This window comes from Sminthopsis crassicaudata, chromosome 5 (genome assembly GCF_048593235.1).
Source record: "Sminthopsis crassicaudata isolate SCR6 chromosome 5, ASM4859323v1, whole genome shotgun sequence".
Classification (NCBI taxonomy): domain Eukaryota; kingdom Metazoa; phylum Chordata; class Mammalia; order Dasyuromorphia; family Dasyuridae; genus Sminthopsis; species Sminthopsis crassicaudata.
In genome coordinates this window covers 85,607,292-85,679,380 of record NC_133621.1, presented here as the reverse complement: position 1 = coordinate 85,679,380, position 72,089 = coordinate 85,607,292, and the positions used below count along the sequence as shown (strand labels likewise).

The 72,089-nt window shown below is 37.3% G+C and overlaps 1 protein-coding gene and 1 long non-coding RNA gene across 8 annotated transcripts in view; one reads left to right on the top strand and one right to left on the bottom strand.

Annotated features, from left to right (window-relative positions):
* Positions 1 to 10,052, top strand: part of INSIG1 (insulin induced gene 1) — a 16,101-nt gene extending 6,049 nt beyond the window's left edge. For all 7 annotated transcript variants that reach the window (XM_074267332.1, XM_074267331.1, XM_074267330.1 and 4 more), the window contains 3 exons: positions 1,011 to 1,177; positions 2,798 to 2,897; positions 7,979 to 10,052. In XM_074267332.1, coding sequence (XP_074123433.1) covers positions 1,011 to 1,177; positions 2,798 to 2,897; positions 7,979 to 8,008 — 297 coding nt within the window. In that variant the 3' untranslated portion in view covers positions 8,009 to 10,052. The remainder of the gene's footprint in view (positions 1 to 1,010; positions 1,178 to 2,797; positions 2,898 to 7,978) is intronic.
* Positions 10,053 to 24,182: 14,130 nt separating this feature from the next.
* LOC141542748 (uncharacterized) lies at positions 24,183 to 56,181 on the bottom strand. The gene is made up of 4 exons (XR_012482247.1): positions 56,069 to 56,181; positions 38,711 to 38,852; positions 34,472 to 34,562; positions 24,183 to 24,289 (listed from the first exon to the last, which is right to left on the bottom strand). It is a non-coding gene; the product is annotated as an uncharacterized LOC141542748 (long non-coding RNA).
* Between the last annotated feature and the right edge of the window lie 15,908 nt (positions 56,182 to 72,089).

Here is a 72,089-nt window from a genome sequence, read left to right as displayed (position 1 = left end):
TTTGTTTTTTCCAGCCCAATACTACATCCATTGTACCACGTAAGTTTAATTATGTGTCCATAGTAAGCCCAATAGCTGACAGAAGGTCCTTACTCTACTCTAGCTGCTGCTTAGTCCTGCCTATGGAAAGCCAAGCCAGAATATTGATTTTTCATGGAAAATGACTGACTAGATAATTCCGTAGTTTTTGAACTTTATTACAAATCTCTGTGTGAAAATATTGGTTACAAGGAAAAGTTTTTTTTGTTCTAGCTTTTTAGTCTCACAAATAAATCATGTTTTGTTCCTGACAGTAATATTATATTGAATTGTAAATAGCTGCTGTCTATACAGATTTCTGGAATGAGTATTTTTTTTCCCTGATGCTATTCTGAACTATGTACCCTGCTAAGTGTTAATAAAATACTCATTTGATTCTTCTCTTAAAATTATTTCTAACTTGATATTGATTATAGAAAAGAAGTAAAATAATGTTGCATATAACTTGTTAAAGGCTTACTGCTTCATTATGGAAACATTATAGGAGAATTACACATTTAGTAAGGAAAAGAACTTTGTACGAAATTTTGGGCTCAGTAATAATGGAAACATTTCCAGATGTCATGATATTCATAAATAGCTCTGTGTCCAACAAGGTCTTTCCATCTGTTAAATCAATAAACTTTTTTCTAGTTGGCTAAAAAATTTCACACTGAATCCTAAGTAGTTGTTCTGCCTCTCCCTTACCTTGAGCCTTACCTCCCTCAAAAAACCTGAAGCTTAATGCTAGATTGAGAGTCAGAGATGACCTAAGTTATGACTCCCAGGATTTGAATAAACAAAGAGAATCTCTTCATCTTAATTAATTGCCTTATATGAAAAGGGGGAATTGGACCATGTAATTTTCTAAAGTTCTTTTTCAGCTCTAAACTCCATGGGTATAAACTTAATGTAGTATATAAGTAGTTTGCCAAAAGTTACTCTTAATGTTAAATAGCTATCAAACTTTTCCTTGACTTCCACATAATCAGAAACTGGATTTTGCCAATAATGTTCAACTGTCATTGACTTTAGCTGCTTTGTCTTTGGGCCTTTGGTGGACTTTTGATCGGTCAAGAAGTGGCCTTGGGCTTGGAATTACAATAGCATTTCTAGCAACTCTGATCACTCAGTTTCTTGTGTATAATGGTGTTTATCAGTGAGTATTATTTTAAAAATTAACTTTTTTTTAAAATTAATTTTATAATTATAACTTTTTTTTTTGACAGTACATATGCATAGGTAATTTTTTTTACATTATCCCTTGTACTCCCTTCTATTCCGAATTTTCCCTTCCTTCCCTTCACCCCCTCCCCTAGATGATAGGCATTCCCATACATATTAAATATAGTATATCCTAGGTACAATATATATGTGCAGAACTGAATTTTGTTGTTGGTTGTTGCAAAGGAAGAATTGTATTTGGAAGGTAAAACTAATCTGGGAAGAAAAACAAAAAATGCTAACAGTTCACACTCATTTCCTAGTGTTCCTTTTCTGGATGTAGATGATTCTGTCCATCATTGATCAATTGGAATTGGATTAGCTCTACTCTATGTTGAAGATAGCCACTTCCATCAGAATACATCCTCATACAGTATTGTTGTTGAAGTGTATAATGATCTCCTGGTTCTGCTCATTTCACTCAGCATCAGTTGAGGTAAGTCTCTCCAATCCTCTCTGTAGTCATCCTGCTGGTCATTTCTTACAGAGCAATAATATTCCATAACCTTCATATACCATAATTTACCCAACCATTCTCCAATTGATGGACCATCCATTCATCTTCCAGTTTCTAGCCACTACAAAAAGGGCTGCCACAAACATTTTGGCACATACAGGTCCCTTTCCCTTCTTTAGTATTTCCTTGGGATATAAGCTACTACTGGGTTTAAAATTTAACTTTTTAAAGCAATCTGTGCTTTAGAATATTGGAACTTGTTTTTATTTTCATATGCTTATATGTGCTTATGCTGATTTCTCTAATCTCATAATTGTGGCATGAAGTTCTATAAAGACATTCTGCCTTAGCTCTTTATGTAGTGGTAAACAAGAAACTGAGTGGTTGCCCATCAGTTGGAGAATGGCTGAATAAATTGTGGCATATGAATGTTATGGAATATTATTATTCTATAAGAAACAACCAGCGGGATGATTTCAGAGAGGCCTGGAGAGACTTACATGAAATGATGCTAAGTGAAATGAGCAAGACCAGGAGATCATTATATATGGCATCAACAAGACTATATGATGATCAGTTCTGAAGGACATGGCTCTCTTCAACAATGAGATGATTGATTCCAATTCCAATGATCTTATGATGAAGAAAGCCATCTACACCCAGAGAGAGGACTGTGGGAACTGAATGTGGATTAACATAGCATTTTTTTACTCTTTTTGTTATTGTTTGCTTGCATTGTATTTTCTTTCTAATTTTCTTTTCTGGTTTGATTGATTTGATTTTTCTTGTGCAGCAAGATAATTGTATGTGTGTGCATATATTGGATTTAAAAACAAAAAAGATATTCTGCCTTGTCCCTGAATTTCTTATTCACGTGTATATATATATATATATATATATGGATCTATTATTTCATGATATGATGGTTCAATCATAAAGGCTTTGTGCTTGCCTTTAATGAATCAAGTGTGGTCTCCAATGATGCTTTTTAAAACTGTCCACATACTGAATTGAAATAATTTTTTCCTTATAACGATGTTTTAGTGGAATTGACATGCCGGTTACTTAGTAAAAATCTTTTTTTTTCTTTTGCTCTAGGTATACATCTCCTGATTTTCTTTATATCCGTTCTTGGTTGCCGTGTATTTTTTTCTCAGGTGGTGTGACAGTAGGAAACATAGGACGACAACTGGCTATGGTATGATAAATAAAATCATTATATAGTCTTGTAAAGTTTATTTCAACTAGACAAATTATAATGACTTGATCATTTATTTTCTGTAACTTCAAAAAAAGGTTTTTCAATGTTCTTACCCTACTGCTTACTATTCATTAGATGTATTATCAGGCATTCTGCTGTTGACTACTGATTAAAAAATTTGGTGAGAATTGAAATTTGAATGAGATATATAGATATTTCCATTTATCTCCATATGTTTACATGTATTTTTAATGTATTCTGTAGCAACAATTTATGAAATTAATAGGTTATTAGGTTAGTGTGGGAGAGTATAAGTAGTTTTCCCAACATGTGGTGATATCATATATAAAGTTAGTATCAGTAGTTACTAAATCAGGTTTTCAGAATAAAAACAGGTATCTATGCCATTAAATAATTTTCTGTTCTAGTATACTCAGATCTTTAAGAACCTTTTTTTTTTTTTTTTTTTTTTTTGTTTTGTTTTGTTTTGTTTTGTTATTTAACCATAAAATTTAAGGAAAGAATTTAGAATATATACAACCAAAATTGGAGATTAAATAGAAATTAAATCGCAAATTTTATACACTTTATAAGAGTCAAATATTAAGTGAATAAGTACTGACTACAGGAAAAATAACTAAAGCAATTTGTCTTTGTTAACTTATTGTAACAGTTTTATTAAGTCAGTGATTGCCAATCTTTCTGTAGTTTGATATTCTCTTGTCCTTTGATTTCACATATTCTCTTATTTCTCTAAAATCATGATGTGGCATTCAATTGAATTAAAATCTTTTTTTTTTTTTTTTTTTTTTTTTTGAGAATTTACTGGTAATCTGAAACATAATTGAGCGTACTAAGATGCCTGTTGGAAAATTATAGGAATGTAAACATTTTGATTAAACTAATGTCATTCATCATAAAAAAATACATATTACATATTTAGCCAATACTATCCTAATATCTTACAGGTCAAGAGCTTTCTGTAGGGGTTCTAATTATTTTTAACCCAAACATCTAAGAAGAAGGGAGAGAAGACATTGTTAAATAAGAGATGATTACTACAGACAATAAGTGCCCTGAAAAGCTTAGTTGATCACACAGAGCTAAGGTGGTTGAGAAGAAGCAGTGGTAGGAATTAGAGATGAAAGAATTGGGAGGATCACCTGAGACACGGGGGAGCCATGACAGCAAGGGCATAGAAGCAAGATTTATTTAGATTAGTTGATAGTAGTGTAGGAGGTTGTAGAGGAAGAGACTTGTATATGTAATAATAGGAAGCCACTGAAGGGTTTTGAGTGGGAAGATGACAAAAGAGTATTTTAAGAACATTAATTTGGTGATATCAATTAAAATCTTAATCCAGTGGCTCATGAAGCAAGTAAGTGATACTGGATTCTCGAAAGCTATGGTTACAGAGCACAAGCTTTGGCAGATTATATTGAGATGAAATGACATTGAGTTTTGGTCTATCAGAGGGCTGTATTTATGTTGTCTAAGTACCATCCTAATTAAGTACACTGAGACTCGTTACCAGGAGTTTGGACATGAGCTGATTTTTGAGCCAGTGATTTATAAAAGCAATCTGTTAAGAATCTGAAGAGTTAAAATCTGTAATTTGTTGGAAGTGGGGCTGAAAGAGTACTCCCACTGAAATCGCCCGTCCTTGAGGTAGTCATGTAAATAACCTAGGAGAAAGCAGAAAGTAGATTTATGATATTCATAGGATCATATTGATTGTCTTGTCCAGTTTCTCCTTTTTCATTGTGAAGAAACTGAGGCCCAGTGATCTGCCCAAGGTAGAGATTTAAACCTAGATTCTGTGACTATATCCAGCACCCTCCTTTGGCATGATCATGGGATAATGATGTTGGTAATGGGAATTAAAGAATGTAAAAGGCCTTATAAAGGATCTTAATAAACTGAATAGGATAAGGAAAATCTGCCTTTGCGAATGAAGCTCCTGCCATGTATGGTTTTATTAAGTACTGATATCAGGATAAACTTTGTTACTAGGAACAGTTGGATAGAGCAGTGACATATTTGTGAAAAGCTGAATAGAATTACTGTAGTATTTTTTCATTATAATACTGGAATTTGGTCATAGTGTATAGTATAGATTGCAAAATAAGCATGTTCTGGGCTTATATTATTTCCAGAGAAGTGTCAAGACCAGAACTTCAAAATTTAAAGCAGTTTAAAAAATGAAGGAAATTTAGAAGCTGTAATACTGCACTGTTTGTAGGATTTCATCAGTTAAGGTCTCCTTGACTAATCCAGATCACTATGTCCTTTAAGTTCATGGTTGTCTTAAGCTGCTATGGCGGCCCCCCTCCCCCCCCAAAAAGCAACCAACCTAATGTTGATCTCCTATGAACATAAGTAGGCTGGCCCTAATGACAGACTGTCCATTATTGGTAAGCTTTCAAACTTGGCAAGACCTGCCCAAGATCATACACTGTTGACATAGCTTCGAGAACCCATCTCTATACTATTGTGAGGTATCAGTGCACACCTTTTTAGTGAAAGAACAATTACATAATTTTTAAATGATAGCTTCATTCCTTTACTCCCAGAAAATTATCCTGGATTCTGAGAGACTTAGTAATAACTCTGGCTAATCTGGAAAGGCTTCCACTATCCACTAAAGGCCCATTTGACTTATTTATATCTGATATCTGAGGGTTTTTATTATGTTTAAAGTAATTTTTCACTAGAAAGTTGCTTAGAGAGTTCTGCTGAATTTTTTTCAGCCATTAGCAATTCATCAAGGCTATCTGCTAATGTGATTAGAGGTTATGATCATGTGTTTACCCAAAGGTATCTTTCTTACTATTTCTCTAATTCAATTTCATAATTGTCATTAACAATTATAGCTTGATATAATAAAAAAAAATCTCTAAAATATCTTTTAAAAGAAAGAGAATTTTTAGAATGGACTGGACAGTACTAAGAAAGATAAGGCAGGAAAAAAAGATTAAAGACATAATTCACCTAGTTCACAGAAAGATTTAACTTAAAAAGAACTAGAGGAGCCCAAGGCAAAGCCAATTCATGTTAGTGATTTTTTTTTTCTTCCAGTGGATTCAGTCTCCCTTTTTTTCTTGGTTCTTTTAAAGTTCTGACATTTCTTTCTTCTATTTTGTGTCTTTTTTTCCTCCTGTTTTAGGTAGTATATAAGGGATAACATTAAAATGAATTTCTAGTAGAAGCTGGTGTTAATTACAGTATGGATCCAGCTGGTTGTGTTCTCTCTCTCTTTCTCCCTCCTTATCACCACATTACTGCTCTTTGTATTCAGAGATAAGGTTTTTTACACTTCTTTTTTTTAATTTGTAGATTTGGCAGAAAAGCCAAAAGTCTCTTTCACATTAGACACATAAAAACAACTTTCATTTAGGTTTATAACCATTTTCTATAGAGTCTGTTCTGAACTATGGTTCAAAATCATAAATGACTATAGTCCCTTCATTTCTGATTGTTAATGCTACTGGCTGATTTTGTTTATCTTTTGTTTGTCATCTGCCTATTTTTTATTGAGCTACCATTCTATACTGATTTCTACGTTTACCTAAAATCGTGTTTCAGTTTTCTATATAGAATTTCTTACAGGACCTGCTAAGATGTCTTCTGTCGTTCCTCCTTTGAATCCATCTTAGCAAAAAAGAACTGTATTAATTATCAAGAATCTATGTAGCACCTACTACTCTACTCACATTGAACTGATGGTGTGGTAATCAAGGAGATGTCAAGTACATAAGAAAAATATGTACAGCATCTTAAATACAAAACTAATGGATTCAATGTTATTCACAGCAATTAAATTAATACAAGGTAATTTGGGAAGGAGGGCACTAGCAGTTGGGGAAGGTGTGTGAGGGAGATTTTTTCCTCAAGGAAAAAAGGGATTCTTTAAAAAGTAAAGAGGAATAGATTCCAGGCACATGGGATGGCCATAAATCATCAGTTCTTTGCTAGTGGACCTATATAATATGAAATATCATTCCATTTAATGTATAATCTAGAGATGATACTAATGAAACTTTTTAAGAAGCCAATTGTGAGGCCTATTTTATGCTTTTTAGATGTTACTGCTTTTTCTGAAGACCTTTAATAGTTGCCATATTCATATTATTCCCACAGATATGCAAAATTCTTTTTACATTGATAAAAGATCATTTGAATTTCGTGTGACCACTTAATAGTTCTCAATTGTTGATGAATCTGTTCCCTTTCTATCAGATTCCCTTTGTATAGGTTTTCATAATGATCCTCAGACTTATCAATTCATCAGTCATGTAGTATTTTACATGCTGCTTGTTCTCACTAGTAAGTTTCATCTTATCTGTGTGTTTCTAAAGCATAATCAGCTGACAAAAGTTGTTGAATGTCCATCCTAATGTTTCATGATTCTGCTAACATCCTGATACAGTTGAAGATCTGATTCTCCCAAGAAATTAAGCATGAGCCCTTTGTTCTCCTTAAGTACATGTGTAAAAATTAGTTTGAATAAAACTAATTCTCCTTCAGAATATTGCTTCACCTCTCCTTTTGAGAGGAATAGATTTGATAATATCTTATTGGTAAATAAGCTATCAGAAATCTCCCTTCACTGTAATTTAACAAACTGGTTCAAACAGTGCATTTCCTTGAAATATTTAGCCAAAGAAGGTAGGTTCCTACCCTATTCACACTCTGTTCATTGGTATATTCTTTGTTGACTTAGAATATTGCTATTTATACTCTTCTCTCTCTCAGAATTTGTGTTTGTATATGTGTATTTGTGTACATATATGTACACAGTGTTTAAAAAATTGTGGGGCTACTAGGTGGTACAGTGGATAGACCACTGGCCCTGAAGTCAAGAAGACTTGAATTCAAATGGGGTCTCAGACATTTAACACATACTAGCTGTGTGACCCTAGGCAAGTCACTTAACCCCAATTGCCTCACACACAAAAAAAGTGTGTGTGTGTGTATATAGTAAGAAAGTCCAAAAAAGCTGCTGGTTCAAATCACCAGTGTTTCAAAGTAAAAGATGGAGTACATTGTGTTCATTATCTTTCTTTGCCTTTCTGTAGGGTATTCCTGAAAAGCCGCATAGTGACTAACTAACATCAAGACTCCCAGATGCCAATATTGAAGCAAAGTTGGGAAGAACCTGTGATATGGATTGTGACTGAAGATTTTTTTTTTACCCTGAAGAATCTATTTAGATTTGGCCAATTGCACAAATGACCTGAGAGGGGAGGACCCAGAAGGGTGAGGGTGGAGTGGGGAGGGGTTAAAATGGTGGATCTATTTTAGAATAGCCAAGTGGAAAAAAATAACTGCTTATCTTAAAATCTTACCTCGATTTACTGCATAAGCATTTGTACCTGGCTGTGCCCTGGAAGGATTTAATACTAAATTGTGTTGGGGAACTTCAAGTATTAGATTTCATTTAAGTTATTGAAACAGTTGCCATATTTCAAAGCCTTGAACTAAAATTAAATTGTATTTGTGCCCAAAAGAGTAGATTGATGGTGCTCAACAAAGGTGAGGTATGGTGTAATAGGAATAATATTTAACCAGAAGATTAAAAATAGGGTTGTGTTTCAAACAAACAAAAAAAAAAAAGTAGAGGTGATCCATGTCAGGTTGTAGCATTAACTTAATGCTTCAAGAATTGTGCCCTCATCTTAATGCTGCAATAGCGCACATACACACCCATACACTCAAGTATATCAGCAGTATATCAACTATACTTTTTATCTTAGTGAAGTTTTATGTAGACAATCTTATTGGAAGCAAATGGCAATGAAAAGTCAGTTCTTCAATGTGGTATGTGGCTGACATTTTCACCTCTGATTATTGAATTCTCTCTTGAGATCTGTAGACATTTAACAGTAACTATGGATCTCTGCCATTTGCTTCATTCTAAATGAGCCGAAATTATTTCTGTATTTCTCTGTTACTATAGAATAGAGATTGCAACTTTTTTCACAGCCCTATAGGATTTGCAATCTGTGATTGCCTTGTAAAAAGAAGAATGCATATGTCACTGCATTAAACATTTGGTGTTTCTAAATATCAATTATATTGGTGAGCACAATGTATTCAGTTAATGGCATAGACCACATGAGACCTAATTTGCAACTATTGGGTCTTAAAACTTAAGTGCAATGTATATTAAAACCAATCTGAGCCTTGTATTCTCTTCAATATTTATTCTTTTTTTTTTTTTTTTTTTTTCATATGCGATGTTAAGGGTTCAGCATTCATTTCAGTACTGCATGGAGGCAAATTTCAGCAATAATTTCTTTCATGAGAAAAGATATTTTATTGTTGTGCCTTCTGTTTGAACCCTAATCCTTTGAGAAACTCCAGTTTTGTGGTTATGGTATAGTTGTAATTTTTACTTAAGATAAATTGATTTTTTTTTTTTTTGTATTATGCATTGTAAATGTTTTTGGTTTGTTTCAAATCTTAAGATGATTTTCATATTTGATTAATTGGCTGTCCTTTTAAATTGATGTTACCGGTCAACAAAATGGAATCTTGGGCTATTAGTCTAAGAATGTGTATTTTTTTTGTATGTATATTTATGTGGTGGTCCGTCCTCCTTTTTTTTCTCTCTTTTTTTTGAGGAAAATATAAATGCTCTTGGTGCAAAACTCTAGAAAGCTGTAACTGATTACTTTAGAGGAAAGTTGCAAAAGTGGGGCGATTCTCAACTTGTTAAAGGATCCCTTATGAATATTCTAAAATTGAAAATAGTGATGTGAAAATGTTTTGTTTTCAAAATAGATATTCCTTTCAAAACCAGAAGTAATTAGCAACATGCAGTAATTGAATATACAAATTTAAACTTGATCATGCATAAGCAGTAAGTGTTTATTTTTCTCAGTTAAACTAGAAATTATTCTATACCTATTAGATTTAATACAGCCAAAATGTGAATCTTGAAGTTGTTTTTGCCAATATTTGTAGCAAGTAAACAAACCAAAGTGATCTGAGTTTGTAAAAATTTATGAACAAAATTTGCACTATTCTGAATTTGAACATTTAGGAAGATTCACCTTGATACAGAAGTTTTCCAACAGAGTGGTGTTTTTTTGCATTTTTTTTTTTTTTACTATTATTTCAAGAACTTATTAAAAGATTCAAGACCAATGATTGTGCTTGTGGAATTTTTTTTTAAGGGAAAAAAGTCCATGTTTTTCAGTGTACTCAGTTTAAAAAGACAAATGCCAAATTGGGGATAAAATCATTTTTCTAGGTATTGAATGCTTGTGCTAATAGATATTGAATTTCAACATAACCACTTGGTAAAATAATTACTAGGTACATTTCTGCCCTTATCCTAGAGAATGAAAGAAATGATTCCCAAGGAATACTCTTAAAATAATCCAGATTTAAGTAGGTGGGAAGAATGTGAAATTTTATGATTTACCTCCTCTCATCATGAAATAGGAGTAAAAACACCATTGTCCTTTTCTTTTTCACCACACAAGAAAGCAAGAATTTTTCCCTGTCTGAGGAACTCATAGTCTTTTGGGATCTAAAGGGAAGATGGAACATAAATATGTAATACATAACAAATGGTCTGTTAAGATTTTGATCCATTAAGAACAAGTTTTTTTAAAAACATTTAAGAAAAATTAGGAAATTCTAATTTGACAATGCATTTTGCTCTCCTCACCTTGAGAATAATGACATACCTTGAAATATGCCATAATTTAGTTCTTATTTTAAAATTAAAGTGTAGTAAAATACATTAAAGTGTAAGGATTGTTTACCTATTTTCTTGGATGTATTTTGAAATTGTAAATTGCTTTTGGAAGTTGGTGTATAATCATAGGCAAACAGGAGACTCAAAAGAAAAACCACTAAGGTGGGAGAAGGGTACAGATTTAAGCTTTATAATTTTACCTAAATTATAAGCAATATAATTTATTATGTAACATGTCACTGAAGAACATTTAATTCTACTTTTGGTTCATACTTTGGCATTGTTTGGTGTAGACTAAATGGGAAACTAAACTGTCCACAAGATAGTGAACACATAAATTCAGAGAATTTGAACCTTGATGGGCTCCCAGGATTTATATATTTATTTGATTTACACTGTCAAAGCCTTATGTGCCTTTTCAGTAGCAAAAAAAAAAATGTTAAAATCTTCTCAAATTCAAACAAGACCCTGACAGGAAAAAAAATCAATTTGTTACAACTGGGAGGTTGTAACAGTTCTGGAAAAGAGAATCATTGGGAAGCTTGCATTGTTTTTGTAAAGAAAAAAAGAGGTATTGGTTTGGTTTGGCTTTTTAATAGGTAGGACGACGGTTTGATTCCAAATTTTCCTTTTTTATCATGCAATGTATGAAATTCTAAGATGAACTGCCCTGTTTTGTTTTGGGAAAGCTCTTGTTCCAGCAGAAGGCATTGTTTGGGTTTAGTTCATGTTTCCATTTGTCTGCTCTCTGCAGGTGCTTTATCACAGATGGTCTGCTGTTACTGTAGTGATTATTTCCAAGGGAAGTAGCCATATATCTTGTGAAACAGTTTTATAATAAAAAAATTGAAATAACTTGTCAACCAAAGATGCTGTGTTTTAAGTATTTCAGTCATGAAATGACTTTCTGGACACAGTTTAAAAAAGCTAAAAAACATAGTTCCTCCAAACAAATGGGTCACTATTATACATAATGACAGTGCATTCATGTGTGTAAAAATAGAGGAAAATGCAAAAATTATTTTTGACCTTGACCTTTGTGGGTCTGACAGTAATAACCTATAGAATGCTGCCACTAAGCTCTAAAGCGACATTGACATTTGAAAGATTTAGAGGTAAAATATTCCTTGAAGGTTTCTGGTCTACAAATAAATAATTGGGATTATAACCATGCCATATAGAGTACAATACAGAATTACATATGTAATACAGAAAGTATAGAGAATAGAGAAACTTGCCAAATATTTCCTCTTGTACATTTCTTTTTATTCACATAAAAAGAGTTTAAAAGTGCAAAAGAAATTGTCATTTTATATTTGTACACAAAGGAGGTGGTTTTTCAACTTGATCTATGCCAGGAACAGATCTTTTAAAATATTGGCTCGCATCAGAAGCCACATGACTACAATTCCTGACATTTGATCTGTCCTGCACTTAGAAGTAGACTTAAACATTAAACTGCTGGTAAAAAGGGACTTGGTTCACTAGGGAAGTGAACCAATTTAAACTTAATTCTGCCTTCTTTAATTTGAGTGTTCAAATAGCCTCTCCTTAAAAGGATAATTTTCTAAGAAGTTTCATCTTATTGTAGATTTAGATCATCTTTTTGTAATGTGACTATTTAGCATATAAGATTCTAGCTTAGGATATTCTCTGAACAGAGATTTAATGTAGTAAAATGTTAATAGAAAAATATTAAATGCAGCCTTATCTGCTGTTGAATACATTATCTGGTGAATTATGAAGCTGACTCTATTCACTAATGTGCCATCTTGCTTGGGGGGTAGAGAGGGAGGTTAATAAGTGTTAATTTAACCTCGGGAGAGATTCTGTATAGATCCCTGAATACAATAAGAATGGAAGATCTCTACAAGGAGTCCTGGTTCCAAGGCAGAGCACAATGCAATGCTCGAAAAAGGTTTTTGTCCCAAAACCCCAAAATTATATTATGTTTCTTAAAGTAACTTGATAATACAATTTTTTTTCCATTTTTTCCCCCATGAAGCAGTTTGTTAGAGAAGCATTTTGTGTGGGGAATTTGCAGCTTAGATTTATGATAAAGCATTCATAGACAAAATGTTAGCACAAGTTGCTTCCTTTGGGCTTGGTCCTAGACTTCACTAGGACTAGGACTATGTCACTAAAGACATAAAGCAGTACTTTTATTATTTTTTTTTACTAATTCAGTTTTTAAGACTAGTTACTGAGAAGACTTGAGTTTCTGATGCAAATGAAATAAGTCCAGCTCCTACCCCATTCATGTGTGGGACAGAAAGCCCAAATTAAAATCTTGAGTAAGAAAAGCAAAAGGGTTTATTACAATTTCTTGAGAAAGAACAACTCCCAACAGACATCAGCATAGGAGGGCAAAGTGCAAACTGCCAAAAACTTTATATAGACTTTAACCAAAGTCTCACCCTGCCCTCTGACTTTTTTACCCATTGGCTATAGTTCTAATTTACCCAAAAACTAAATTTGAATACCACAACACACTTATTAGGTAATTAAATGCTAATGAAAGAGGAGAGGAAGAGACCTGAACGAAATGTTTGAGATAATTGAATATACCTGTAACTTTTAGTTATAGCTCAATTTATTGCAAAGTCTTGTCACAAAAAGGCCCTAGGTCAAAGCCAGTCCTTAGAAGAGGTCTTCCGCTGTTTATCCCGTTCAAGGAGAATGAAGATGGAAGCTGAAGTTATAATTTTTATAAGAACTGTGAATTTCCAGGTGGTTTACCTCACAATCTCATTAGATCCTAAAAACTTTATTCTCCACCAGACCCCTATACAAACATCTCCCTAAATAAGGTTTATATTTGTTGCTGCTGTGCAGTAGTGACTGACTGTGATGCCATTTGAGGTTTCTTGGCAGAGAAAATGGAATGGTTTGCCATTCATCAGTTCATTTTACAAACGAAACTGGGGCAAACAGGATGAAGTGATTTAAGGTGATACAGTAAATGTCCAGATGTGAAATTAGGGCTTCCTGACTTCAGCACTTCATTGCCCAACCCATTCACTTAGATCCCAGCTGCTTCAACTCTCCTTCGTCACCCCATCTGGGGTCTTATAAGTGAATATGAGAGAATGCAAAATCAGTAAATGTCTGATTTGTATACCTGTTTCATATACCTATGTGCTCGGAGTCATGTGAAATTTTCTCTAGCAAAAAGGGGTCGAGTGGAAAAAGTTTAAGAAGCTCTAACTTAGAATGTGCTATTTCCAATTTTAGATGATGCTATTTATCCAGCATCAGGAAAATAAAGCCTAAGACCTCATTATCAGTGGGGAATTGTGGTCTAAGTGAATTTTCCATATAATTAACATCATCTTACTCTTTTAACACCAAAACTTAATTTTAAAAAATCATTTTGGTGAAACTTTTGCTAAAATGTATTGCGTACTGTTCAACTTTCTAAAGCAGAGGCATATACACATACATAAACATATAGCATATATAATTCATGTAATATATACTTATACATTCATGTACATGTGTGTATTGTGTGTATATGGATATATATACATATATAACATAAATTCAGTATATATAACAAAGTGTATCCATTATTGGACTCCTCAAAGAACATGAGAGTGCTTTTGAAAAGCTACTGAGGTGTATAAATCTACTTGATAGTGAAAGGAAACACAAAAAAAAACTATAAAAGCAACAAAACCAAAAATATGTGTATCACTATGGACATTTGCCATTCCTTCTATCATTGTTCTCCTATCTTTACTATTCCCATTCCTTTCTTTTTATTGTTAGTTTCTAATCTGCTGAGAACTAAGAAATCCAATAAGCAAACTTGTTAAGTTTATTTGTGTCAAATAAGAATAAATGGACCAAGAGTTTATTTTGTTTACAAACAAGCTTTTTCAAGTGTCCTAGATAGTTCAAGTTGCCAAAATAACTAAGGTGTGCTGTATCTTGGATTGTTTTTCCAGTAATGAAGCTTTGTTTTCAGTGAGCCATCCACACTCTACTTATGATCAAGGTCAATCCTTTCCTAGATAAAGGTAAATGGGGTCAAGGGCCATCTGGTCTCTGGCTACTGAAACTAATAGGTTTGTTGGAGGAATGAAGTAGCACCCTTGGCTCTGGCTACTAACTAAATTAAGGTACCCCAGCCTCAAGTGTTATAATTAGACCTTTGACTTCATTGAAGCCTTTTCCACACTAACATGTCAAAGTAACCAGAAATTCTAAGCTTTTAATTTTTCATGACTGCCTCATAAGCTAGTTCTATTTTTTCCCCATTATTTGGATCATAAATGTAGAACTGGAAGATAACTTTAGGCCAATTCTATTAATCTACACATTTTACATAGGAGTAGACTGAGGCTACAAATGAAGTGCTTTAAGATTTCACCAGAACTGCAAAAATTGACCTCATGATATCAGACTCCAAACAGTGCTCTTGAGAAAGTACCATGTTGTCTCCAAGATATTTACTGATTAACCCTTAACAAATTACAAGGCTGGCCTTACTTCTTCTCCCTAATTTGGTATCAATCGTCACAATGATTGCAAAGTCTTAATTTGGACAAAGTCACTTGAATAGGACAACCAGGAGGTGCCATAGTACAAGGAGTACCCAGCCAGGAAGAGTCATCTTCCTGAGTTCAAATCCAGCCTCATACACTTCCTAGCTGTGTGACTCTGGACAAGTATTTCACCAGTTTCTCATCTGTAAAATGAACTGAAGAAAATGGCAAACCACTCCAGGATCTTTGCCAAGAAAACCCCAAACGGGGTCCTAGGAAATCTGACATGATTGAAATAATTGTATAAATAAATCTGAACATATTACTACCAAAAAAATTTAGCCATTGATGGACAGGAATAATCTTTCTATTACACAGACTGCTGATAAATTACTCTGTAATGATTACTTCCTAACTCCAAGGCTTGCAGACTTGGGTCTATATTTCAGATACACTAGATTTAATATCTTACAGAGCCTTGTTAATGCATTCGGTCAGTGGTCATTGCCCACATTCTTCCTGCTCCCATCAGGCTTGCTAAACATGCTCTGGCCCCAACACTGGCATCCATAAGTCAGCAGTGGAAACTTATTTGCGCCTCAAGAAAGGTCAGAGTACCAAGAAAACATTTGAAAGATCATGCTGAAGTTTCAACTATGCAAGCAGTCAGCAACATCTCCACTGGAATGCTCAGTGCTGAGGCTGGAAAATCACAGCTTGGTTAAATAATTTGGTGCTTGAAGAAGCCAAAAGCTGGCTCAAAAATAAAATCACTGCATCTTCTAAGATTAGTTTTTTGTTCTTTCTTTGTATCCCCCCACTTAATTCAGTGGCAGGCATGTAAGTATATGCATAATAAAATGTTTATTGATTGTTCAATGCAAGTAACTAAAAATAGAATCAATGCAAATTGTCCCCTTCTAAACACCTGGTTCCATTTTACCAAATGGATAAAATTAAGATGAATAATGATAAAGTGGAATTAAATGAAGTAGGTAATAAAATAATTGAGTAAGTCATTTCTCCTTAATGAACTTCAAAAAACTTTTATTCAAAAGGAATAATTATTACATAGTAATAGTAAGTCTTGATCCCAACATCTGACTTGTTTGTGGCTGTTCATCCTTTGTTCTGGAAGAGGATCTGAGAGTGATGTGTTGACTTGCATGTGAATTGGATTTGAGATAAACAGAGCTGTGCAAATTGGTCAGCCTCAAACCCTCCTCCAGTCATCAGATTCCAGTGACAAGAAGGTTAAGTGGAAACATGAGCACAACCGCATGGAGGAAATTTGCAGGGTATCAGGCAATCCATTCTAGTGACATTACTGACTGTACAAGAAGAAGAAAGGAAGAGAAAACACAAATTATTGGGAAATGTAATGGAGATCAATACCTGCTCTGCAACTTATGGTCCTGCAAAGTTGCCTGGGGTTATTAAGAAGTGATATACTCTCTACATAGAATTCTCAATCCCTCTATTTTTGTCCCCCTGCATTTTTGATTTCCTTCACAGGCTAATTGTACACTGTTTCAAAGTTCGATTCTTTTTGTGCAGCAAAAAAACTGTTTGGACATATATACATATATTGTATTTAATTTATACTTTAACATATTTAACATGTATTGGTCAACCTGCCATTTGGGGAAGGGGTTGGGGAGGAGGGGGAAAATTGGAAAAAAAGGTTTTGCAATTGTCAATGTTGTAAAATTACCCATGCAAATATCTTGTAAATTACAAACTATAAAAAAAAAAAAAAAGAAGTGACATACTCAGAGTCAAAATGGGTAGAAATAGGATCTGGTGTCTAGTCTCCCTGCTTCTTTAGCTGGCCTATTCACTGTATCAGAGCTTCTTAAACATATTACTAGTGTCCAGAGCAATAAGCCAGGAGTCAGGAAGTCTCGTCTTCTGAGTTCACATCTGACTACAGACATTTACTAGCCACATGACTCTGGACAAGTCATTTAACTCTAAGTTTCCACAGTTGTAAAATAAGCGGGAGAAGGAAATGGCCAACCACTTTAGTACCTTTGTCAAGAAAAACCCAAATGGGGTCATGGAGAGTGGGATACAACTGAAAAACGCTAGGTCTCCCTGTCCGATATGGAGTGGATAGCTAATATGGGGGAAGGTACAAAATTATGATTTCTTATCAGCAAATGTTTGATTCACTTATTTACATACTATATGCCCAATAATGCATAAAAATTTCTTGGATGAAGAGGGGTCTCGTGAATGGAAAAACTTTAAGAAGCCCTGCATTGTCACAGCGCCTCTCATTGGTACTGAAAGATGCAATTTCTTTACCAGAAGTTCTCCAATCCTATGAAATTACAGGGCTAGTCACAACAACAAAACCCATATAAAACTAAACAAAGCCATCCCCTGAGAAATGGTGTGACCTCGGGCACAACTTCCTGTCTTTCCCTCTTTTTTCTTTATATCTAAAAACAGGGAATGCTTCACAGATGAGTCTGTTGTGGATGTACAACTCCAAACTTACAGTGACAAATAGAATGGGACCGTGGGCCCATGTAGAGCTGAAAAAGACCTCAGAGACCATTTAGTGCAAGCAAGCCTTCAACTTTACAGGTAAAGAATGAGTGGACTGAGGCAACAGGGTTAAGTAGATCACCCCTCCTAACTCCAAAAGGTTGTTTGGATGTGATTCTCAACTTAGAGCTAGAAGGGAAGTTGGAGGTGGGGGAGGGAAAGGGAGGTCCCCTAGCCCAACGTTGCCAGTTAAAAGATGAAAAAACTGAGGCTGTTGGTAAACTGACTTCCTAAAATCATAAAGTAATAAGTGATAAGAGCTGGGATTCAGACCCATGTCTTCTAGCTTCAAATCCAGCATTCTTGGGTTTTTATGATTTGTTTTTCTATATCAAATTGTTTTCCTTCTTAATGGGGAAAGGGAGAGAGAAGAGGAAGGAGAGGAAAGGAAAGAATTCAGAACTTATAATTTTAAAACAAATATTAAAAATTGGTTTCACTTGTAATTGGGGAAAAACAAAATATATGTGGTTTTTAAATGATTAAATTTAGATAATAGGCAACTGTGGAATAGTGAATAGAAAACTGGCCTTAGTAGTGTTCAGTGGTTTTCAGTTGTGTCCAACTCTTTGTGACTCTATTTGGAATTTTCTCAGCAGGGATTCTAGAGAGTAGTTTGCCATTTTCCTCTCCAACTCATTTTACAGATGAGGAAACTGAGGCAAACCTTTATTAACTTCCTATTTCCAAGTCTGGTGTTCTCTTTCCTGCTCAGACTAGATGCCCATTCGTCTCTGGCTCTGGCTCTGTCTCTCCCTCTCTCCATCTCTGTGTCTGTCTCTCTTTCTCCGTGTCTCTGTCTCTCTCCTGCCCCTCTCCCTACTGCACTGAGACTTTACATGCAAAGAAGGAACCAAGCTGTCCTGAAGGAGACATGAGACATTTTTCATCTGGGACTTCCCTAGTATCAGTGGAATCCCAAATCCTATCTCTGTCCTAGATTAGGTATGATGACCTCTGTTTAAGAAAGTGATATAATATATTGTCAGACATAACACGGAAACGTCATTTTTCTGGAAAAGTTTTCTTTCTCCAGCCAGGGTCAGATACGTGGGGCTTGGTGTTTTTAGGAAAAATGGGGGGAAAATAAGGACCCTACTCCAGTTGGAATCCGTGAACTTAAGCAAGCTGCCTGGGGAAGCCAAATCTTTATTAAAAGACTCATCTTGGTAAACAAGGAAAAGTTCGAAAGTATTAGTGTAAAGTTAATTGGTTTAGATTAAAATCAGCACTGCTTGGCTAGAATTTCCACGGCTAGTTTGAAGTGCTCTGGTGCAGGGGGAGGATCCAGTTAATTGCTTCTCTGAAACTAGCCCGTAGGGCATCTGATTCAAGCAAACAGGCCTTCCACTTGACTTTTTATTTTACTCTTTGTTAGTGAAAAGGAAAAGGATCCATGTTCAGGTGTTGGGGGACCCCTAGTACCTGAGGACCCCCCCCCTCCCCCCCCCCCCTGCCATGGGTCCTCTCCTTATCCTTCCGATCGCTTTCCGCCCCAAAACTGATGGGATCCAAAGGGAGTTCAGTCATCTGGCATCAAGCACTTAGATTTGTTAGTCTGCACTTTGCATTTCAATCCAGATGTCAACCTGGGCTCCAGAGGATGGGACCCCAGGGATGCGCGCTGGAGAAGGCAAGAAAGGACCATTTGGCAGGAGGCATCAGAGAGCTAGGCAGCCGCCTTAGGGCACAGTGCTCACCCGAGCGCAGCCCTTTGGAAGATTACTTTGGATACATTCTCATCCTCTTAATACCAGAGCATTTCCTTGTCTGTGGCATGGAGACATGACTTAGCTCTTTGCATATTGGCTCCCCATTATAGGCTCTTATTCCTCTGAGAGCAGAGACTGGGCTTTTTTGGCTCTCTTTGTATCTTCAGTCCATAGTGCCCGAAACATAGTAGGACCTCATAGGCCCAGGGGCTAGTTTCAAAGAAGATGAATGGGATTCACCTTTTATATTAGTAACTTAATATAAATATTATAAGTATATATTATATAAATATAAACATTATATCAATGTAAACATAGGTGTCATATTTGCATTATATATTAATATATATGTTTGTATAATAGATTATATATTAACATAATATAATTTGACATATAAATATTATGTTTCTATATTATATATTTATATTTTGCCGATAAACATATTTATATTATGTAGATTGTATGTTTATATAATATATTTATGTTATATATTTATACAATATGTATTATATTTCTATTTTGTTGATAGAAACATTATATGTTTATATAATATATTTTGTCAATAAGAAATATTTATATCATATACATATTATATTTATATTTTATAGAAACATATTTATATTATATATGTTTATATATTATATTTGTATTTTATGATAAAATATAATATTACATATTATATTTTGCCAATAAACATTTATATTGCATATACAATATACATATTGTACAATATACATATTATACAAAATATAGTTTTCATATCATATAACGATATATATTTATATAAAATATTTTGTCAATATAAACATATTTACATTATATATTTGTATGTTATATATATACTCTTATATTTATATTTTGCCAATATAAACATATTTATATAACATATTAGATTTCTATTTTGTCAATAGAAACATTATATTTATATCATATATTTATATAGTACATATTCATATAATATATATTTATATTATGTCAAAACATTTATATAGTATATATGTTCACATAATATATATTATATTTATATATTGTCAATAGAAACATTATACTTATATGTTTATATAATATATTATATTTAAATTTTGTGAATAGAAACATATTTATATGCTATATATGTTTATATAATACATTATGTTTATCTTTTGTTGATAGGAATATTATATTTATATTATTATGTATCTTATATTTATATTTTGTGGATAGAAACATATTTCTATATTATATTATATGTTATATTTATATTTTTCAACAGAAACATATTTATATGAGTATTATGAACAGAAACTTTGCATTTATATCAATAAAATATAGTATTTCTTCTATGTTAATAAAATTATTATGTTATATATAAATGACATGATTTAATATGTAGCACTTCATAAATTTTAGCTCTTTTGATATTAACAATAACCCTGAGAGGTAGGTGCTATTTTTATTCCTATTTTGTAGTTGGGGAAAGCGAAGCAGGTAGAGGTCAAGGTCCTACAGCTAGGAAGAGGGAGAGGTAAAATATGAACTCAGGTGTTCAGGACTCCCTGTTCACCATATTAAGGAGCTGCCTCTAGGTAAGCCATTGGGCTTGTTGTGACCTCTGAGGTTCTTTCTAACTCTAATAGCCTGAATCATCAGGCTTTGCTCAGGGTTGCCCCAGTTGTTTCAGGGATGCATCCCTCAGGAATGCAGTCGGAGCAGTAAAAAGCAAAGGCGACACGGAGATAATTGGAGGGAGAAAACCCCCACAAATCACTTAAACTGATTGCTGCACTATCAGACTTAGGAGCCAGGGAAATAAGGCTGTTTATGGAACGGAACCAATAAAGCTACAGAAAGCCGTCTCACTGCCTTGTGAAAGAGCATCCAGCTCTCCAAGGCCCTCCCTGACCCCATTCCACCCTGCTCCTGTCCTCCCACTGCTCAGAGCCAGCACTTTGAGTCAGCCGGGCGCCTCACAGCCTCACAGACATGCCGGGCTCATTTCTGCCTCCCCCTCGTGGCAGGCTCTTCCTTCCCACCCCTCCCCTGCCTTCCATGATCCTCTCTTCCCCTCCTCCCACAGCTCTTCCCTTACTTTAAAGGCCGGTTTCAAGTTTGACCTCTTCTATCAGGCCTTGAATAGTCACTCTTGCTCACACCCTTCGCTGAAGATTTCTAATCCTTCATAAATATATATATATAATATTTATATTATATATTAATATATTCTATGTTTATATAAAGTATTGTATTTATATTATATGTTTATATATTTTGACATATATGTGTGTGTATGTGTGTGTGTATATATATATATATATATATATATATATATATATAATGTACATATACAGACATATGTATACCAGGGAGGTATCTAAGCTATACTAGCTTTGACCCTGGGCAAGTCTTTTGCATTCTGTCAGTGCCCATCTCACCAACACTTCAGGTAATGGGGCTCTCCTTTGGAGCGTTTCCAGATTGCCCCAGTGGAGGCCTTCAGTTTTCCTACCACATGAAGAGGGCTGGTCTCCTTTGATTGGCTGCCCAGCTGCATCTTTAAAACCGGAAAGACATGGCGGCTCCCTTCATTGATGAGCTTTGAGAATACTCTTTCATGCTAGGTAATGGGGTACCTTGAACTGAGCAGGTGAGAAGGGAATGACTTCTTCCCCTGTGCTCTGTTTTCACTCTAGCTAAGAGCACGGGCTGGGGGTGTTTGCTGCACTTCCTCAGTATTTGTCCTCAGATTTAGGAGCAGTAAACTTCATTGGATTAGGAATTCAAGTGTCCTTTGGAACAAGGGTTCTGGGTGGGATGCCTCAGCCAACCAGGGAAGGTTATGATCTAGGTCTCAAGCCCAGTGGAATCCTGGACTTGGAACTGGGGACGGTGTTCCAAGTACTTTTTCCTTCCTCTTCCCAGAGAGTGTTGTCGTACAAAGGGGAGGATGGAATCACACCTCCTGAATGTTAGAGGAGTTTATATTTTGATATTAATCATATATTGATCATGCTTTTGTAAAAGCTAATCCTAGTTGCCCATGTGTGTATATATTTATATCTCTATGTGTATGTTACATATTTATATATTATCCTGATACATATATTCACACATATATACATGTGCCTATATAACAGGGTATATTTCTATAGATAATGTACATATAACATATGTATATATATAAATATAAACACATATGTGTATATGTATGTCTGTGTTGCTGTATCAATAGAATTTTCCTATTTCATCATGAGTTTCCTTATCTTCTAGACCAAAGAAAATTGATGTAGAGAGAATAAAAATATATTTGTGACTTCATCTGGTTATTTAACCTCTCAATGTCTAAGCCGTTTTCTAAGAGTTAACTTATAAATTGCAGAACAGATGCTGAGCTGCAAAAGAAGAGAAAGCTTTAGTCAACAGTCAACATTCAGCAAGCATCTTAAGTGCCTGCTATGTGCCATGCATTATTGTAAGCCTGTGGGATAAAAAATGGTAAAGGACAGTCCCTGATCCACTGAAATTCAAAGTTTAATGATGATGGGTACAGGACAGGGGCAGGACAGGGAAACGACATAACTAAGACAAAGAGGAAATAAATTGGACATCATCTAGAGGGAAGGTATTAGCATTAAGAGATGGAAGATCAGGAATGGCTTTTTTGTAGAAAGTGAAATTTTCGCTGAGACTTGAAGAAATTCAAGGAATCCAGGAGGAGCTCTAGGAAGACAAGAATTTCAGGCATGAGGGCAACCAGTACATGTAGTCAAGAGATTGAGTATCGACTTCAAGGAACAACAAAAAGACCAGTCTGCTAGGTCCTAGAGTACAAGGGAAGGAATAAGGTATAAAAAGACTGGAAAGAAAGAAAAGTTATGAGGAACTTTAAAGCCTAAACAGATGACTTTCTATGTGATCCTGCAGGTAGTAAGAAACCAGTCCTCCCAGGGATTCCCAATACCAGTGAAAGTGCAGATCTGATCCAAATAAAAATTATATATTTGTATATACATAAGTAAATATATAAAACCAAATATGATTTTAGATACACTGGTAACTATAGTTCTTACCTCGGCAACTATGACAGGTTATTAGTAGCATAAAGGATAAGGGTCTGGTCTTAGGCTCACAGTTTAAGTATAGCCTTTGACAAATATTAGTGGCTAAGTCACTGTTTCTGCCCAAGGCAGCTCTTTTAAACCAGTGAGCATTAAGCACTGGTGGAAAGTTTTCCACACTGAAAAAAACCAAATGAACAAACAGAACCACCCCCATTCCCCAGCCACACAAGGTTAAGGCAAGTCTAATACTTCTATTGAACACTTAGTGTTGGGCTATGAATATGGATGGCTAGTAGACATTTACTAGTAGATTTACTATGTGCCAAGAGCCTTGAATTCAGAAAAAGAAGATCAAGGTTTGAATCCGGCCTCTGTGACTCATTCTTTGTGTGATTTTGGGGTAAAAGTAATTTCTCTTTTCTAGGCCTCAGTTTCCCCAATGTAAATGTAACATGACTACTCTGGACCCCATTGCCTGAGAACCAGGTATGTTACATTCCCCCCTTTCCCCCAGGGTTCTCTGGCGCCTTTAAAAAGGGTCTCGGGGTATCTAGCAAGTGCTGTTGGTTTAAGTAACCTCCACATTGTCCTCCTAGTTCTAGAGGTTCCCTGAACCCCATTTTATTTAATTACTTAACAAGCAGATTAGGTTTTTACAAAGGATTATTTACTTCAAAGGCATAAAAAGAACAAATATATGTACTTCTTACCTTCCAGCCCCTGGGGAAGCAGAATGATCTCCTCAGTCTCTCCTACATCGTCTGGTCCCCTTGGTTGAATGTCAGCATCCTGGCTTCTCAGAGGTTCCTTGCTAAATTGACAAGGAAATTCTGGTTCCAAGGTCATCATGACTTGAGCATCCTAGGTCTGGGGACTCCTCTGCCTGTGTCCGGAACAAACAAAACGGAAGCAAAACCTCAACTCTGATTTTCAGGGCTCTATGGGGTACAGAGAGGAGGTGACCCTACCCCATCCCCCAGCCCACCAGCTTATTCATGGCACAAGTGTTGGGGGTGAGCACACCCTTCACCCGCTGGGCACTGTTGGGAAGAGGGAAGGAGATGGAGTCTGGTCCATCTATGAAGTCAATACGAAGAGGCTGCTCCTGGTATGGGAGCACAGGATGCCTTCTCCCAGAATCAAGTCCTTGCCATCCCTTCCCTGGGTGCCTCCATCCTAGATGCTCCTAGCACATGCAGCTCAGCAAAGCCCCATTGTGTAAAAAATTAGCTTGGGGAAAATAAAAATTACTCATCTCCATCTCAGCTCTAGATTTCACAACCAGGCAAGCTCCTGGTGGGCCAAAAAGAGCATTTCAGGGCAGCTAGGTGATACAGTGGATAGAGCACCAGTGCTGAAGTCGGGAGGACCTGAGTTCAAATCCAGCCTCAGACACTTAACAACTCCCAAGTGTGTGTATCCAGGGATACAATTTAACCCCAATTGTATCAGAAAAAAAATTAGTTATTTAGTGCAACACAAAAAAAATCAAACTGGACCAGGGAAGAACTAAGCTTGTGCAGCTACATAATTTGGGGTTAAGCTGGAAAATTCAGACCTTTTTGTAAACTTTTACACAATTACCCCACTTCCCTTTCTCCACTCTATAAATTCTCACCGTGGTCCTTATATACTTTACCACATTAGAATCATAAATAGGAAAAAATACTTTTCTTGATCACACTGTAAAAACTAGCATGTTGTACTTGGTATCAAACAGAAGCAGGCTCAAATCTTACCTCTAGATATGTGACACATCATTTAAACTCTGTGTGCCTCAGTTCCCCAATCTGTAAGATGGGGATAATAATACCTTTAATGAACTCCCAGGATTGTTGTGAGACGATGGATGCCAGTACAGCCCATTGCAAACTCAACAACGCTATAGTAATGTCAACAATTATTATTCAATAGTTCTTTCTTTTCTGACAGCCCATATGCTATTCTCTCCCTAGGCCATAACTGAAGCAACACCTAGCTGGAAACGAGACACCTGTGGGTGCTGCAGGAGGACTTCACACTATACGTGGACTTCAGGGCTCTCTGGGCAACTCTCCCAATAAAATTCTCTTCTGCACAGGTGGTGTGAACTTCAGTCATGCTGGCAAGGCTCCTGACTGCAGTGAGGGGGAGGAAGCCGAGACCAGCTGCAGTGTCTTTTTCTATTTTTATCCTCCTTCCCCAGTGAACATAGCCTTTCAGGATTTTCCAGTTCTTTCTCTAAGCAAAGTAAATCCAGATAGCAAACTCCCTTCCTCCCCTTTTTGTTCATTTCACTACGAGGGGACCTTATTATAAGAAAATTTAAGAAAATGCAATGTGTTCATTTCTGCCTTGCAAATTCTGACTTTACAAGTGCTTTATCTCCTTCCAAAAAGAAAAATCTTCATTTTTAGAAGGTTCTTACGGTCAGTCAATAAACACCTGTTAAGTTCCTAGTAAGTGCCAGGCATTTTGCTAAGCACTGGGAACACAAAGAAGGCCCCAAGGCTATCCCTGTTCTCAAGGAGCCCACAGTCTAATGAGAGATATATATACAAACAGCAGTGTACAAACAAGCTATCTCAGAAAATATTGGAAATAATCAACAGAGGCAGTGGGTTAAGAAGCTTGGGGATTTTAGCTGAAATCTGAAGGAAGCTGGAACAGGCAGGACTAGAGATGAGGAAGGAGAGAGTAAAACCCTAGGGAACAGCTAGTGAGAATAGTTGGGGAAACATGGAGTGTCTTGTTGGAGGAACAAGGAGACCAGCCTCTGGGGATTGAAGGTGATATGGTAGAATGGAGATAAGTCTGGGGAAAATGGCTGGGGCAGCTAGGCTATGAATGTCGACCAGAAGATTTAAGCACCAGAAGCAATCCTCTACATTGCTCAAAAAAGTCTTAAGTACTGCCTCTGTAATAGCCAAGTGAGAAAAAGCACGAGGTTATGAGAATGGAAAGAGCATCAGACTTGCAATCAGAAGACCTTTCAAATGCTCATTTGGGCAAGTCAGTCTGCCTCTGTTTCTTCATCTGAAATGAAGAATGCCAGGCTGAATTTGCTGGTCTATTCGGAGGGATAAAGAAATCAACTGAATAAAATAATACAGCCTAGAGTACTCTCCATCTTTGTGTTCTCTGATTTGAGCCCTGATTCAAATAAACGTTGGTATGCTGATATATTTCGGGAGTAGCTGAACCATCTAGAGGTTCTTAACCTGGGGTCTATGAATTTATATTTAAAAACATTTTGTAACCATAATTCAGTATAATTGGTTTCTTTTGTAGTTCTTTGTATGTTAACTTTATTCATTAAAAACATTGTTCTGGGGGCAGCTAGGTGGCACAGTGGATAGAGCACCAGCCTTGAATCAGGAGGACCCGAGTTCAAATCTGGTCCCAGACACTTAACACTTCCTAGCTGTGTGACCTTGGGCAAGTCACTTAACCCCAGCCTCGGGGGGGGAAAATTGTTCTAAGAAAGGATCCATAGGTATCAACAGGCTGACAGAGGGGTCTAAGATACACAAAAAAGGTGAAGTTCCATTGATTTAAAGGACTAAAAGTTAAACATCTCTGCTGAGTAAGATTCCTAGAAAGTTAAAGACCTCCTAACAGTTGCTAACAGCAAACATCTTTAGTCTATTTGACTTCTGCCATGTTAGTTTCCAATTCTCATCTCTATGTCCTCAAGAACCCATTGGCAATTTTCATCCTTTTCCCATTTGGTCTTTACCTAAAGACATCTTTTGAAGGGACAGAACTGGGAGATAGATTAATTTAAAGGATAAAGATAAGAAACAAAGATGACTCCAAAGTTTCAAATCAGACAACCCAAAACAATGGTGTTTTCACTGATAGAAAAGGGAGTTGGGAAAGACTTGGTTCTGAGATTAGGAAGAGAAAGGGAAAGATGGTTTAAACTGAGTTCTATCTAATTGGAAATGAAAACAGACCAAATGAAATTGTCTTGAAGGTAGTTGGAAATAGGTGACTGAAAAAGAGAGCCATGACAAAGCTTTTATGTATTGTAGCCAAGATTTGAAAACTGAATTTCCTATATGTTATTATACATTATTATTATTATGCTTTTTTACAAAATAAATATGTGTCATGGAAAATAGAATTTCTTGGCATTAAGGATAAATGTGTGTATAGTTATGCCTATATATATGCATATACATATATTTATACACACACACACACACACACACACACACACACACACACACACACACTTTGGTTTTGCATATTCTAACCATGTGGCCATCACTTCCATCAGTGCAAAGTGTAAAGCAGCTGCATTTTCTCAATCTATGTGATTCTTTTCCATTTCTTTTCATGTCCTTTGTTCTTTCCATGTTAAGTATAATAACCATGGTTATAAAGCTGAGTTTTGTCTAAGGCTTTCTTCTTTTCTTTCATCTCTTAAGCTCTCACAGGCTCAAAGATCATCTCTATACACATTATTTACAATTCCATATATCCAGCCCTGCTTTCTTCTGAGCTCAAGTACCACACCATCAATTTCCTAATGAATATTTCAAACCAGATCTCCTATGGGCATCTCAAACTCCACTTGCCCAAAAAGAACTCATCATTTCTCTTCCAAACCTACCCCTGTCCTAAATTTCCATATGATCACCAAGGGCACCAATATCCACCCAGTGTTCAGATTGCCCATTTATTATTCCTCTTACACATAACTGAGATCATGGACTCATGATACATGTTCTCATGAGATACATGTTCTCAATGATGTGGGAAGGTGGATATAGCCTTGGATTTGGAGTCAGAGAACATAGTAAATCAGATGCTTATATAATTTGTTACTGTTTAATCATTTCAGTCCTAACTCTTCCTGATCCTGTTTGGGGTTTTCTTGGCAAAGATACAGGAGTGATTTTGCCATTTTTTCCCCTGGTTCATCTTAAAGATAAGGAAACTGATGTAAACAGGTGTCTGAGGCCAGATTCTATTCCCGGCGTATTTCATATAGCAGTCAACAAATCTAAGGCCACCTTCAGCTGACTTAGAAACACAGTAATCATGGCCCGGCCATACTCTGTCTGCCCTGTAGCATACCAGATCTTTAGTATTTCTTTTCAGTTATGACAAACACATTTTAGGAAGGACGTTGGGAATCTGGAAAGAGTCCAGAGTCTCTATGAACAAGCTCATGTTATGTGCCAGACACTGTAATAGATGTCACAGGAGATAAAAAAGCAAAAACAAAAGTCTCTGCCTACAAGGAATTTATATTCTATTCCAACTATCCTTGAAGACCTCCCTTTTATCTCCATGAAGCCTTTTGTAATCACAGTCCTGGAGAGGTGAGAGGGATCTCGGTAGCCAAGTCCTCCAATCTTTATATGAAAAGAATCCCCACTAAAACATTCAGTATTATGTTGCCAAGCAGAGTGCGGGCAATTGTAAGAAAAACCTTCATCCTTAAATTTAGATTAGATGAAATAAGAAATGAAACTGACAATAATTAACTTGGCCATCAACATCTGAAAAAGGAATGATCTTTTACTTCCCAAGAATTCTTATGATGCTTTTAATTAGTAATGCATAATTTAGCACCTGGTTGTTATTGTCTTATATTGGCCATTCACATTGTTATATGTTGCTTTTCTTGTCTTAGATCATAATGTCCCTGAGAGGTAGAATTACCCTACTCTGGTATTCCCTATAGCATCTAGGATGGAAATAAGTATACATTTGATACTTATTAAGTACTTGTTAAATGACTTGCTCATTCCTTGTCTTGTGGCTTACGATGGTAGGGAACAAAATCCCCATCAAAAATTGTCCCCAGTTCAACTTTATCACTACAAAATAATCTCACTAGGAACAAACTGATTCTGATGAGGAAACTGGGGCATCAAATTTGGGGAGACACCAAGGGAAGGAAGTATCAAATGCATCTGCCCCAGACATGAAAGTATATTGTTATATTGCAAATATACCTAGTGCCAGGGATTAGCTCTTAGAAAACACAGGGAATCTTCATGAATCAACCAGCGTGTCTCTATACTGTGTCCTAGAAGCCATTGCCCAAGAAGACACGGCAATGGAGATAAGGAACAGATTTTTCTTTGGTTTGTTGTTCTGTAGACCAGGCTCATTATACAACCAGACATTTTTCATTTTTGGACAAGATGGAACTGCTTCTTTTGGCTTTTGGCCAGCTGGCTCTTGTTTGTAAGGGGTAAGGGTGATCAATAGGAAAGGATGAGAATCTATCATTTTTCATGCCTTGCTTGACACAATCTATATTTAAATGAGTATACTGTATTCAGAGGCCTGAAAGGATGTTCAGACCTGGTTGAATGGGCTGGGCTGCTGCTCTTTATTCTTTTTTTCCTAGTAAATTTATTTTTACTATACATTGCTTTATGAATCTCGTGGAAGATAAAAATCAGATCAAAAGGGAAAAACCATGAGAGAGATAAAACAAAAAAGAAGTGAACATAGCTTACGTTGATTTATATTCAGTCTCCTTAATTCTTTTTCTGGATGCAGATGGCATTTTCTGTCCAAGGTTTGGATCATCAAACCACTGAGAAGAACCAAGCGTTTCATAATTGATTATCACATTGTGTACAATGTGTTCCTGGTTCTGCTTGTTTCGCTCAGTAACAATTCATGTAAACTTTTCCAGCCCTTCCTAAAATCATTTTGTTCATCATTTTTATAGAACAATAATATTCCATTACCTTCATATACTTGTTCAGCCATTCCCTGACAGAAAGACATCTACCCATTTTTCTATTTTTCCCATTTTTAGCCTCTACAAAAAGGTTGCTCTTTATTGTTGGCTTAAGTGTGAGGCTTCAGGGAGTGCAAAATATTGTGCTGAGCAGGACACTCCTGGGATCTCTCCATCTTATGGAAATGTCCCTCACTGAAGTATTTTATTCTTTACCAAGACATTCTTTATAATCCTCCTTTCTCCTCCTTAGCAAACTTTGGGTTGCTCATTAAACAATTTACTAATATATCATTATACTTCAGATTTTCTCTTTCTTCTTTCCTTCTACTCTCATACTTCCCCTTTCTTTAGCTTTTTTTCTTATTTTTTTCTCTTCTATATAAAATAGGCATACAAATTATAATAATGAGATTTAGAATTGGGGTAACCAAATGAAATTAGGTTTAATTGAGATCTAGTGGCAGATTGGGGGCACAGGGAGTCAAATAGAGCTCTCCTGCAACCCCTTTGGATTAGACACAAGAATACAGAGTTAAATGAGGTTATTAGTAGTCCCCTGTAAAGGAATTTACAGACCCGAAAACCTAGATTGATAAAGGATCATGGGATTTGGAAATAAAGTTAAAGTCTAGTTAGTAAAAGGTGAAGGTAGAGATAAAAGAGCACCAGAAATAAGATTCCAGTAGACGGAGATCCTTTGCGGCCAGGCGTAAGGCTGCTATGTTAGGAACCTCTGCAAAGAGAGGGTTCCAGTTTGGCTCTTTTATAATGAGAGATTTAGCTAAAGGGGCCTGTGGATGGTGTCCCAAGTTGACTCAGATCCTGTGGGGGCTGGAACAGGCCCAGATCTCCTATTGGAATTCAAAAGGGTACATTTAACAGGATCTGGGAATCAAAGGTCCTAGCTTTTTTAATTTATAATGCATCAACTAGGAGGGGCTGGGAATTAGAAAGGATTCGTTTCTTAAAGGGATCACAGCCCACATCATTCCCTGAAAGGATTAGTTTCTTTTTTTTTTTTTAAATAGGTTTAATATGTAATTTTAATTTTAGTGCCAGAAAATGCTGTTTGCCATAACACTGTGGTTTTTATTTTGAAATAAAGTCATATAGGAAACAGCATCGTGTCACTATACAAAGAGTTAGCTCTGAAGTAAGAGGATGTGGGTTCACAAAGCATTAGTTTCTTAAAGGGAGAACAACCCACATCAATAACAAACCATAATTTCATGACACCCCCCCAATTTGTTACCTATATGGGGTCACAAAACACAGTTTCAGAAGTTGGGATGTACCCAAAGAAATACTAAAGAGCGGAAAGGGACCTGTATGTGCCAAAATGTTTGTGGCAGCTCTTTTTGTAGTGGCTAGAAACTGGAAGATGAATGGATGCCCATCAATTGGAGAATGGTTGGGTAAAATATGGTATATGAATGTTATGGAATATTATTGCTCTGTAAGAAATGACCAGCAGGAGGAATACAGAGAGGCTTGGAGAGACTTACATCAACTGATGCTGAGTGAAATGAGCAGAACCAGAAGATCCCTGTACACTTCAATGTTGTATGAAGATGTATTCTGATGGAAGTGGAAATCTTCAACATAAAGAAGATCCAACTCACTTCCAGCTGATCAATGATGGACAGAAACAACTACACCCAGAGAAGGGACACTGGGAAGTGAATGTAAATTGTTAGCACTACTGTCTATCTACCCAGGTTACTTATACCTTTGGAAGCTAATACTTAATGTGCAACAAGAAAAAGGTATTTACACACATATATTGTATCTAGGTTATATTGTAACACATGTAAAATGTATGGGATTGCCTGTCATGTAGGGGAGGGAGTAGAGGGAGGGAGGGGAAAATTTGAAAAATGAACACAAGGGATAATATTATAAATAAAATTACTCATGCATATATACTGTCAAAAATTTTTTATAATTATAAAATTAAAAAAAATTTAAAATAACCAAAAAAAAAAAAAAAAAAAGAAGACGTTGGGATGTAGGTGATCCCTCTAAGGGTACAGGTCATAGCAGAGATACCTTCATCCTATAATACCCTAGTCTATCTACTCTCCTAGATCCTCAATAAGGATTTACCTCTGATACTTATGACATTTCTGTAGGCCTCTTGACATTTCATTAATGCATCTGGAACATGCATATTGTCCATCCATTACTTTTTCCTCTTGCTACATGATTGGACCACCTCTTTCTTGAGTCATATAATTCTCTAATGGTATCTTTTATCTCATTTGTCTTGTTCAATTCATTGTGAATAATAAGATTTGTGCTTATTAATAAGTATGTACTATATACATTTATATTATGATAAGCATACATATGATATAACTTTTCAAAGTATACTGATGTTAAAAATATGAGCTTTTCTAATATGATAAAAAGAGAAAATTATGGATGTTGAAGGGGATGTGGAAAAGTTGGGACACTAATGCATTGTTGGTGGAATTGTGAACTGATCCAATCATTCTGAAGAGAAATTTGGATTATGCCCAAAGGGCTATAAAACCGACCCAGCACCTAGGTAACATCAAAAAAGGGGGAAAGGATCTATTTTGTACAAAAATATTTGTGGCAGCCTTTTTGTAGTGACTAAGAATTGGAAATTGAAGGGATGCCCAACAATTGGGAAATGGCTAAGCAAACTGTGGTATACAATTGTAATAGAATATCATTGTACCATAAGAAATGACAAGTAGAATGATTTCAGAAAAACCTGGAAAGATTTACAGAAACTAATACAAAGTGAAGTGAACAGAACCAGGAGAACATTATACATAGTAATAGCGACATTATTCAAAGAAGAATTATGAATGATTTAGATATTCTCAACAATAGAATAATCCAAAAAAATCCCAAAGGACTAATGATAAAGCATACAATCTGCCTCAAGAGAAAGAATTGATGTTGTTTGAATACAGACCGAAGCATACTACTTTTTTTTTTTTCAGGGATCAAACAAGTTTAATTAATCTCAGAGTGAGAAAAATGCTTGCAAGCAAAAGCTCCCACCCCTGCTGAGAAAGAAGACAACATGAAGTATACTATTTTTCACTTTCTTTCATTTATTTTCGTTTATTCAGGTCTTCTTATAGAAAATAACTAATGTAGAACTGTCTTATATGATGGCTCATGTATAAACTATATTTGTTTAGTGTCTCGGGGAGGAGTTAATGGAGGTTAGGAGGGACAGAATTCAGAACTCAAAACTTAAAAAAAATATTAAAAAAGAATTTTTTTACTATGCAATTGGATGGAATATATATCTACATAAATCTGAGCTTTTGTTTCAGAAAGTAATTTAGGGTCATTTAAAAGTACTATGCATCTTTCCAAATGCAATTTAACCTATTCTCCTATTCTATGTGCCACTCTTTGTCCATCCACCATGATAAATGAAGAACATAAACTCATAGATAAACTCTATTGGTTTCCCATTTACCTGAATATTCTGGTTTGGACAATAGACATTCTTCATCTGCTCAATTTTCTTGTGTGAATAGACTTAGCTCTTCTGGGAATGATCACAGAGCTCCTTTATGAGGGTCTCAAATGTTCGAGAGCTTGATGCAACCAACACCATATCATTTGGAGGAATCCCACTTTGATTTGTTATCTGGGTTGGACATTAAATTAAATTATTTATAATATAATATATATTATATATGTATATATATAATATAATATAATATAATAAATATAATATAATAAATATAATATAATATAATATAATATAATATAATATAATATAATAAATATAATATAATATAATATAATATAATATAATATAATATAATATAATATAATATAATATAATATAATATAATATAATATAATATAATATAATATAATATAATATAATATAATATAATATAATATAATGTAATGTAATGTAATATAATATAATATAATATAATATAATATAATATAATATATGCCATGGGTATAAAACAAAAACAAGAAAAAGCCTGCTCTTGAGAACTTGACATTATCTGGAGTGAGTGTGGGAGAGGATAACTTTTAAATAGATAAGAAAATAGGAGAGATTATCTGAAAAGGGAGATTATACTAAGGACTAATGGGATTAGCAAAGATTTACCATTGGAAAATGCACCAAAGCTGAGCCTTGGGGAAAGCTAGAGATTCTAAGAAGGAAGTAAAGAGAGAATACACTGAGCGATGATTGAAGAGATATTCTCCAAGACAATAAACATCTTATGCCTTGCTCAATACTAATAAACAGATAAATATTTCTGCTGTTACACCTTTGGAGAAAATGTATGACTTTGACAGTGTGATGGGTGATTGAGTTTAAATATTGACTCTGTTATTAATTACCTTTGCTGATCTTGGTCAAGATATTTCACTCTTCTGGTCCTTGGTTTCTTCACCACACCTTGAATGTGGAATAGATGGCCTCCACGATTACCTAGTTGTAAATTAATGATACTATGAATACATCTACAGGAAACCATTTGTTAAAGAAGCAATATCAGAGAAAAAAATAAAAGAAAATTCTCAAAATGCGGGCATTCTTCTAGATTCTTGGACTGAGAAAAAAGAAATGTTTTGTTTTGTTGTGTTTTCCTTCCTCCATCAGTGCATTTAGAAGGCTGGAAAACCAAGAACAAGAAGGAATTAATTGTGCCATCTTGTCCCAACTGCCTTTTTTCTGCCCATACAATAGTCTTTACTCACTTCATCTTTCTATGTGATTCCTTTTTTTCATATCACTCTGTTGAATTCCGAACCTCACCCCCATGTTTATGTACATTACAAATATCTTGAAATAGATGATCAGTGTAGGGAGCAGTTAGAACCTAATCTAGGTCTTTGGTCAGTGATGAAGTGCTCAGGGATAGAAGCTACAAACTGATTGATTTTCATTCATTTGCTCTTTTGGTTGGTCATATATTTGTGGGGGGAGGTTCCGATTTCCTTTAAACAATTTTTATTGATACCTTCTGGTTTTGCATCATATTCATCTCTGGATTAATTTCTGCCATTTCCATCCTAACCCTTCCATGAACCTTACCTAATAAGCTTTACCTTGTAATAAAGAAAAAAAATATTAGAACTACAACAATGCAATATTTTTTTTCAGAGCCAAGATTGTTATTGTATTTACAAAGTGATCGACCTCATTTTACTATTCTGCTCCATTACATAGTTATAGTTACCATGTAAATTGTTTTCCTGTCAATGCTTATCCATTTAGACCCATCTTCCTATATTTCCCTGAAATTATTTCTGATAACAATATTCTTTTATATGCATACACCACAATTGGTTTAGCCATTCCCCAATTGAGGGGCACTCAGTTTGTCTCCAATTCTTTGCTGAGCAAGTCAGCAAGTTTTTGGTTGAGTAAGTATATTTTCTTTGGTTATCATTAAAGTCAGGTAAAGTCCTACTCAGCAAAGTTAATCATGGCATGATGGGAACTCTGGAGTCTCAAATTTTATGCTGACTCAGATGCAGGTTCTACTTCATTGAAAAGGCTTTAGGAAAAGGTCTAGTGACAGTGTATCTGTCATCCAAAAACCATCTCATTTGAGTTCAGAGAAGTGAATCGCCAGATAAGCCACTAGATAAAGATTTTTTCCCCATTGAACAAAGATTGTTCTCTAAGGAGTAGAGAGCTTTTGTTGAGTCAATGGAAAGTCACCTATACTAATGAAATCGTGAAGCTTTTGAGATATATACATATATATATTGAAATGAGCATATATATGGAGACTGAATGTAAATCAATGCATGCTGTTTACTTTTTTCTGTTTTTTTCTCGTAGTTTCCCCTTTTGTTCTAATTTTTTTTCTTCTAACATGATTCATAAATGTGTATTGAAAAATCAATGTATATTTATAACCAGAAAAAATGTAAAAAAAAAATTTTACATGTAACTGGGAAACAATAAAGAATACTCGATTTTTAAAAATCAAAGGAGAGAGAATTGTTTTGGTCTTTTTAGTGTAGTACAGGCCTGTTATTTCATCAGCATAGGGAGTTCCTGGTAAGGAAACTCCCACACTCTGGCTTCTCCTGAACCTCCTCTTCACCTGTGAGTAATTTCCAGTAACCCTGATTGCTTAGCATTCTCCGAGTGCATTTTCCCTGGTCCAATTTTAGGATTTTCTAGTTGTAATAATGGCCATAGAATTAACTGCTGCAATGAGGCAATGTCTTGCTCTCTTAAATCCCTTGCCTTCTGCTGTTCCCACCTTGTTATCCCTAGCCCTAGATAATTTCCCTGATCATGTCCTGGAATCCCTCGGGCAGAAATCACAAAACTGTGCTATGTCCAATACAAATGAATGCTTTCTAATCACAGCCCTGATCTTATCTTTTCCTTACCTAACTCTATATTTGCATACATTATCTCAGGGCCTAAAAGGGACTGACTCCTCTCCCATTTTCGCCTGTGGAAATCTAGACAAGTAGCCAGACGGGAGGAGTTATGGTGGCCAAGCCCAATTTGATTATGCATGTTGCTGAAACTGCCTAATTGTTGGCAGATTGGGGTCAAGTCTGAAACCCATCATTTCTGTTTAAATCACTATGGATGAATGAAAAAGCATTTGTTAAGCACTTACTATGATGCTGGGAATTAGGGCTAACCCCAGGAAAAATTATGGAACAAATGAAATTAGTCCTTTTTGTCCCACCTCTATCCTTTCAGGGTACCATCTGCTTGATACCTAGTGCCATCCATTTCTTGCTTAATGCCTAGAGTTCCTTATGAGGTATCCATACACTGGTCTGCTCTGGTGTAGCCTGTCATGTTCAGACCTGCAGACCTCTCTTATCCCCTTTCCCACGCTGTATAAAATGCAATTCAGCTTAATTCACCTCAATTCAATGAATATTTTATTATCCTCTAATATCTTATATTTTTATAACCACTTCAAGAGGTACTTTTATATACGTGATTCACTAGATAATGATCAAGTGGGATAGATGTAGTATGGAAGTCAAAGCTGTTACAAATAGGAGCAGTAGCAGATCTGTGGAGAAGGGGGCAATTTGTGGCCAAAGAAGAACTAGAGAACATTATGAAATGCAAATGGATAATTTTGATTACATTAAATTAAAAAGGCTCCGCATAAACAAAACCAATCAGTCAAAATTAGAAGGAAAGCAGAAAGCCGAGGGAAATTTTTATTGGCAGTGTTTCTAATAAAGGCTCCATTTCTAAAAAAAAATTGACTCAAATTTATAAAAATATAAGTCATTCCCTAATTGATAAATGGTCAAAGGTCATGAATAGATAATTTTCAACTAAAGAAATTAAAGCCATTTCTAGTCATCTGAAAAAAATGTTCTAAATCATTATTGATTAGAGAAATGAAAATTCAAACAACTCTGAGCTACCACCTAACACCTATCAGAGATAAGGGAAAAATAGGCACATTAATGAACTTCTGGTGGAATAAGAGACTGATTCCATTTTATGAAACAATTTGGAACTGTGCCCAAAGGACTATAAACCCTTTCACTCAGCAATAGCACTGCTAGGTCCCAAAGAGATAAAGGAAAAGGAAAAGAATCTATACGTACAAAAATATTTCTATCAGCACTTTTTTGTGGTGGCAAAGAACTGGAAATTCAAGGGAATGCTCATCAGTTGGGGAATGTCTAAACAAGTTGCAGCATATAATTATGATGGAATACTATTGTGCTGTGAAAAATGATGAGAAAATAGTTTCAAAAAAACATGACAAGACCTAATTGTTGCAAAGTAAAATGAGAAGAACCAGATCATTGTGCAAAAAAATAGTAATGTTTTAGTGATGATCAACTGTGAAAGACTTGGCTATTCTGATCAATAAAATGACAAAAGACAATCCCAAAAGGTTTATGCTTTTTAAATGCCATCCAACTCCAGAGAGAGAACTCAAGAACTTAGTGCAAATTGAAGAATATTTTTTTCTTTATTTTTCTTGCTTTAAAAAGAAATATGGCTAATATGAAAATATGTTTTGCATGATTTCAAATGTGTAATTGATAACATATTGCCTTCTTAATGGGTAGAAGGAGAATTTGCACGTCAAAAATTTAAAAGAAAAGAATGTTTAAAATTAAGTAATGAAAATATTTTTAAAAATAAAAAAGGAATAGGAGCAGTTCACATTTCTGTACAAAGTACTCTTTTCATAACCTGAGTGCAAGTCTATTAAATTCTACTGACCATGAAAGTTCATATTTGCATGTTTTTTCTTCACTAGAGATGCAAAGATGTCACTAGGATTTATAACTTTTCCCTCATTTCTCTTTTGTTAGCAAGGGAAAGCTTGACTAACATAATGAAAAATAAGTTAAAGGAGAAATAGACAAACTCCTTCAGTACTGGGTATGCTTCTTCCCCAACTCCTGACAATGCAAATATTAACATCCCCATTATCAACATTGGAGGATAAGTGCTCTGCAAGGTCACTGACAAAGCAGAAATTGAAAAACAGACCTCCTGACACTAAGTCCAGGTTTTGTTTTTTGGTTTTTTTGGCTTTTCTTTTTTTACAAGCCCATGCTGCTTCTCACAACCACAGAGACTGCCCAGGCCAAAAAGAAACTCATCACCTGGTGGCCAACCTTCTGGTAATGTTCTGCTCCAAATTTAGCTGAGCCGGGCCTCAGATGACAGACACCTGGTCTTCGGAGAGTTCTGTCCCCAAAGCCTTTTCTGCTTCCCAACCTGCCAGAGTCTGTACTCAGCAGAACCCTAGAAAAAAAGGAAAATCTAAGGTCACCTTCATATCACAAGGAGGCATTGGGGTTGTATTGGAGCATTCGTGGCCACACTCCATTGTGCCATTTTGAATGTTTTCTCTGGCTTTCTCCCATGCTTGGAATACTCTCCCTTGTCCTCTCTGCTTCCTGGCTTCCCTCATGTCCCAGATAATGTCCCACCTTCTCCAGGAAACCTTTTCCAATCCCTTATCTTAAATCTTCATTCTAGTGTCTTCCCTCTCTTGATAATTTCCTATTTACCTGTATATAACTTTGCTCAGACATACTTGTTTCTCTGTTATCTCCCCCTTTGTTTTTTATTTAGTATTTTATCTTTCCCTAGTGACATGTGAAAACAATTTTTAACATTTGTTTTTAAAATTTTGAGTTCCAGATTTTTTTCCCTTCCCTCCCTCATTGAAAATGCAATCAATTCAACATAGTTAATACACGTGTAGTCATATAAAACATTTCCATAATAGTCATGTTATAAAAGAAAAATGCAAAACAAAACAAACCTTCAAGAAAAATAAAATTTTTAAAATATACTTTAATCATTCATATTCAGATGCCATTATGAATATGGATAACATTTTTCATTATTCATTCTTCAAAATTGTCTTGGATCATTGTATTGCTATATAGTTCCCTTTAGAATGAAGTCCTTGAAAGGATTCTTTTGCCTTTCTTTGAAAGTCAAAAGCTTAGAAGTGTGTGGCACACAGTAGGAACATAATAAATGTTTATTGACTGACTGACATTCATTAAAATCCACACATTCACAAAGCAATATCTACCAATAAAAATCCTACTTTATGTTTTGTGATCTTGAGCATGTTACCAATCCCTTCCCTGAGTTATAAAAAGAAGCTGGCATAATGGATCAAAGGTTCTTAACTTGTTTTGTCTTATTGATCTCCTTGGGCATTTCTGGTGAAGCCTTTTCAGAATAATGGCTTTAAACACATAATTACAAAGGAAACCAATTATATTGTAATGTCATCAAGATATTTAAATAATCAAAACTTCACAGGACCCAGCTTCAGAAACATTGTATGATCTGTAAAGAAGAAAGGAAACCAGCATCTACTAAGCACCTACTAAGTGCCAGATCCTATATTAAATATCTCACAAATCTCTCATTTGATCTTCATAAAACCCTGGAAAGCTGGGATTTATTTATTATTTTATTTATCAATATTAATTTATTTTATTTTAACTTAAATTTAATTTTAATAATAATTAATTAAAATAAATATTATTTATTATTTTATTATTAAGGAAACTGAGGCAGATGGAGGCTAACCGACAAGAGTCACACAGCTGCTAACTGAATATGATCATATGTGAATTCAGGTCTTGCTGACTCTAGGGGAGGGAAGGAATAAGCATTTATTAGGCACCTATTATATGCCAGGTACTATCTTAAGCACTTGACAATTATTATTTCATTTGATCCTCACAACCAACCTGGAAAGTAGATGCAATAGCAGTATATTATCAAAATAATAATTTTACAGTTGGGAAAACGAAGGTGGACAGAGGTCACCCCGCTAGTAAGATCACATTTGAACTTTTGTCTCTCTGATAGCAGGCACAGTGTTCTGTACCGTGGAGCTGCCTCTAAGAATGCTCCTTCAATCCATGATCCTAATTTGACCTCTGAACATCCTTCTAGAGTAGGGCTCCAGCTTCAGTCCACATCCCTCGCATCATCACTCAAATCCTCGAAGCTGATTGGGCTTCCAGAATGAGACTAGTATATTGAAAGAAAGCCAATTGCAGGGAGGGAGTCAGAGCCCAGAGCCATCTAGGTGATTCTCAAGCACCTGGGTGCTTCAGGTGACATGTTCCAGTCTCTTCTTGCTACCTCCGGAGCCCAAGACAGGCACCAGACTGTGTGACATAAGGGCCAGTCACCTCAGCCGCAGGAAATTAGGTCAGTGGCTCTAGGTTAAGGAGGGAGGGGAATGAAGCTCTGCCAGTCACCGTTGCCACAGGGCTGCTGGAGGGCAGCCTTAATCTCCTCACCTCCTTCCCTCCCTCTGTGGGAAGAGACAGACCTTGTCTCATCTGAGGACAGGCTGAGAGTCCGCCTTTCATTCTTTGCCCCTGCCCGCCCACCAGGGGATTCCCCTGGCTGGTAGAGGTGACTTTGAACACTGGTCCTTTTACCCTCTCTCCCGACCAGAAAACAAGAAAGGCATCTGAACACATAAAGGAGCTCCTCTTTGAGAAAACTTTCCTCCTCTACTTCCTTTTCCCCATAATCTTTCCTTCTTTCTTTCCCTCTTTCCTTTCCTTCTTATCTTCCATCCCTTTCCCTTCTTTATATTTTTTTTCATTCTTCTTCACCCTTGTTACTACTTCTTCCTTTTTCTTATCTCTCTTCCTGCATTTCTCTTCTCATCCTCTACCTTCTCTTTATTCCCATACTTTCTTCCCCCCTATTTAAATCTCCACTTTATTCTACCTTGGTTTCCTCTGTTCCTCCTTCATTACCCTCTTAACTCTTCATGTCCTCCTTTCTTTTTTCTTTTTTCCTTTTCTTTCCACATTTCATCCTTCCTATATTTCCCTTTTCTTAATCCTTTTTTTTCTTCTCACTCCCCTTTTCTGTTTCCCTCCCTCCCCAATTAGATATACTAGGGATACCATATCTTTAAAAGGAGTTTGCACGGTAAGGGCCTTTTAAATGGGCGGACACAGTGCAACGGGAGATTGAGGCCCAGAAGTAATTTCTGTGGATATTAGGACTGCCCTTGGGTGGGATCTTGGCCACATTGAGATAGCTTTGTAATGGGTGACTCTCTCGCTGATTGGCTGTGTGTGTGACCTCACAGGCCCTTTATAAGCCCACTGCAGGCAGCAGACGCTCTCTTTAACCTGGTGCTCTTCACCCTGGTTCCCTAGCCTGGGTGGCCAAGCCGAGATGGGTAGCCAAAAGAGGTAAGGATTTTGGTAGTGAACACGTGGGCCTTCTGACCAGGTGTTCACTAGGGAACCAACAAGAAAGGGCATCAGTCAGGGCATTATGTGAGTAGGTATAATAAAGGCTTTTAAGATTACATGTGGCTGTTCTTGAGTGTGCTACTGGTTATTAAGCTATAGATTCAAGAGATTGTGGCCAGAGACCTTTGAAGGCCTCAGAGGAGGCGAGCCGGGTAGAGTTGACACTGCAAAGGTCAGTGGTCAAAGGTACTCTGGTGGGTCTAGTACAGACTAGTAATTGTAACTGCCAGGAGAGCACGTTACAAATGGCGCCCAATGTGGAGGCATCAGGAATTATCAAGTTTTGAAAATATTTAATATTCAGAATTAAGATTCTGAAAGATCCGGTAGAAATGCCACTTAGGAGGGAAGGCAGAGAAGCAATATGGACCCAGGTAACTCTGGGATCAGGCTCAAGGACACAGCTGAACATAATGCTTATATAAAGAGGTTAAAGAGCCAGATGGAAGATCTTTTAACAGAGATCACTACTGAAGAACAGCAGGAAGCTTGTAATCAAGCTCCCAGAAGGCTATCCCCACACCCAGTAAATATAGCTCGGAGAGGGAGCAACCTAGAGCTAATGCGTATGTATGACAGTATAGAGTACAAAATGCCACAGCAAGAGTTGCTGGAATTGCAGGTTTAAACTACAGATTGAGATAGAGAAAGAAGAAAAAGCTAGGTTACTACAGATAGAACAGGAAGAGTTCAAACCAGTGGCTGAAGCTAAGGAGGGAAATAAAAGAACCATGTGGACTTCAGTTGGAGAAATTCTTCTTAGCGTTTTGTTGGTTTACCTTGTGTATTATTGTCTTAAGGAATTCATTGGTTACTCTTCCATTGAGAAGAAGTTTAGTTCTTTTTATGTGCAAAGCTCGGGTTGGATTTTAAATCAGTCTTTGGGGAATTTTCCAATTCCTCTTCCCTCAGTCTCACCTTCGTGGGCCAAGGGAGAAGGGGGAGGAGGAAAAGGAAGGGCGATAACATCATCCGCACTGCCCATTAATCCATTCAAAACTCCTGTGTCTTCATTTCAAAGGACAGGAGTGGGCTTTATGGCCCAAGGCAAAAAGGAATTGTGGGAAGAAACTATTTTAATGACCTAGAAAAAATAACAACAGAATTCATATGGAAGAACAAAAGGCCAAGAATTTCAAGAGAAGTAATGAAAAAAAGATTAAATGAAGGTGGTCTAGCTGTACCTGATCTAGAACTGTATTATAAAGCAATAGTCACCAAAACCATTTGATATTGGCTAAGAAGTAGACTAGTTGATCAGTGGCATAGGTTAGGTTCACAGGGCAAGATAGTGACTAAAAATAGCAATCTGATAAACCCAAAGATCCCAACTTTTGGGATAAGAATTCATTATTGACAAAAACTGCTGGGAAAACTGGAAATTAGTATGGCAGAAACTAGGCATGGACCCACATTTAACACCACATACTAAGATAAGATCAAAATGGGTCCAAGATTTAGGCATAAAGAACGAAATCATAAATAAATTGGAGGAACATGGGATGGTTTACCTCTCAGACTTGTGGAGGAGGAAGGAGTTTGTGTCCAAGGGAGAACTAGAGATCATTATTGATCACAAAATAGAAAATTTTGATTATGCCAAATTAAAAAGTTTCTGCACAAACAAAACTAATGCAAACAAGATTAGAAGGGAAGTAACAAATTGGGAAAACAGTTTTACAGTGAAAGGTTCTGATAAAGGCCTCATCTCCAAAATATACAGAGAATTGACTCTAATTTATAAGAAATCAAGCCATTCTCCAATTGATAAATGGTCAAAGGATATGAACAGACAATTTTCAGATAATGAAATTGAAACTATTTTTATTATATGTTACATATATATAATAAAATATATTATTATATTATAATTTTTATTATATTATTATATCATATAATATTATTATATTATAATTATTATATAATAAAATATATATTATATATAATAAAATATAATATATATGTATATTAGTGTTCCAAATCACTATTGATCAGAGAAATGCAAATTAAGACAACCCTGAGATATCATTACACGCCTGTCAGATTGGCTAAGATGACAGGAACAAATAATGATGAATGTTGGAGGGGATGTGGGAAAACTGGGACACTGATGCATTGTTGGTGGAGCTGTGAAAGAATCCAGCCATTCTGGGGAGCAATCTGGAATTATGCCCAAAAAGTTATCAAAATGTACATACCCTTTGACCCAGCAGTGCTACTACTGGGCTTATACCCCAAGGAACTACTAAAGAAGGGAAAGGGACCTGTAGGTGCCAAAATGTGGCAGCCCTTTTTGTAGTAGCTAGAAGCTGGAAGATGAATGGATGCCCATCAATTGGAGAATGGTTAGGTAAATTATGGTATATGAATGTTATGGAATATTATTGTTCTGTAAGAAATGACCAACTGGAGGAATACAGAGAGACTTGGAGAGACTTACATCAACTGATGCTGAGTGAAACGAGCAGAACTAGGGGATCATTATACACTTCAACAATGATACTGTATGAGGATGTATTCTGATGGAAGTGGATATCTTCAACATAGGGAAGAGCTAATCCAATTCCAATTGATCAATGATGGACAGAATCAGCTACACCCAGAAAAGGGACACTGGGAAATGAGTGTAAACTGAGAGTATTGGGTTTTTTTGTTTTTGTTTTTTTGGTTTTGTTTTATTTTGTTTTGTTTTTCTTCCCAGATTATTTTCACCTTGCGAATACAATCCTTCCTTTGCAACAACAACAACAAAATTCGGTTCTGCACATCTATATTGTACTTAGGATATACTATAACATATTTAATATGTATGGGAATGCCTGCCATCTAGGGGAGGGGGTGGAGGGAAGGAGGGGAAAAATTTGGAACAGAAGGGAGTACTAGGGATAATGTTGTAAAAAAAAAAAAACCAAAAAAAAAATTACCTATACATATATACTGTCAAAGAAAATGTTATAATTATAAAAATTAATTTAAAAATGTTCAAAAAAAAAAGGAATTGTGGGGTATTGACTATAATCAGAAAAATTTAAAAAATACAGTTCAGTTAATTTCTAAGAAACCTTACAGGGATAAGATCTTGCAGTTAGAGAGAGTGGAGTTTTATACTTGTAAAACCTCTAGGATCGACTTTGGAGAGATGAAACTCCTCTTTTCTTACCTCGTGGATTTTCCACTTCCACAGGTAGGCTTGATTTCCCAACCCCCTACGAGTACTTATAAAACAGTGTTTATGTTTAGAATGTTTTGGAAAATTGCTGTTTTAATCACTAGAATAAATAGACTGTGTGATCTTTGACGCAGGAGGGAAAGTAATATCAGATTTATTGATTCACACTCCTGAAGTACAAATAAGTATCAGAAACTCAAACTTTGATTTTTAGGCAAAAGAATTCAGGGATATAGCCGAGTGTTCTTTTTTCATTAACTGTATGAGTGGCGGACCTCTGAAAAGGTGGAAGCTCTTTTAAGAACTTCGGGAGCACACTTAACACCATATACCAAGATAAGATCAAAATGGGTCCATGATTTAGGCATAAAGAGGGAGATAATAAATAGATTAGAGGAACAGAGGATAATCTACCTCTCAGACTTGTGGAGGAGGAAGGAATTTATGACCAGAGGAGAACTAGAGATCATTATTGATCACAAAATAGAAGATTTTGATTACATCAAACTAAAAAGTTTCTGTACAAATAATACTAATGCAAACAAGATTAGAAGGGAAGTAACAAATTGGGAAAATATTTTTAAAAACAAAGGTTCTGACAAAGGTCTCATTTCCAAAATATATAGAGAACTGACCATAATTTATAAGAAACCGAACCATTCTCCAATTGATAAATGGTCAAAGGATATGAACAGACAATTCTCAGAGGAAGAAATTGAAACTATATCCACTCACATGAAAGAGTGTTCCAAATCACTACTGATCAGAGAAATGCAAATTAAGACCACTCTGAGATACCACTACACACCTGTCAGATTGGCTAAGATGACAGGAACAAATAATGACAAATGTTGGAGGGGATGTGGGGAAATTGGGACACTAATACATTGCTGGTGGAGTTGTGAAAGAATCCAGCCATTCTGGAGAGCAATCTGGAATTATGCCCAAAAAGTTATCAAACTGTGCATACCCTTTGACCCAGCAGCGCTACTACTGGGATTATATCCCAAAGAAATACTAAAGAAGGGAAAGAGACATATATGTGCCAAAATGTTTGTGGCAGCTCTTTTTGTTGTAGCTAGAAACTGGAAGATGAATGGATGTCCATCAGTTGGAGAATGGTTGGGTAAATTGTGGTATATGAAGGTTATGGAATATTATTGCTCAGTAAGAAATGACCAGCAGGAGGAATATAGAGAGGCCTGGAGAGACTTAAATCAACTGATGCTGAGTGATTTCGAGCAGAACCAGAAGATCACTGTACACTTCAACAACAATACTGTATGGGGATGTATTCTGATGGAAGTGGAAATCTTCAACATAAAGAAGATCCAACTCACTTCCAGTTGATCAATGATGGACAGAGGTAGCTGCACCCAGAGAAGAAACACTGGGAGGGGAATGAAAATTGTTAGCACTAATATCTGTCTGCCCAGGTTGCATGTACCTTCGGATTCTAATGTTTATTGTGCAACAAGAAAATGATATTCGCACACATGTATTGTACCTAGACTATATTGTAACACATGTAAAATGTATGGTATTGCCTGTCGTCGGGGGGAGGGAATAAAGGGAGGGGGGGTAATTTGGAAAAATGAATACAAGGGATAATATTATAATATATATATATATATATAAAAAAAAAAAAAAAAAAAAAAAAAAAAAGAACTTCGGAGGCGAGTGAGAAAGCGCTCAGATAAATATACCCTACATGTCCATTTTCAGAGTGGACCTTCAAATCATTACAATCAGGCTGCTAGAGTCTTATATTTGCAAATTGTGATAACTAAAGAGGAAGCTTTGGCATGGCAGAAGGCTACACAGCTTATCTTTCTTTCACTCTCCTATACTCCCTAGGACAAAACCCTTATGGTTTGAAATTTAATGTTTTAAGACCAATGGACATTATGGCTTCATTCCAATCTGGAGAAGCAGCTAGACATGTGATCAACCATTTTTCCATTGTAGAAATTTCACAAGCATTTAAGACAGGTTATGGATTGGCTTACAAATACTTTGCCTTTAGGTGTTTTTACATTGAATTTGACTTTGCCCATTCCATTGGCATTTCTTATCATCCTACTAGTAAAGTCATTACTGCACAGACTATATCCCCAAGATCTTCTCTTCTAAACAAGAGAAGGGAATTTTGGGATATGCACAAGATGTGGCAATACATATATGTGATTGCTTGCAATTTTTAAATTTTGATTTTACATTTTTAAACATTTTTGATTTTACATCTTTAAAGTATTTTGATTTTACATTACTATTTTGATTTTATATTTTTAAGTTTTTACATTTTTAAATTCTTTGCCTTTTACCTTAGCAATGCACTTCGGGCATACACAGAAAGTGCAGCTAAGTGACAGACTGACTAACTTTTGCCTGACTTTTGTTCATCTTTTTGACAACAACTTTGTTTCCACTGTGATGTGGAAAGGCCTGGATGGCATTTGGAAAGGCCAAGTTGGGCTCCGGGTACATTCTTTCCTAGGTGACGATCCAGCAGCAGAGTTCATCCCCACCAGAGACATTTGTGACCTGGGGATCCAAGAGAAGGACCAGACAACAGCCCAGAAGGACCAGCCAGATGTCAGCAGCCCTCCAGACGCTGATGGCAGCAATGTCCCTTCTGACCGTGACACCAGAGACACCAGACACAGTTCCAGTGTTGCAGCTGAAATGGACTCTTTCGGGTGATATGTAATGTAAAGACTGTGAATGGACTTGCTCTTCCCATGGCTACTTGCCATATGGTGGCCTGGGGAGAGGCTTTGCCCTATGCTTTCTATTGAAGGACTATGCTTTTAAATTAGTGGGTGAAAAACCAACACACCCACCTGCCGTTGTTATTGAGACAATGTTACTGGACATGACTTTGCTTATGTGCACCTGTGAAACTAGAATTGCTCTAGGATTGTGAAAAGTGCAATAGAGAATTGTGAGAAACTAGAATTGTTCTAGGATTGTGAAAAGTGCAATAGAGAATTGTGATAAGCTAGAATTGGTCTAGGATTGTGAAAAGTGCAATAGAGAATTGTGAGAAACTAGAATTGTTCTAGGATTGTGAAAAGTGCAATAGAGAATTGTGATAAGCTAGAATTGGTCTAGGATTGTGATAAATGTAACTAGAATTGTGACAACCTACCTCACTGATATTTAATTGTTAACTAGAATCGTGATGTTTTACCTTATTGACTTCCCACCTCAGTGTTGACATCCAATCTCATTGGCATCCAAGCTCTTTGGCTTATTACCTCGAGTATGACTTTGATGAATGGGTTGAACACTTGGCCACTGTTGAGCCTGGTTCTCATTGTCATACTTCTGTTTACTGATCTGCTGCTTTGTGCCTCCTTGGGCATAACACTCTGTCATCTCATGGATCAAGTGAATTATAGCTGGTGCTAAAAGTTTAGCTTGATGAGATGTGCGGTTCCCGCAAAACAAGAGATGGGAATTGTAAGGGTCCTTTAAATGGGCGGACACAGTGCAACGGGAGATTTGAGTCCCCCAGGAAGTAATCTCTGTGGATATTAGGACTGCCTTGTAGGTGGGATCTTGGCCACATTGAGATAGCTTCGTAATGGTGACTCTCTCGCTGGTTGGCTGTGTGTGTGACCTCACAGGCCCTTTATAAGCCCACTGCAGGCAGCAGTCGTTCTCTTTAACCTGGATCACCCTGGGTGGCCAAGCTGAGATGGATAGCCCAGAGAGGTAAGGAGTTTGGTAGAGAACATGTGGGTCTTCTGACCAGGTGTTCACTCAAGAACCAACAAGTCAGGGCATCAGTCAGGGCATTATGTGAGTAGGTATAATAAAGGCTTTTAAGATTACACATGGCTGTTCTTGAGTGCGCTACCAGTTATTAAACTATAGATTCAAGAGATTGTGGCCAGAGACCTTTGAAGGCCTTAGAGGAGGCGAGCCAGGTAGAGTTGACACTGCAAAGATCAGTGGTCAAAGGTACTCTGTTGGGCCTAGGGCAGACTAGTAATTGTAACTGCCAGGTGGGAATGTTACATTACACCTTTAGTCTTCTGAAAGGAGTTTACACCTTTAAAGGAATTTAAACCTTTGGAATAGCCACAAGCCCATTCTCTGGGAAGATAAAAGAGGAGGGCAGTCTGGTAGGAGTCAGTTATGAATTGGGTCAAGGAGAAGAGGTCCCGTAGATTCGCAAGTCCAGCAATCCCACACTTTTGGAGGGGAAGAAAAGGGTTGGAGATTCTACCTTTGTTCTGGCTGGAGGCTCCAGAAGCCTCCCAAGAAACCTGCTCACAGAGGAAAAGATTATATAGAAAAGAAACCTCCTCCCAGAGAAGGATTACAACTGAGAGAGGACAGGACATAACAATTTGGCGCCCAACATGGGGCAAGGACTTATTCTGAGCCCTTCAGAGGAGCTAGCCTGGACTTTACAACTGATCATTGGGCTTTCAGGAGCTGGGAGCAAACAAGGAATTGGGGAGCTAGGAAGGCACAGGTGGATTCAGCCAATAAGAAAGAATCTTGTGATTTTGAGAAAACCACAAGGTTAAAATAATAGCCAATCTAACTCAAACTGGTTTGGGGTCAATGACCTGACTCAAGCAAATCACAACCGTGTGCTTAATAGGCTAATTAAATATTAAACCACATATCCCAGAGGAGTTGTCCGCCATTTTTGAACATGGGATATATGATGAGAGAGCAAGGACCATGCTTATACATATTTAGAGAGAGGATATGGTTATATATATTATATATATTTAGGACATGCTTTCATATATATACATATATATATATATGTATATATATGTGCCAATCAGAGAGATTGGCACATAATAAGCACTTAATAAATGCTGACTTGAATTTTTTTGGACTTTTCATTCATTAATTCATGAATCAAATGCCAACTCTGCTGTAGATGGGGCTGAAAAGAAAATAACCCAGGACCCAGAAGGGAAGGGACCAATCTGGTCTCTGAAGGGAGGAACTGTGCCCACACTAACAGGTATAAAGCTTCCCTCTCTGTGCTCAGAGCTTCCTCAGCCCACTTCTGACCAAAAACGTTAAGACTATTCCTTAAGATTCTTCTTTCATAAATTTTCCTTGATATCTGATTTTCAGCATTAAATGTGTTTCTAAAATACACTTGTGATAGGGAGTAGGAAGAGAGATTAGGCTCAAGAATGAAGTCAAGAGCTTTTGATCTGGTAGAAAAGTCTACAACATACACCTTCCTTTCCCCACTTTTACATTGGTGAGTATTTTCAGAGAAGGCCTTCCCTGCCTTTAACCCATAATAATTCTAATGTGGGGAATCTCAAGGATAATGGAAGAATGGCAAAGGGAAGATACCTTTGGAGAGGCACTCCTGGAGTTTTCTTTATTTTCTTTCCTTTCCTTTTATTTTTTTACCTCCACCAGGGAAGGATAATTAAGTTGGACAGACAGCAGCTGCTATCAATAAGGGTCTCAGTCTCTTTCCTATTCTAAGACCCTACTGTTATGGCAGTGGATAAAATCAGTCAGAGCCTCAGTGTCAAAGTTTCTACTCCTAAACTACCCTATGTGCTGGGACTATCCAATTGATTGTTTTGAAAGAAAGGAGCTCAAGAGATGAGGATGAGATCTTTTTGTGGCAATGCATTATAACTCCAGAAAATTTGGTTCCCTGTTGGATTTCCCCTATGCTTGTGTGTCTTGCTGTGTGCTCTAAAAAAAGTATCGTGCATTAAATTATGGCACTTAAGGCTTGGGCTGTCTCATAAGGTCACCAGCAACTAAACAACATAGTTTGGGCCACAGTAAAATGAGAAAGTTGGACTGATTTTATCCACTGCCATAACAGTAGGGTCTTAGAATAGGAAAGAGAGGCTTTCAGGTGCAAGTCAGATGGAAAAAGGTCAATGGTCTTTAGAGGTCAATGGTAAAGCAGATGGCAATTTCCCTTCTTTTGTGTCATTTCCACTAATAAATCATATCAGTTTCTGATACTGAACCTTTGCCAGCACAACAAGTTCTTGGCTGCAATACCTTTCTTTTTTTCAGTAAATTTATTGTAAATTCATTTTAATATTTAAAAATAACTCAGTGGTTTTGCCCTCATCAAATACAACATTAGCAACTCCTCTCACACACCCCAGGTTTAATTCCTGAACTCTCAAAGTTGGGGTCACCCAAGAAGCAATTCTCACAACTGGCATACTCAGGGTTAAGTGGGCAAGCCCACATCTGATTCTACTGGAAATTTCTCAGGGTTCTGGCTCCTATTTTCTCTTACTTTGGGAAAACCCTCTCAGGTTCTCTCCTCTTAGACTGCATGTAAGTACATGCAATTTTCCTTTGCTTCTTTCCAGACATCTTACTTCCTCTCCCTAAGTATGTGTTTCCTGGGAGAAGAGTCTTCCAGAACTCCAGATGGTTGATGGGGGAGTCCCTGCCCAATTTGATGAGGTTGATGAGAATGAGATTATGGCATATAAACCATTGTATGGAAGACTCTAAGGTGTCCTTCCAAATGGACAATTTGAGAATACCCACTGGTACCTTTTGACTAGATGCAGGACTGGGTTAGGTTACCAGGGATTAGCAATACACCTGAGATGATTGACCAGGACTCGGAAGGATTCCTGAGGAGTTGTCCCTCTGTGCTCTATAAAAGTGAGGTAGCAGACCAGCTCAATCTCTTTTAGACCTTCCTCATTCATGAGATAGAGCAACATGCAGCATTGCAATTCTGGGAAAGAAATATCCATTCTCATGCATGGTCTTTTTCTAGACCCTCAACTGGAAATGTATGTCTGAAAAGAAAAAAATCAAATCCAAAAAATCAACTTCACATATTCAAGATTTCGGTAAAGCTTGGCGAGGCAGAAATTCTTCTGAAAAGCATCTACATAGAGATTTTTTTAATGGACTGAAAGCTCAGTTATGAATCAGCAGTGTGATTTGGCAAGAAAAAAACTAATATGATTTTGGGGGCTGAATTATTGGGGGTATGCATAACTTTCAGAATTAGTGAGGTGAGAGAGATACACAGTATTCTAGCCTCATCTTCCCTCATCTGGCCACATGGCTTAAGAATAACACTGAAAAGCTGGCCACTATCTACAGAAAGCTAACAAGGATGCTAGAATCTTAAGATCTTATCATATGAGAACAGTTTAACCTGAAGAAGAAGAAAATACAAAGCATATAATAACCAAATGGAAGTATTTGAAAAGCTGTCATGTGGAAAGACTGGATGTTTTCTTCCTGGCCCCAAAAGACAGAATCAGAAATAATCAATGCAAGTTTCAAAGAGTCAAATTTAAGCTTGATAAAAGGAAGAACTTTCTAATGATTTGATCTGTTCAAAAGTAAAATGGATTTATTATTATAGTTTTAGATGCATGTTTACATAGGGGTAAATGCATATGTGTGTGTGTGTGTGTGTGTGTGTGTGTGTGTGTGTGTGTGTATCTGAGTAAATGTATGTATGCATGTAGGTCTCTGTATCTATATATCTATGTGGATGGGTCTGTGGATGGGTATGAGTGTGTGTGTATATATGTATACATCAATTTATCTGTGTTTATCTGTAGCCTGCTTGGGGGAGAGGGAAGGGATGAAAGAAGAAAAAATAAAGTAAAAAGTGTTCAGTAGAGCCTTACAAGGAATTAAAGAGGGACACTCATAAACATAATTTCTACTATTATTATATGTGCTTTCTTGAAATGGAAATTTATTGTGACATATTTTGACTCTTCACTGATGTTTTGCTGGATACATGACAATGTTTTGATTTGGTTTTTTATTTTCCTTTTTTTGTTTTTCTTTTTTCTATTCTTTTTCCCCCTTATTTTGTACTTTGTTCAACATTAGATTTGAAAATAGATCTCAGCTCTCTCCCCTACTAGCTATGTGACTTCAGGCCTCTCATCTACTTGGTATGTGACTTCAGGTGTAACCTTCTTAAGTTCAAGTTCCTCCTCTCTAAAATAAAGGGGTTGAACTGGATGACCTCTGAGGTCACTTATAAATCTAAGTGCACAGGAGATTATAAATTACATGCAATAGCCCTTGAGATGGAAAGTAGCCAATCAAAAAAAATTAGTGGTTGTAAGGGCATGCTAGTCAATATTTAATAACTAGCTCTCCCAAGAAAAATAATGTACTCTTGACATCTTTAATTTGCATGAACATTTTCTCCATCACTTTCTTGAATCTCAACAATCAATAAAATAATAATTCAAGCCCTGATTTGTGAGCAATTATTTATTTCTGGAGTATAAATGTTTACACTGAAAATTTTTTTTATTAATTTTTATAATTATAACATTTTCTTTGACAGTACATATGCATAGGTAGTTTTTTTTTTTGTTTGTTTTTTGTTTTACCACATTATCCCTTGTACTCCCTTCTGTTCCGAATTTTTCCCCTCCTTCCCTCCACCCCCTCCCCTAGATGGCAGGCATTCCCATACATATTAAATATCTTATAGTATATGCTTGGTACAATACATATGTGCAGAACTGAATTTTATTGTTGTTGTTGCAAAGGAAGGATTGTATTCGAAAGGTAAAAATAATCTGGGAAGAGAAACAAAACAAAACAAAACAAAACAAAAAAAAAAAAACCAATGCTCTCAGTTGACACTCATTTCCCAGTGTTCCTTTTCTGGGTGTAGCTGATTCTGTCTGTCATTGATCAGTTGGAATTGGATTAGCTCTTCTCTATGTTGAAGATTTCCACTTCCATCAGAATACATCCTCATACAGTATCATTGTTGAAGTGTACAGTGATCTTCTGGTTCTGCTCATTTCACTCAGCATCAGTTGATGTAAGTCTCTCCAAGCCTCTCTGTAATCATCCTGCTGGTCATTTCTTACAGAGCAATAATATTCTATAACATTCATATACCATAATTTACCCAACCATTCTCCAATTGATGGACATCCGTTCATTTTCCAGTTTCTAGCCACTACGAAAAGAGCTGCCACAAACATTTTGGCACATACAGGTCCCTTTCCCCTCTTTAGTATTTCCTTGGGATATAAGCCCATACACTGAAAATTTAACAATGGAACCTCTAGAGCTGGGCAGGTAGGTTGCACAGTGGGCTTGGAATCAGGAAGACTCATCTTCCTAAATTCAAATCCAGCTCTACTAGCTCTGTGACTCAAGACAACTCACTTAACCTGTTTGCCTCAGTTTCTCATTTGTAAAGTGAATTAGAGAAGGAAATGGCAAATCACTCTGGTATCTCTGCCAAGAAAACCCCAAATGGGGTCTCGGAAAATCAGATACAATTAATTGATTAAAGTCCTCAATTTCTTAAACGGTGGTTCGAGAGAGACCTCAAGATTTATTACCAGCAAATATTTTCTTTGTTTGCCTATTTTATAAACCGATACACTCAGGATCACGTAAAAATTTCTCTGGGGGAAAAAAGGGTTTTGAGTGGAAAAAAGCCCTAGACTAAACAAAAACAGCTCTTTGTAGACTGCCCAAATAATAGGTCAAAGGAATCAAGAAAATAACTCCATGCCCTTGCTGCTGTGAGCCACTTCCTCCCAAGTCTGCTGTTAATAAGCCAACTCATATATTCCTTCCCAGAGATGCTAAGGGAGTGAATGAGTTAGAAGGAAGCAGAGTGTCAATGGTCTTATGATAAACGTGGTCAGCACCACAGTCAAGGATGACAAACGGAGACCTGTTGTTGACTCAACGCTAAGAGCGCCAGAGAGCCAAGCAGCACATAGCTGACCTGGGAGGTGCTCCCTCCCCAGCTCTCAGGTTTAAGGAGGCGTCCTGATTTGGCCTGTTCATAGAGTGAGAGTAACCTGGGTGATGTCCTCAGTTTTGAGCAAGCAGCTGTCTTATCCCAGCTTCCTAAGGAAGAAAACGGGGAGAGGAGGGTGGTGTACTTGTGTCTTCTCTAAATGACTGCTGTGTCTTGTGTTCCACCTTGGGATTGTCCCCGAGCGTCAAAGCTTCAGTAGTAAGGGATGAGCCCACCGAGAAATCTTTCAAAGAAAGCTTCCTCTGGGCTTCTGGTGGGACTACATGTCAGCGTATATATCTGTCCTCCCGCAGGTTTTGTTTGCTAGTTCCTTTCTCCATCCTGAAGTTTATGCCCTGGGGTGTGGTGGAAAGAAAACTGGGAATAAAAGAAAATCAACACTGCGTTTGCATTTTGTTTTCTTATTCATTTACTTTTTTTTTTTTGAGCTGATTTCTCTTGTGCAACAAAAGAATTGTATAAAAATGTCCATACATATTGGATCTAACATATATTTTAACATGTTTAACAATATTGGATTGCTTGACATCTGGGGGAGGGGTTGGGGAAGGAGGGGAAAATTTGGGCACCAGGCTATGCAAGTTAGGTAAACAATGTCAAATTGTCCGTCCATATGTTTTGAAAATAAAAAAAGCTTTATAAAAATAAATAAAAATAATTGAAGTTAAAAAAGAAGTGAACACTAAATTTAAAAGTTGTGGGTCTATTAATTAGCTACAAATGCTGGGGATTGTTAGATTTAGATCTTTAGGTTTAGAGATAAGTGGGCTAACCTCTCATGAAACTGAGGTCCAGACAGTTGCGCGCGCGCGTGTGTGTGTGTGTGTGTGTGTGTGTGTGTGTGTGTGTGTGTGTGTGGTCCGACACAAAACAGCAGCCCCGAGACTCGAACCGAATTCCTCTTCCTCCGAATCCAGCGCTGGAGCCGGCGCAGGCTGCCCCACCAATTCCCCAACCCAGGGTCAGACCGGGCCGGCGGCTCTGCGGCTAAGCTGTGGTCAGTGACCTCCTGAGCTCATTCGGCCTGAGGTTCCTGGCTGAGGGCCGGGCGTTCACAGCGCGGTCTTGCCCCAGGATTTGAGGAGAAAGAGAACGTTCCCCCTCTTCCTCCAGGTAGAATGGTGAATTTCCCCAGAATGTTTTCCAGGACCCCCCAAACTGCCCCCGTGACCTTCATGGGAGTGGGCACAAGAAGGGCTAGCCGACCGCGTCAGCAAAGGCGCCTCGTTCCATGTTGCTGCCACACTCTCACCTTGTGGAAGAAACGAAACAAGGCGGGGGCTCCTCGGCCACAGGCTCGCCTACAGTGCCGCCTCCTTGAAGTTAGGCCCGGACGCTTAGGCGGCGGGAAGGAAGGTGCTTGGTGGTAACTGCCCCTTTGTTACGCAGCCCGGTGTCCCGTCGGATTGTACGGTGTCGGCTCCCCCTGCTGGCTTTTCTAACGTTTGTGCATCTTCTCGTTCCCTTTTCTCCTTTTTCTCTCGCCTTTCACTCTCTCAATTTGCTCTTTCCCCCCCTTTCCTTCCTCCTCATTCTTATCTCTTCCTTTCCTTTCCTCTCTCTCCTCTCTGTATCTTTCTCCCCTCATTCCTTTCTTACTTTTCTTTTTCTCTTCTTCTTTTCCTTTCTTTCTCACCTTCCATTTTTCTTTTTCTCTTCTTATTTATCTTTCTTCTATCTTCTTTCTCCTCTTCCTTTCCTCTCTCTCCTCTCTGTATTTTTCTCCCCTCATTTCTTTCTTACTTTTCTTTTTCTCTTCTTCTTTTCCTTTCTTTCTCACCTTCCATTTTTCTTTTTCTCTTCTTATTTATCTTTCTTCTATCTTCTTTCTCCTCTTCCTTTTCTCTCTCTCCTCTCTGTATTTTTCTCCCCTCATTTCTTTCTTACTTTCCTTTTCTTTTTCTCCTCTTCTTTTCCTTTCTTTCTCACCTTCCATTTTTCTTTTTCTCTTCTTATTTATCTTTCTTCTATCTTCTTTCTCCTCTTCTTTTCCTCTCTCTCCTCTCTGTATTTTTCTCCCCTCATTTCTTTCTTACTTTCCTTTTCTTTTTCTCTTCTTCTTTTCCTTTCTTTCTCACCTTCCATTTTTCTTTTTCTCTTCTTATTTATCTTTCTTCTATCTTCTTTCTCCTCTTCCTTTTCTCTCTCTCCTCTCTGTATTTTTCTCCCCTCATTTCTTTCTTACTTTCCTTTTCTTTTTCTCTTCTTCTTTTCCTTTCTTTCTCACCTTCCATTTTTCTTTTTCTCTTCTTATTTATCTTTCTTCTATCTTCTTTCTCCTCTTCCTTTTCTCTCTCTCCTCTCTGTATTTTTCTCCCCTCATTTCTTTCTTACTTTCCTTTTCTTTTTCTCCTCTTCTTTTCCTTTCTTTCTCACCTTCCATTTTTCTTTTTCTCTTCTTATTTATCTTTCTTCTATCTTCTTTCTCCTCTTCTTTTCCTCTCTCTCCTCTCTGTATTTTTCTCCCCTCATTTCTTTCTTACTTTCCTTTTTTTCTCCTCTTCTTTTCCTTTCTTTCTCACCTTTCCTTTTTCTTTTTCTCTTCTTATTTATCTTTCTTCTATCTTCTTTCTCCTCTTCTTTTCCTCTCTCTCCTCTCTGTATTTTTCTCCCCTCATTTCTTTCTTACTTTCCTTTTTTTTTTCCTCTTCTTCTTTTCCTTTCTTTCTCACCTTTCCTTTTTCTCTTCTTATTGCTTTACCTTTCCTTTATCTTCTTTCTTATCTTCCTTTCCTTCGGCTCTCTTTCCTTCCCTCTTTCCTTTTTTTCCTACCTCCAATTAAAGACTTAAGGCAATTCCTTGATGATGAATCTTTACATTATAGCCCCCCACCTCTACCCTCCCAAGCTCACCCAAATTGAAGTGGGATTTCTTGTGGTGCAACAAAACAGATTAATGTTCTCTTTTTCCCCAAAGAAACTTTGCTTTAATATATGAGAAAATTACAGTCAGTGAATTCCTCATCAAGGCAGCGAGTATCTGGGATTCAAATTTGTTTTCTGTGCCCCAAAAACTAGAAGTTTTGAAAATTAAACGATCTAAGTTTGTCACCAGAAGGTCAAGTTAATTATGCAATAGAGATTGCCATATTAGCGTGGATGGATTCTTTCCCAGGCCACCTTCGAATCTGTTGATTAAAAAAAAAAAAATCAAACCAGAAAAACTCACACTCGTGTTAGATACCAACAGATATTCCAGACTGTGGAGTTTCCAGGGAGGTCTGAATTCTCAGAAAGAGAATTGCTGACACTTCCCACATCCAAATATGCCCCCAATTAAAAGAGTTGCTCCACAGGGAAAGAAAATTCCTGGCTCGAAAAACCTGACTTTAGAGGCTGGACTGTCAGGAATTCAATGAAATGGCATCCTTGGTGGGCATGAGATTGCTGCAAGGTTGTGTGTGTGTGTGTGTTTGTGTGTGCACATGTGGCTATCCAAGCAGTCACGTGTGATGCAAAGTAGAGCCCAGACCCTAGCAGACACAACTGCCTTCAGGTGTCTCCCAGCTGCCAAATCCACTGTGAGTCTGAAGGAGCCGGCTGTTGACCTGGTGAAGAAAGCAGAGCCTTCAGTTAATTCCCAGATGCTCCTGCCTGCTGTTGAAGCCCAGAAAGGCAAAGAAAATACTTATGCACGATAATTTGAAGCTGGGAAGGTAAGAACCTTTGCCCTTGAGGCCCAGGTAAAAATATAACAGATGCTGCAGCCTCTGCCAAAATGAATTTTTATATAAGCAAAAAATGAAAGCAGGAACATTAATGAAGTAAATGCACTCCCCTTTCCTCCCTCCACCACAACCTTCATGGAAGAAAACATCTGGAAAATAACATTAAGAGAAAAAAAATCTGTTACAAGCTGGGGGAAACTTTCTGCATATAAACTACAGGAATAGATCTCCCTGTAGTTCTTGAAGATGATGAAGACTCGATTTTATGCCTCTTTTAGATTAGGAATTGATATTCCTGGCTTGTCACTCTAATAGCCTTTACCCTCTGTAGGCTCTGGGAGATGCTTAAAGGATCTCTTCAGGAGGGATTAATAAAGGATATTTATAATATGAAATTGCTCAGAATGAGTATAATTGAGCTGGTTAGGAAGGGAAGTTACTCTGGGTACAACTCTAAAAGTTGGATGGGGAAGTTTGAGGATAAAGTGAGGGGTCTAGAATAATGGCAATAGCCCAATTGCCACACCTACTCCCTACACAGCAGGTCTCCAGGTACTACTAGAGTACTACTAACAAGAATAAAAACAAAAACAAAAACAAAAACAAAAACAAAAAAAACCCTGAAGATCTAGTAATCTGCAAGTAATCTGTCTTCTTGCCATGGTGATTTGATGATGATCTATACTCTAAGTGTGGTTGGTATGCCTGCTAAAAGAAAAGAAAAAGGACTTGAAGAACACATCAATATTCTCTAGGGTCTCAGGTAGAATGAAATGTTTCTTTCCAAAATGGAAGATCATAGTAGCAGACTCTCTGTTCTCACTCTCCCAACTATAACTGTCTTTGTTTGGTGAGGACTCCAGAAAGTGGCTAATTTCTCACATAAAGACTTGATAAAAAAGAGAAATTTCCCAACAATTAGAGTTCTCAAGTGAAATGGACTGCCTCAAGAAGCAAAGGGTTTCTTTCACTAGAAGCCTTCCTAAGAAGGATGGTAGACTACTTTGGGACTTTCTGTTCAGGAATGAATTGGACTAGATGGCCAATGAAGTCTCTTTCAATTCTGAAATGCTGAGATTCCAATGTCTATGTCAGGGGTTGAGGACCACAAATTCCTTGAGGTCATTTCAGGGCTTCCATAAACTTGGATGGAGAAAAAAAATTATATCTTGATTTTAATTAACCTCTATTTAAAATTTAGCATTTTCTTCCATTATTTCCAAACATCATTGTGATAAGCATTCCATAGGTATCACCAGATTGCCTAAGGTGTCCATGACACAAAAAATGTTTAAGAGGTTCAGCACTAGAGAACAGGATGCTCTTGTCTAAGAAGAACAAATATCTTGGACTTCTGGAGTGTCCTAGCTAGTGTGAGAAATACTGTCGGGTTTCCACAGAGTGTTGTAAGCTTTGAGGTAGAATGGGATAGTGGGTATCATTGACCAAGAAGTTTTCAGAATGGGAGAGGTTAAAGAAAGTTAAGATTCCATGGAACAATTAAGTTATCAATAGGAGCCTTGAGCAAACAAGGAATTGGAGAAAGAAATTGGAGAAAGGAAGGAGCAGGTGGATTCATCCAATCAGAAAGAGCCTTGTGGTTTGGAAAAAACCACAAATTTAAGATAATAGTTGATCCAGTTGAGGTCAATGACCTGACTTGACCAAATCATTATTGTGTCTGCTCAATAGGCTAATTGACTGTTAAACAACACATCCTGTAGGAGTTTTCCACCATTTTAAAATATGGGCTGTATGATGAGGAAGGAGGGACAAGTTTACACATATTTAGGGAGAAATACATAGTGGATATCTACATATTTAGGGAGAAATACATAGTGTAATCTGGAAGGGAACAGACCAGTCCAGTCTCTGAAGAGAGAGACTGAACCAAACTAACAAGCATAAAACTTCTCCTGCTTTTAGCCAGAAATGTTAAGACCATTCCTTTAGACTCTCCTTTTTTCTCAATATCTAATTTTCAGTGTCAAGAATATATTTCTAACATTGGGTTACAGAGGGATCCTGGGTACATGGGAGACCTGGGACCTTTGGATAATGAGACAGGAAAGCAGAGACAAATTTGGCTTGCCTTGCAAATAGGCAAGAATGTCCCTATTTACATAAGGCAAACAGAATCTAGCAAAAATTCTCTTGCATAATCTCATCTGCAAGAAGACAAGATTCTCCCAAACCAAAGTAGCATCTATTAAAATGTGACCACAGGTGCTCAATTGGTAATGTCTGCTTAATACTTCCCTATGTGAGATGGCAATTCTTTTTCAAGTGATGCTCCAGAATGAGCCAAGTAGCTTCTACAGCCTAGAGATCCCCCTGGCGCCATCTGAAACTTCTTGAGCTGGAAGTTCCCTGGTTTCTGAAATACCAAAGCCAGAGGGTCTGGCCCTCCATCCAGAGAGGGAGCTGAAGGCTCTGGATTAGTCCCACAGAGCCAAAGATTTGATTGCTGGAGGTGCTGTATTGAAGATCTGTAAGCAGAAAGATGGTGAGGGGTCTTAGGCTGTAGATCCTAGAATGCAGAGATAGGAAACGGAGGCCTAGAGAGACAAATTGATTTATCTAAGGTCACAAAAATAGAAGTCTGGTATCAATTCCCTTAATTCTAAATCCAATGTTCTTCCTATCATATGATGCTTCCAGGAAAACTGGAAACACAGGAAGAGATTCCATCTAGTGTTAAGGTAAAAGTTCCAATTCTAGAAGAAGCAAAATGTTGAGTTTCACAAAGAATATGAGGAGAGGAAGGGGTGTGTGTGTGTGTGTGTGTGTGTGTGTGTGTGTGTGAGAGAGAGAGAGAGAGAGAGAGAGAGAGAGAGAGAGAGAGAGAGAGAGAGAGAGAGAGAGAGAGAGAGAAGAGAGAGAAGAGAGAGAGAGAGAGAGAGAGAGAAGAGAGAGAGAGAGAGAGAGAGAGAGAGAGAGAGAGAGAGAGAGAGAGAGAGAGAGAGAGAGAGAGAGAGAGGTAGCTAGGACTAAGCCCCTGACCTTGACTGTAAAAGATCAAGAATAAAGATGTTTAGTGATCCTGACTCCAGCTGATTTCTGGGAAGACAGAGTTCCAGCATTTTGGCGTCCAAGCGTGGGGCCAGCACCCTACTTTCACTGAAGTCCTGAGGTGCCAGGAGATTAAGTGAGTATTCTAATAGAAATAAGGAACTTACCTTGTTAAGGACTAAACCAGCAATCTCTGGTAGCTGAGATGGGGCAGGTGTCAGCTAAAAACATTCCCTCAACCTCAGCCGACCCAGATACAGCCCCTGCTCCTGCTCCAGCTTCCCCTAGTAGTAATCCTATAGAGGATATAATTAAGATAATTGACTAGAAGAGTTTACTTGTAACCAGCCCACAAATGGATAGTCTCTTAGACTCATTGAATCGCAAGTCCCCTTGTTTCTTAAAGGAAGAAAAACTAAGTGTAGATAACTGGAAGCTAGTGGGACTTGAAATGAAAGAATTTTACGCAAAAAATGGGCCTTATTCAATTTCCGCAGAGGTATTTTATATATACAACATGATTCAATTAGACTTAAGCTATCAAGCAAGTTATAGGAGAAGGAAAAGTGAACAGAGGAGGAAGTGTGAAGAATAAAAGATAGCAAATAAGCAAACTCAAGGCCTTGCCAAAGGGCAAGGGGATTTGAATGAGGAATTAGGATGTGTTGAGTCTGATTGTCCGGAAGAGACTTCAACCCCTCCTAGAGAGCAGATTATTGATCAGCCCACATCAACTCCACTTTCAGGGATGGAGGGAGGAGGAGTAGTGGGAGGGGCGGTAATATCATCAGCACCTCCCCCCAGCAATCATAAACCTCCATAACTAGATTACAAAAAAGGCCTTAATGAAGCTATCAAAAATGGAAAAGAAATAGATAATGATTTCAAACTTAAAAAATTTCCCGTGATTCAACAGCATAATTCTGCAGCTCAAGAAAGTAGAGCAAGGTACTATTATTATTCCCATTTTACAGTTGAGAAAAATGAAACGAAGAAATATTAAATTATTTGTTCAGTGTCTGAGAAAGGATCTTCCTGATTCCAGACTCAAGGAGCTTATATTCTAGTGAGGAAGGTAGTATGTGTAGATACATAAAAATATGTGTATATTATATATATATATATATATATATATTTATTTTTAATCTCTCTCTATATATATATAATGCACATATATAACACACATATATTATATATGTGTTCAAATAGATATTGGTATACACATAACACATATAAAGTAAATCCTAGGTATTCTTGGAGAAGGCACTGGATAATGTCTATGGTAGCTAGGTAATACAGAGCACTGGACCTGAAGTCAGGATGGCCTGTTTTCAAACTCAGTCTCAAACATTTACTAGCCATGCAAAACACTTATCTGGGCAAAACACTTATCCTCCATTTGCCTCCAATTTTTTTTCTCTGCAAAAATGGGAACAATAATAAGACCCACCTTCCAGAACTGTTGTGAGGATCAAATGAGATAAAATTTGTAAAGTGTTTTGTTTTAAATAATACATAAAAGTGCTATAGAAATGCTAACTATCGTGGCTTATCAATTCTATGACTTTGAATTAGGTTTGGCTGGATAGTCGCTTGCCATCCCTGGCTTAGGAAAAAATAGGCAGCCATGAAAATAAGCTGAAGAATTTTAAATTGGTGTGAATCTCTTTCCTAAGCAGAAACACTGTATTTCCTCATTCTAGATCCCAAGGTTAGCTTCACACCTGTACAAGGCATCAAAGAAGGGCACTAATATAGCATTTCAAGTTTTCAAAGTGCTTTTCTCCAAATATTCCTGTAAGGTGGGAATTCTACATGTCACAGGTGAGGAAACTAAGGTTTTGGGGGATCATATGACTTACCCTTGGATGCTAGGATACCAAAGTTCTGATTCATAGCCCTCAGACTACAGGCACACATTACTTCTGGTCCTGGTGAGTGGTATGATCAGCCCCTTCCATCTCAGAGATGGGCAACAGAAGTGAATTGCCATACTCTCTAAATAATGGAAAAATACTATAGCCATAGCACATGTTCTTCTTGTGGTTAAGTCATTTTTCTGCCCTCTTAAACTCTCTGTGACCCTATTTGGGATTTTCTTTTCAAAAATACTGGAGGGGTTTCTCTAGCTCATTTTACAGATGAGGAAAATGAGGCAAACATGAAGTAACTAGCAAGTATCTGAGGCTGATCTTGAACTCGTGAAGATGAGTCTTCCTAATTCCAGACCCAGCACTCCTGTCTATTATTTGCCCCCACCAACATGCATAGTCTTCAAGCTAGCCGATCCCAATGGAGACGAGCACGGGTTTGAGGTCCTCTCATAAATTCTTATTTCAGTTTTCCAAGGGACATAGCTTCTGAGTCCACACAGATGTCCACACAACACAGGACACATGTCAGCTTGGGTAATCTATCTCCTCCATTCTGATCCTTAGATCCTATTTCTCTGAGAAGCTATGACTCCTCTTCTACCTTTGCCTTTGCTTTGGGACTTCTCAGTAACTCAGGTTTGCTGCAATTCGCATGTTACAGTTTGTTTATACTTATCAAATTTAAAATCTACTATCTATGGCTGAATGAGTCTTAGGGAACTTCTTATCTCATACACACATCCTGTACCACTGTATATGATAGGACCCCTGCAGCAGATACATTTCATACCATGTAGTGAAGATAAGAGGACACACAGGCAATCTTAGCAAGCAAGGGTTTCAAAATATATTTCTCTCAATGATATACAAATATTTCCTTTACTAGGGGTCTCCATTTGCAGTCACATCAAATAGTCTTTCAGTAACTAAATTTCCAAACTACCATTACTGAATCAGTCCTTAAATTAGCCATCCCCATCCACTCAGGTCACATTCATAGCAAATATCTGAGGCAGGATTGTAACCAGTTTCCAGCCCTATTTCCACTATATCACTCTCTCCATAGATTCTATCTGATACAGACCATTCTATTCCCTTGCTTGAAAGCCCTAAAGCCGGACCCTACTCTTTCCACAAGCTGCTATTGTTCTACCTTCCAAAATGACCTTGTGTATTATTCTTCATTTACTGTTTATTATTGTGTATCTATTGTGTATTATTCTTCATTTGATGTTATTGGTGCAAAATGTCTTCCTTGAGAGAATGCAATCTCCCCCAAGCTCTTTGAAGACAGATTCTGTTCTGTTTTTATCTTTCTAGCATCAGGACTGAGCATAGTATTTGGCACATAGTAGGTACTTAATAAATGCTTGTTGATTGATCTATAATATTACAGAATGTAAAGCTTCTCAGTAGAATGATGGATTGACTGTATAGATCCATCAAGAAACATCACCTCATTTAAAGTATGTGATCAGATGCCTGGTGTCAGTTAACCAACCAGTTAAAGAATTTAGATTAACTGTGAAAAGTCTTTGGGTGAACCTGAGTTAAAGATGGCAGGAAAAGTATATCACCGACTATAAATTTAGTCATTCCCTGGGAGTGATGATCTTTGAAAGCAAGAACCAGTTAAGAAACCAAAAAATGGAGCATATGGCAAATCTTCATAAGAGCAATGCTCCATCTAAACCCTGTGAGGAGTTGTAGGAGGAGAAGGAAGAGGAGAGGTGAGGGAGGAAGAGGAGGAAGAGGACGAGGAAAAAGAAGACAAGGAGGAGGAAGAAAAGAAGAGGAAATAATATTGCTTTTGGTCTCCTTCTTCCCTCTCTTCCCCATCTTGGCTGAAGAAGAAAGATGTGAGTTTTGAAGGGACCAGAAAATTCTGAATTTCCCATCTCCCCATTAGTGTCTTGAAGAACCATCTCTTTGCAGAATAGCTTCTGATAACAGTATCTGTACTCAGGGCCAAAGACAGATGGGATACAGATTCACAATTCTATAAAGGACACAAAAAAGAAGCTACACCATGCTTAAAAAGAACTTCTTTAATAGCCCAGAAAAGAAAAAAAAACACAAGGGTTTCCACCAACCAGGAACTAGAGGTCTCCCTTTTGCCACTTATATTCTTAAACTTGAACTCAGTTTTACTAGTGGAACAATGTGTCACAGACTTTGGTGGAGGGATATTTTGTAATAACTATCCTTACTGTATTATTGTTGTTGAGTCATTTTAGTCCTATCTGAGTATTTATGATCCCATTTGGAGGTTTTGGGTTTTTTTTTTTTTTTTTTTTTTTTGGCAGAGATACTAGAGTAGTTTGCCATTTTCTTCTTCAGCCCATTTTACAGATGAGGAAACTGAGACAAGTAGGGTTATTTGCCCAGCTAGTGTCAGGTCATATTTGAACTCAGGTTCCCCTGACTCCAAGGTCAGCACTCCATCTAAGGGGCCACCTAGCTGTTATCTTACTAATTATTCCCTTTTCTAAAAGCTACTTAAGCCTTGTTGACTAAATTGATTCTCAACTGTTAATTTTGTGGAGAAGCACTTGGGTAAGGTAGAGCTATTATACTACAACCTTCTTCCACTCACCCCCAATTCCTCAGGGCTAATCCTAGAGTTCAATAAACCCCTAGAGATAACATAACCACAGTTTTTTCTCCCGTAAAACGTGGAGTTTGGACTAGGGACCCTAAAATTAATAAAGAAACTTTAAGGAAGAAGTAAGCTTTAAGCTGGGTTTCAAAGAACTAGGTAAGATTCGAATTGACCCAAAGAAAAATATGGGTAGGTGTAAACCCTAGTCAGTATACTTGTCTTGTTTCTATGTAGCTTAACTTTTTTTTTTCTTTTTTTGGGAGGAGGCAGAGAAGTATAGGGATGGAGACTGGGGAAAAGGAAAGATATAGTGGTAATATTCCACAGAACAACACAGTTGCCATTGATGAGTTCCCCAAAGTGGGATGGAGCAAAGAATATTAGCTGGTAGCTCTGCATTGGGGAAAAGATGGGAAGGAACACATATAGGTTTGTCTTAAATAAATTGCAAATAATGTGTCCAATTCTCCCTTTTGATTTCTCCAGCCAATCCCTTTACCTGTAAGCTTTAGGGTATTCTGTCTCCCAGAGATTACTCGGGAGAGAGAACAATTAACACATTCATTATTTAAGACTGCATTTGTAATTCTATGGTGAAGAACAAAAATTGTTATCCATAGAAAGACCTGTATCTTTATTTCAAATGTCTGGGCATGTGAAAACATTGACCAAGGGGACTACCTGCTAGGGGATGTAAGTTGTATGAATGTAAAGTTACTTAAAAGAAAATCCAAATACATTATCATTCACTGCCTTGCACTAAAGACTCCAAGGAAAGCATCCATATAAATAGTTAAAATTCAAAATAAAAAGGATAATAGGGCACCAATTAATGAAATGTACTGATTGGTGTTCAGGGCTGGAATTAGCTCCTGTTTAAGTAAAAAGACCTCTCAGAATCTGACAAATGGTTCTGGATAGAGTACTGGATCTGTTATGAAGAAGACCCAGGTTCAAATACAGCTGTAGACACTCAGAAGCTGTGTGATCCTAGGCAAGTCACTTAATCTGTAAAATGGAGACAGTAATAGCATTGACCTCCCAGGATTAGAAGCAGCTAATGATGAAATGGATAAAATGCTGGGCTAAGAGTAAGGAAGACATATCTTCCTGAGTTCAAATCTGACTTCAGACACCTATTGGCTGTGTGATCTTGGACAAGTCACTTAACTCTTCCTCAGTTTCCTCATCTGTAAAATGAATTGGAGAAAGAAATGGAAATGGCAAACCACTCCAGCATTTTTGCCAAGAAAATCTCAAATGGGATCTTGAAGAGTTGGACATATCTGAAAAATGACCGAACAAAAACTCCCAGGATTATAGTGAAGATTGTTTACAGAGATTCAGGCTTTCTCTGCCAATGTTTACATGACTACCCAGGACCTCATCATTGTCATAATCCAGTTTGTGATTATAATTCAGTTTTTAAGGTTTCTTTGCCCTTTTTGACTCATGAGACATGAGAGATTAAATTCTGTCTGCTTCCAAGAAAATCAACCAGTAAATAATTATTATTTGTCTATTACCTATCCAGTAATGATTTAAAGGCAAAACAAAACATATATTAATTCTTGTTCCTAGTTCAGTTCCCTGAAAGAGAAGAATGGAATAAAAAGAGCTTCTGACTTGAAATTAGAAGATCTGTACCTTTGCTCTGCCACTGATTAACGGTGTGACCTTGGGCAAAAGTACTAAATTCCCTTTGTCTTCAGTTTGCTCATCTGTAAGGGAGTTGGGCCAAGCAGCAGTATGGGAATAGTATAAGAACCAGCCTTAACCTCAGGAAAATCTGATCTGGAGCCCCGCCTCTGCCTGGATGAGCCAGGGCAAATCTTTTACTCATAATCTCTCAGTTTCTCCTCCACTCCCCTACTAGTTCTTTATGATGATAAACTGGAGAGCAAGTGATATATTTTTTATTTATTTTATTTAAGTCCTTCTTACCCATCAGGCACTGGGTGTGCTAAGAGCAGGGATACAAAGAAAGGCAAAAAACAGTCCCTTTCCTCCAGGATTCACTAGCTAAATGGAGGCTCTCTCAGGCACAAATCTACACAACTGGAGCAAAATAAGTTTTCTCCCTAGAAGTTCCCATATTATCAAATTGTAGATCTATATCTCAAAAAAAAAATACTGGAAGGTCAGAGTCTTAAGTTTTTCCCATTCTGATGCTGAATATAGTTTTACTGGAGCTTCTGAAATCCAGGATTGCATGGATGAGAAAATGTGGGAAAGTAAGAAGAATAAGGAACTAGAGATCAGGGCCTCTCATTGGATGGTTCTGACATTCTGACCTCCAGTAGATCATGGAATCTCTCCAAACCTCATTTTTTCATTGTGTAAAATGAGGATTATATATGGGAATATTACTGGCTTTTAATTTTTAACCTCAGCAGCAGCAGCAATAGACTTCAAATGGAGCAAATCTGTTGGTGGCTGTTAGTCGGAACCATGGCTAGAGTACTGAGATTAGTGTCAGGGAGATCTGAATTCAAACCCTGCCTTAGGCATTGACTAGCTTTGTGGCCTTCTGGGTCCCTTAACTACTCTGTGACTCAGTTTCCTTATCTGTAAAACGAGGGGGTCCCTGAATGTATGATTCCATAAGAAGGATATTTCAGAATGAGGGATTGATAGGTGTTAAGGGAAAGAAACTTCTCCAAAGTCACTGCCAATGAGATAAGGGAAAGCCATGTCAGAAAATGATTTGTTGTTAATTGCCTCTTTCCTTTCTTAGGGAAGCTCTCTGTCTTATGGGGGTATTACTGGCTTTTAATTTTTAACCTCAGCAGCAGCAGCAGCAATAGACTTCAAATGGAGCCGGGAAAGCAGCCTGCTCATCAAGAAGGGGAAGGAGTTCATTGTTTTTTCATTAAGGTCTAAAATTACTGATCAGAGCAGGTGTGATATTATCATTTAATTTGTCTCTATTCAATTTTTTAGGCTGCAAGGGCTCTCCTGAGCCTCGGGGGGCACTAACAAAAAGCTGCTCCAGGCACCAATCATCTCGGTGACTGGCAAAATCCAATGGAACGGGCCAGCCACCGGGTTACGGAGCTGAAGCCTTAAGCACAGTGAGCTCATGGGGAGACTTCCACCGGGGGTGACTTTGTGCCGAGAAGCCATCCAAGAACCAGTCCCTGGAAGGAAGGACCTGTCAAAGCCGCAGAATCAAGCTACAGTTAAAAAGGAAATTCTCTCCAAGCCTGGTTGTCTCTGCCCCGAGTAGCTTGTAGTCAGATACTGGAGGTAAAAATGAGCCTCCCGCTCTGGAAATCATGGTTACTGACATGTTTGCCAGACTTAGCCAGGACACGGCCACCATATTGTCAACCCTGTTGAGCAATGGCCACCGATTCTGAATGGTGAGAAGCAACTTTCTCAGTCTTTATTCAGGAGAAAATGTAGCCCATTGCTTCGTTTCATAATGGTCTAAAGTTACAGAACAAGCATGTACAACATCCCAGTCCTGGGTAAGTTCTATCACCTGCCTCCTCCAGGCTGCTCATGTTGCTGAGCAATACCTGCGCTGAGTAGGTTCACCACAAATGTATCTTATCTAGTCCCACTTGAGCAATACCTACACTGAGTAGGTCCACCACAAATGTATTTTATCTAGTCTCACCTGATGTAATAAATGAAGGCTTTTACTCCTCCCCAGTTGAATTTCTATCACGCTTCCTACATCAATTGTTCCAACTTTTCCCTTCTCTTAGACCCTTGCCTCATAGTTTCCATATAGGCCAAATTTCCCTAATAACAACAGCTAGCATTTTAATGATACAAAATTCTTTTCATATACATGTTAACTCATTTGATCCTCACAACAACTCTGTGAGGTAGATGCTATTTTTATTCCCATTTTACAGATGAGGAAACCGAAGCTTTGAGAGGTTAAGTGATTTGCTCAGAGTCACCAACTAATACATTTCTGAGACATATTTCAAACTCAAGTTTTTCTGACACCAGGACACCAAAATATCTTCTGTCAACCAGGTTTGCAATAGACCCAACTTCTTCTTATTCTCCCTCACCACAGAAATCCAGTCAATTGCTAGATCTTGTCAGTTCTACCTCCCCAACATTCTAGAACCTTCTTTCTACTTTTACTGGCCCCATTTCAGTTCACATCCTCATCACCTCTCATTTAAGACTATTAAAAGAGTCTGCCGGTCTCAAGTTTCTACTGTCTTCGATTCCTCTAATCCACAACTTCCTAAATGATTTTCTTTAAGCAGAAGTCTGGCCAAACAACTCCTCCAGTCAATAAATTCTGGTGGCTCTCTGTTACCTTGGGATTAAATACAAATCACCTTGTTTGGCATTTAAAGCCCTAACCTACCTTCCTAGCCTTTTTATACATGATGCCTCTTCACAAATTCTATGGAATGACCTGACCTTACTAGATTGACTAGATTGACTCTCTAGATTCTCCTCTCCCCATCTTATACCAGAAATGTCTTTCTCTTTACCACTTATAATCCTCAATCTTCTTCAAAACTCATCCTAAATGTTACCTTCTACTTGAAATTTTTATTGACACACTCTCTCAACGGCTATGCAACAGAAGCATTTTTGAGCATTTGTGTGACACTCGGCCCCCTCACATGTGGGGTTCCTGAAAGCAACCTCAGGTTTGAGGCATATTGTGGGTCAGCACCCATCAAAATCTTAACTCACCGGATCTCATGAAACTAGAGCTCTACTTTTATTAGGCTAACCAAAAAGATCCAAAGTAAAATTATGTATACTTATTTAATTAAACAACAAAACAAGTAAAGTGACAATAAAAATTCTAGACATCAGACAATAAAGATTTTTCTTTATATGGAGAGGTTCACTGTCTTGAAGGTTACCACATCACCAGTGAGGAAGGATATACAAGCAGGAGACTCACAGAACATACATTACAGGACAAAACATACGGAGGTCTATTTATTCAGGGAGTAGTTATGGCCTAGAAATATAGAGGGCCGGATATATATGTAGGGAACACATATAACCAGGGAACATCCATAACTAAGAAAACTAATGTCTTCATTGTTGCAGTCACAGATATTCTTTCAAAATGTCGCTGCATTTTCTAGCTGTGTGACCTTGGGCAAGTCACTTAACCCCAATTGCCTCAGCAAAATAATAATAATAATAATAATAATAATAATAATAATAATAATGTCCCTGTTTTCTGTGGGGCCCTATTGGTCATCAGCTTTGATCTAGCTCCTCCTGAAGGTCTCTAGGAGCCCTAGTGCTGATCTCATTGTTGTTTGCCTATAAACCTGGACAGTAAACCAGAAACTGAATGGCTGCCATTTAGATTTAGGGAGATTCTGGAGATCACCGGCAGGGTGAAGTACCAGACTGAGCTAGGTCCTTTCCTGAACCAAACTGCCCAGGCTCCGACTCTCCTGCAGAGAGCACAACCCCTTTGGGCTGCTTCTGCACTGAGCTGTTGCTGCTGCTGCTTTCTACTGCCATCTAACGGTCACTGATCTTTCTTCTTTGCATTTATGAAAGGGACTTCCCTCTTAGCTTATAGCCTCAGGAGCTCTGTCTTTTGTGACGTGGACCTGCTCAGCTAACTAGGGAAACCTTTAGCTCTTGGGCTGTGCTATCCCCCGCTGCTATTCCATTTCATTTATTCTCTCAACTCTTACTTGAATTATGGCCCACAATTCCACTATGCACCTATCACACCTCTAGCTCACTAACCTTGAGATCATCCTGGGGAGTCCCTCTGGGAAAAGTTCAAAGAAGTTACATGGGACTCTCCCAGAGAGAGGACTGTGGGGCCTGAGTGCGGATCACAACAGAGCATTTTCACTCTTTTTGTTGTTTGTTTGCTTGCATTTTATTTTCTTTCTCATTTTTTCCCTTTTGGATCTGACTTTTCTTAGGCAGAGAGATAATTGTATAAATATGTATGCATATATTGGATTTAACATATTTTTTTACCATGTATAATATATATATATATTAGACTACTTGCTATCTAGAGGAGGGGGGAGGGGAAAGGAGGGAAAATTGGAACACATTTTTACAAGTGTTAATGTGAAAATTTATCCATGCATGCTTTTTGAAAATTAAAAAGCTTTACTAAAATTTTTTTAAAAAAGA